General features: G+C 39.3%; 3 protein-coding genes across 4 annotated transcripts; 2 read left to right on the top strand and 1 right to left on the bottom strand.

Annotated features, from left to right (window-relative positions):
- Positions 1 to 11500: 11500 nt before the first annotated feature.
- LOC143284326 (small ribosomal subunit protein bS21m-like) lies at positions 11501 to 13899 on the bottom strand. The gene is made up of 2 exons (XM_076591034.1): positions 13781 to 13899; positions 11501 to 12647 (listed from the first exon to the last, which is right to left on the bottom strand). The coding sequence occupies exons 1-2, from the start codon at positions 13864 to 13866 to the stop codon at positions 12470 to 12472; spliced, it is 264 nt and encodes an 87-aa protein (XP_076447149.1). The 5' UTR covers positions 13867 to 13899; the 3' UTR covers positions 11501 to 12469.
- A 1150-nt stretch (positions 13900 to 15049) lies between these two features.
- LOC143284123 (acid ceramidase-like) lies at positions 15050 to 33026 on the top strand. Its single transcript, XM_076590778.1, has 13 exons — positions 15050 to 15186; positions 16172 to 16215; positions 17412 to 17496; positions 19258 to 19347; positions 19733 to 19811; positions 20706 to 20780; positions 21966 to 22011; positions 23210 to 23354; positions 24474 to 24528; positions 27661 to 27827; positions 28258 to 28431; positions 30417 to 30473; positions 31216 to 33026. Exons 1-13 carry the CDS (start codon positions 15130 to 15132, stop codon positions 31303 to 31305), a joined length of 1164 nt encoding a protein of 387 aa, XP_076446893.1. The 5' UTR covers positions 15050 to 15129; the 3' UTR covers positions 31306 to 33026.
- Positions 33027 to 34537: 1511 nt separating this feature from the next.
- Positions 34538 to 63024, top strand: LOC143284325 (ceramide phosphoethanolamine synthase-like). Of its 2 annotated transcripts, none has more exons than XM_076591032.1 (8): positions 34538 to 34943; positions 36129 to 36575; positions 38897 to 39177; positions 40365 to 40532; positions 55934 to 56100; positions 59394 to 59516; positions 60848 to 60928; positions 62989 to 63024. In XM_076591032.1, exons 2-8 carry the CDS (start codon positions 36412 to 36414, stop codon positions 63010 to 63012), a joined length of 1008 nt encoding a protein of 335 aa, XP_076447147.1. In that variant the 5' UTR covers positions 34538 to 34943; positions 36129 to 36411; the 3' UTR covers positions 63013 to 63024. The 2 variants fall into 2 exon arrangements, with proteins under 2 accessions (XP_076447147.1, XP_076447148.1); XM_076591033.1 differs by having other exon boundaries at positions 34547 to 34680.
- The last annotated feature ends 4035 nt before the right edge of the window (positions 63025 to 67059 follow it).

Raw genomic sequence — 67059 nt, 5'->3', positions numbered from 1 at the left:
CTTCGATAAGAAAAACAAATAAAACTGCACGCAGGAAAAAAATACCAAAGAATGGGTGGCGCTGTAGTGTAGTGACGCGCTCTCCCTGGGGAGAGCAGCCCAAATTTCACACAGAGAAATCTGTTGTGATCAAATGAAATACAAATACAATGCAAATACAAATTTCTTGACGGCTGAACTTTGGTGAAAATAACGAGATCAGTGTGGCGCGAGTTTGAACTGCAGTTAACGCTCAGTTTCTGTCACAGATTGACATAGCCTACAGTTGAGCCAACAGTAAAGAGAGAGCTGTGTGACCAGTGGTTTCTCCATAGCAGCGGGAAGTCATTTACAGCTTTATCTTTTGTGAAGGACTATGACTCTCAAACTATACGAGGCAAGATTGCACTGGCTCTCAGTGCTGCAGCCTTGGGTGGCTAGTTGGCCTTTGGAAACCATCCCAACGCCGACTGTCCTACAACCCTCTTGGCCGAGAGAGCGGGCATGTGACTTAGGCAAGGCACTCCTTACGAAAATCAAATTCAAGCCCAGATAGTTGGGACAACACCTGCCTTCCTCTGCCGTTTTGATGGTCATTGTCGGACACGACAATCATACAGATATGCACAGTTATCAACGCTGTAATTAATGTTGTCGAACAAAACGACTACAACCCCAAAACGGAAGATGACCAGGTAGAGGATGGTGACTGACAACCTTACCGGTTAGCTTTGTGTCTCAACTTTTTTTTTTTTTTTTTTTTTTTTTTTTTTGCTGCCCCATCATCTACACCGTTTCGTCCGTCACAGTTCCAGCGTCGGCAGTCCGCAAGGAACCATCGATGTTAGGTCGCCAGGAGGCCACACACCAGAGGAGACCCTGCACTGCTGCTGAGTCACTTCGGTGGTGTTCAGTGATGCCTGTTCTGATTTAACGTACTTAGGACACCACTTACTAAGCCCCCTACTAACGACAATAATGGCTTAGTCGCGGAGCCAGACTGAGTGAGCGTCCCTCCCAGAGTGGAGACCGCCACCACGTCCCTCAAGCAACAGCCACCCATGAATCTGCCGACACTGACGACATTGACAGGACTCACCCCAAGCACGGAAGTGGAGGGGTATCGAAACTGAGGTCACCATGAGAGCAGGGCATGAAAGGTAACAGACTTATTGAGACTGTTTTGTTTGTATTGATGATGATGAAGGAGGAGGAGGATGACGATGTTGCTATGGAGGGCCATTTTGGTTTGGGAGTGCGTGACAAGGCTGTACTCTACGCTTCCTGTCATAATGATATCCCGGCGTTAACCAGGCCCGAGAGATACAGACACTTGGTTCTTTGTGTCTCATCTTAGTGAAATGACAGCCCTTCTCCAACGAACATACTCGTCGGCGACAGTCTATAATGATAATATTAATGATAGTATTTATATAGCGCTGAATCTTGTGCAGACACAAATCAAAGCGCCAGTCATTCACACGCATGCATAACTCTAAAACTGAAGAAACTGAAGAGAAGGAAGAGGAAGGTGAGGGAGGCTATCTTGTGAAGAGGTGGGTTTTAAGGCCAGACTTGAAAGAGCTGAGTGCAGAGACCTGACGAAGCGAAAGAGAAAGTTCATTCCAAATGCAAGGCCCAGAGACAAAGAAAGAACGGCGTCCAACAGTGGAGTGTGAATCTGGGTATGCGTAAACAGAGTGGATCCGAAGCCGACCGTTGAGAGCGAGATGGAGTGAAGAGGTGAAGGCAGCCACAAAGATAGGAAGGGGCAGATTTGTGAATACTTTTATAACATAGAGTGCTGATCTTATACTTTATTCTGTGTAAGTCTAGGGGTTAAAAACAACAATCATAACCAAACCTGAACGGCAAAGAGTGGAAAATAAGCATGAGTGCAATCCTTCTCAAAAACAGCCACGAACACATCTGCAAAGATTTTTTTTCGTGGAACAATTCAATTTCTTTGGGACGGTGTTCAAATAATCTTTGATTTAGTAGTGGGTTTGTTCATCTCATGAGACGAGCCTGATAACAAAATGATTAACGAGAAATCTGTTCTGCTTCGAGACCCATGTTATTGTCTAGAAATCCGATTCTGTTGTTTTTAGAAGTCGTCACATTCATTCTTCAAACACAATCTAAAAAATAATTGTTATTCAGCCCTTTGACAAAACACCCCGCGCTTGCTTGATTTATGACCAACGAGATTATATTTTTTTTCAGTATATAAGAATTACCAGCAGAATCTCATTCCATTTTACGCCCCTCTTTTCACGATGTGTGATTAATGGAGTCTTGTGGCAGAGTGGGATGGGGGAGGGAGGGGGGGATGCGGTGCAGTAACTGATAAACAAACAGGTTAGAAAACACAAGTAAATAAGAAAATAGATCAACAAAAGCCGCGACACACCGATACGGTCTGTAGCCTGCTGATGCTTTCCACTCATGACCCTTCACCTCTTTCATCCCTTCCGCCTCACCTCAATCAATCCGGCAACGCTGAAAGAAGGCAGGGCGCGTTGTGCCTGTAGAGTGAGGCGCTGGCCTTGTGGTAATGCACCACACTGCTGAGTAAGTAGGGTTCGAGTTCCAGGTTCGGGCGGGAAGGCGTTTTTACTCCCTCCCCTCCTTCCTGCCTGCATGCTCCACTAGACCTGGTGGTGGTCTGGGTACTAGTATTTCGAATGAGACGATTACCCGAGGTCCCGTATTAAGCATGCACATCGCGCACGTGGAAGAACACACAGCAACATCATTTTGTCCATGTCAAAATTCTGCAGAAAAATTCACTTTGATGGTAAAACCGATAATTTTGCAGACAGATAACACACACACACACACACACACACACACACACACATACACACACGCGCACACACACGCGCACGCACACACACACACATTCACACACACACATACACATGCGTGCGCGCGCACGCACACGCACACACACACAAAAACATATATACTTATCTACACTGAAGTGGAGTGATGGCCCAGAGGTAACGCGTCCGCCTAGGAAGCGAGAGAATCTGAGCGCGCTGGTTCGAATCACGACTCAGCTTCCGATATTTTCTTCCCCTCCACTAGACCTTGAGTGGTGGTCTGGACGCTAGTCATTCGGATGAGACGATAAACCGAGGTCCCGTGTGCAGCATGCACTTAGCGCACGTAAAAGAACCCACGGCAACAAAAGAGTTGTTCCTGGAAAAATTCTGGAGAAAAATCCACTTCGATAGGAAAAACAAATAAAACTGCAAGCAGGAAAAAATACCCAAAAAATGGGTGGCGCTATAGTGTAGCGACGCACTCTCCCTGGGGAGAGCAGCCCGAATTTCACACAGAGAAATCTGTTGTGATAAAAAGAAATACAAATACAAATACATACATACGTACAAACATATATATATATATATATATATATAGAGAGAGAGAGAGAGAGAGAGAGAGGTGTGTAGGGGTGGTGCTGTACTGTGAGTGGGCGACGCGCTCTCTCCACGGATGAGCCGCCCGAATTTCACACAGAGAAATCAGTTGTGACAAAAAAACCCAAAAAACCCCTAAAAACCGTACTGCAGTACATTACAGCACAAACCTTATTTGCAGCAGCCTGTATTCATACCACGCAGTGGGCATCCAATACGGGTCTCATGGAGCAGACGTGGAAGGTGATTAATGGGGAGGAAAGTAAAGAGAGAATAGAGGACTCTGCTTTCGAAACCGGTGTAACGTCCCAAATCGCCTCTCCCCCCCCACCCCCCAACCCCACCCCACCCCCTCTCCCCTCTTCAGCAGGTCCCCCGGGGGACTTGTCGGTGTCCCAAAATGTCACTCGGGGCACTTTTCACGATTCTGAAACGTCCCACGGGGGACTTTCTGGGACGTCAACCCCCCTAACCCCCCCACCCCACCCCCATGCTGTTTCGGTCCCCCCCCCCCAACCCCCCCAAACCAAACCCCTCTTGACTTCAACAAAACACCCATCCAAAAACGTCCCCCCCCCCCCATCCCCCAACCTCCCGATGTTTCGGCTTTGCGCGCGCGCGCGCGCGCGTGTGTGTGTGTGTGTGTGTGTGTGTGCGTGTGCGTGTGTGTGTGTGTGTGCGTGTGTGTATGTGTGTGCAGATCAGTAGTATTGGTTGTTTAGATCTGGGATCTATTGCCGGTGCACATGTGCGTGAAAGGCTGATAGTCTACACAAAACTATTTGCGCTAGTTCTCACATAGATTATGACGCAAGCATAGCCTCAAGCACGTACGTGCACACATAGATGATGCACCCACATTGTCATGTGCACAAGTGCACATTAGCACATACACACACGTACACACGCGTACATGCTCTCTCTCTCTCTCTCTCTCTCTCTCTCACACACACACACACACACACACACGCATAACCTATTCTTGCAAACAGTATGTGGAAGGAGTATAACTTTGTTTCTTTTTTTCATTTGTTTCTTTTTTCCCCCCTTTTTTTTTTTGGGGGGGGGGGGGGGACATTTTGGGACGGATTTTCCTGGAAGTCGGGTGTGGGGGGGGGGGGGGGGGGGGAGGTGGCAGGGGGGCCGTGGGGGGTACCGAACCAGCAGGGGGTGGGGTGGGGGGATGCTTCAGGACAATAAAGTGACCCCTGGGGCAAGATTTAGGACACTGACAACTTGAGTCTCCCGGGGAACGATTTGGGACACTGACAAGTCCCCCGGGGGACTTACGCGAGGGTGTGTGTGAGTGTGTGGGGTGGGGGGGGGCGGGAGACGATTTCGACCGTTACACCGGCAACAGCCATGGCCGGCCCTCAACGGCGCAAAGAGTTGAAAAAAGCATGAGTGCACAAGGTTCTCAAAAAGAGCCACGAACACACTGGCTTCTTCTTTTTCTTCTGCTCAAGGAACAATTCAATTTCCTTGGGACAGCGTTCTATCATCATCTTTGGAATCAGTTGTGGGCTTATCGGTCTCATGAGATCAGCCTGACAAGAAAATGAGAAATCTGTTTTCCGTTAAGACCATTAATGTTGTTTGTTATAAATCTCCACACTGGCTCGATCTGTTGTTTTAGCACTGATTTGTGTCATTTCAAAGATATCAGCCACCTGACAGAAAGCATCAGTTGTGCTTGCATACTTTATGATCGACATAGACAGATAAGTTGACAGTTAAATAAATGAATAAAGCGCACTGGCACAACAACAACAACAACAACAACAAAAAGAAAAAAAAAAAAAAAGATAAAATCTTAGACTGCCGGTTCTTTCCACACAACGACGCTCACTTTCTTAATCATTTTTTTCGAAATCGATGTTATTATATCTAGACGACAACGACGATCATGATAATGACAGTGGCGTTAGTGAGAGAAATCATGGGACTGCGAGAAATCGTGGGCTTACAACCCCGTCTTTTGACGGGAAAAACAAAACAAAACAAAACAAAACAAAAACAACTAAAGCGTGGGGTGGGGTGGTGTGGGGGGCAGAAAAATGCTAGCTTCTTGCAAACAAAGTTCCATTTACCTGTAGCAACGTTATATTTTTTTTCTTTTATGTACTGTGCTTATCATCCCAATGACATGAGCTGAGCTGATACGAAGAATCTGCTTTCACCTCCAGACCGACAATAACTTGAATCTGAACGAGAAAAAAAAAAAAAAAATGAAAAAAAGAACGAAAGAAAGAAAGAAAAGAAACTGAGAGAGAAAATGGAAAAACTGAATAAAACCCCTCATATATTCGTTTTCCATGTGTATGTAAACCTGCCATGCTTGTTCAAGTCGTAATATTCATCCAGGCTTCCAACTTCGTTTTCATTATTTTCATATTTTCGTACGTTTCTTCCCTGTTTTTTATGTAAATAATTTTTAGCTCTGAGATCGACATATATCCTTTCAGCTTGGATGAACTGTGACCAGCATGATTAGATTTCATATTCCCCTGTTAAACCAGCATCATTTTCTCAGTGTGTGTGTGTGTGTGTGTGTGTGTGTGTGTGAGGGGGTTCATGTTACGGTCATCTCTTGAACCATACACAGAGTCCAGTGGGCTTGATATGTGTGTGCACACTTAATTCCTTCAAAGTTGAGTGATCAGTCCTGCTTTCGTCATGATATACTTTTGACAAGAAACCACATGGAAAATGTTTAATTTCCTCAACCACATTCATATTTCGTTATTTGTTGTTGTCTTATTTATTTTTTCATGGTACTGTGCAACTTACTGCACAATTTATTGTGTTTATTTACATCACTGGGAATGGGAAAGATGGGCGTGGCTTGATCGTCATGTTCTTCGATCTTCTTTGATCATATTGTCTGTCAAAGGCAATACCCCTAACAACAAAAAACACTACCTGAACAAAGAGATTATACTTTTTACACTACCTTTTCCCCCTGCGATTTACATTGCCTTGGGCCATGATCTCTTTTGTTCGAAAAGTTTGATCCACATTTCTTTGAAAACACAAGCTAATTGGAAGCAAAATATTTTTCAAACAAAGTGTAAAGCGCGTTTTAACAACAGAAACAAACACACAAATAGCTAACTGGATAAAGGAATAAATGCATTCCTCACATAATTATCTGCCCGATCCCCTTCGCCGACTGTTCCAGCAAGGTCTAACATTTAAGTTTGGTGCTTGACAAACCCTCACTGCGGCAGCCTGCTATTCACGTCACAGACCGTGAGAGCAAAACATGTGGAAGGGAAGGAGCGAAGGGAGGCAGGGAAGGTTACTTCTACATTCCCATTGAACCCCGCAGTTATGGCATCTCATTAATGCCAAGAGTGGAAAACAAAACAAAACAAAACAACAAAACCAAAACCAAAAAATATAACCACCCCCCAAAACAACAACCAAAAAAACACACAAAAAACCCCCACACCAACAACACGTGATCGCAGTCGGTTTCAGTTTCAAATGTTTTGATTGATTGATATGGATACTTATATATAGTGCCTATCCTCGGTCGGGGACCAAGCTCTAACTTAGCGCTTTACAAACACAGGGTCATTTGCACAACAGGCTGCCTTATACCTGCATGGGCAGAGCCCGGCTGCCTCTGGGCGCTCATCATTCGTTTCCTGTCATTCAGTCAAATTTCAGGCACGCACACATACACACTCAGACAGACATGTAACATTGTACGTGTATGACTGGGTCTTTTTTTTGTTGTTGTTGTTGTTGTGGTTTTTTGTTGTTTTTGTTTTGTTTTTACCCCGCCATGTATAGGAAGCCATACTCCGTTTTCCGGGGGATGGGGTGTGTGTGTGTGTGGGGGGTGGGGGGGGGGGGGGGGGGGGGGTGCATGCTGGGTATGTTCTTGTTTCCATAACCCACCGAACGCTGACATGGATTACAGGACCTTTAACGTGCGTATTTGATCTTCTGCGTGCGTATACACACGAAGGGGGTTCAGGCACTAGCAGGTCTGCACATAATTATGTTGACCTGGGAGATCATAAACATCTCCACCTTTTACCCACCAGGCGCCGTCACCGAGATTCGAAGCCGGGACCCTAACAGTGAAAATCCAAAGCTTTAACCATTCGGCTATTCCCCCCCCCCCCTTCTTATTTCATTTTTTATGTTCTGTGTCCAAATGATTGGCCTGTGTGCTTGATTGATTTATGACCGACATGTTTAAAATCTAGTTTTATGCCATCATTACAGACAGCATACTAGCTGTTCCTTCTTTCCCATTGTGCAATCCTTTGTCACGTCCAGCAGGCTTACATGGGAGCATGTGATGCAGTGTCCTGACAGGCTTCAAAGGATCAATGATCAATCCTACTTACATCATCTTTGGATTTTATTTGAAAAGAACCAGTAAGTTTTTTTGTTTTTTTTTAGTCAGCATACATTCATTGTCCATTTTTACTATGTTTTGATAGCCATAATCAATGATACTTTTACATGTGATGTTTTATTTTAATGGCCCATAAAGTGAGAATGTTGATGCCCGATTTATTTGAACTTACGACAGATCAAGGAAAATCAAATTCTTCTTCTTTGTTCAGGAGGCACAACTCCCATGATACTTGTTCTTGCCAGTCTGCACTTACAGCTATTGGTATATTGACCATTTTCATCCCACCATTTTTACTGTGCAGCCATACACCATTTTGGGTAGTGTGTGTGTGTGTGTGTGTGTGTGAGAGAGAGAGAGAGAGAGAGAGAGAGAGAGAGATGGGGGTGAGGGGGTGGTGGTGGAAGGGGGAGATTTACTTGTGCTATTACTCAAAACATAGGTTTACATTACATTGGATAATTTAACTTGATAACATAAAGAAATAAAAAGATTTCTTGCAAAGTATGTTGCATAAATTAGCCCTGGCAACCAACTCTTATTTTTCTCATCTAAATCAAATTACGGAGTAAAAGTTAAAAACATTAAGCAAATCAATGGAAAGGCGATATCCAGTAAAACATACTTCTGTAGGCTCCACAGTAGGTTAGTTTGTTGTTTTTTTTTCTGTTTTTTTTTAACAGACTCAGGATATTTTAAAACCTAATCATATTATCATACTTTAAAAAACACCAACATATATAAAGGAGTTGTTTTATTCTTTTATTTCTTTTTTTTTTTTTATACAGTCCTGATTTTTAAAACTCAGTTATATCTATTAGAATTTTTTTTTTAATATATACATATAAAAGAGTTTTTTGGTTTGTGCTTGTTTGTTTGTTTTTAGGAAGGAATATGACAGTTTTGACTGGAAGAAGAATAACATGCATATCAAGGATCAGTTAAGAACTATGTATGTACAAGCACAAGATTCAAAAAGGGGTGGAGGTGGAGAATGGTGAAAATTGGGAAATAGAAAAAGGAGAAAGGATGAAACTAGAAGACACGAGAGAAGACAAAGAAGCCATCCAAGAAAAAACAAGTGGAAGAAGACAAAGAAGAAATCAGCAGGGGGTGGGGAGAGAAAACCTTGAATGTGCAGGAGGGAAAGGTGTGCAGATGTTAAAAAAAGAAAAAAAAGAAAAAGGACATAATGTCATCTATAAAAAAAAAAAAAATAAAATGTAGCCGTGTACCGAGTGGTTACTGAAGGGGGTACGGCACAAAAGACTTAACTAAATATGATTACTTGAAGGATAGGATAGACAAGATCCCACGCACAGGCCAGGAACATATAGAGGCCAGTCACAAATGTGTTTTTCTATTGTTTATTTACAATATTCTAAAAGAAGAAGACTAAGAAGAAGAAATAATGAGAAGAAGACAACTAGGAGAAGACAATGAGAAGATAAAAAGAGAAGAAGACAGTGCCTGGAATGACACAAACAAATGTCATAAGTACAACATGTCAACACAAGTGAATAGTAAAGCACATGTATACATATTACATGGAAAGACTATCACTCCGGTTTGGGATACGCAACAACATAATGCATATGTATGAAGACCAAACGCTGACATCAAATGACATTTCTAATACATTTAAATAGCTCAGTTGAAGTGATTGAAACAATTAATCCAACACTATCTTGTAATCACAACAGCAGAATACTACACACCTCTTAGAGTACTGAGCACACTGTAGCAGTACAATTGATATCAGCATGTAAAATAATACATGAATAATAAACAAGATAATAGAATCAGTGGCTTTGATATTATACTGGCAAACTGATAGACCAGATAGTAAGTGAAGCACCATCATGGTTTAACCATTAAGTGGTGAATGAACTTTACGCACTCACTAGAACATTCTGGAACAAACACTAGTGTCCAGAGACGTCACTGACTGTGACGTTAAGACTCAAATGGAACACCGCTACGAGCATATGACGACATGGCAATTTTCTAGATCAATCATAGCCAAGCTGTGACTAACATGTCAAAGCAATAACTGAACAAAGCATTAACTGAACAAAGCAATAACTGAACATACTCATATGAACACAAGTACAGTGTTGAATAATACAATTTACAAATCAACACATTCTACACACTAGTACTTACAGCGATACGTAGCGAAGTGTCAGCCGTTGTGGGGACACACACGACACACTGCCCGTGACACAGCAAGAGACAAAGAGAGCAGGTGCTGGCCGCGGCTGGCTCGGGTGTGGAAGTGACCACTCATCACCCGCTCGGCCAATTTATACAAATTAGGCGAACTACAAAGACAATCACGTGGGCTGCAAACCAAATCGTCACTAATCTGAAGAAATCTGATGAGAACTGTGCTTGTTACAAGGTGTTCAGTGACAGATTTCTAGATGATTCCTGAACCGACTTGCATCGGATAAGTTGCAAAAGAAAGAGCTCAACGCCTACTTTATAATGAGTGTAAAATGAAGTGTTGATTATTTAAGATGAATTTATAATCTTAATTTAAGTCACCTGAACAGGGTCAGTTTTAACGAGCTCGTCGCTGAAAATTACAAACTGCGTTAAATCAGTTTCACGTAGGCGAACATAAATGGAATAGATTTAAAGATGGAATTAAGACGATTCTGCCAATATATAATACTAGTAGTTTACTGATCTGACAAAAGAGCTATTAATTAAATACTGTGGAACAGAAACACAAGTTTGCTCTCAGCCAATGACGTATCACGACGCAACACTGGTCGAGCAGTCAGCAGGTGGTCTGGCCCGGACAAAATGATGTAAGCGGAGTGACGTCACATATTCTGTGCAGGGGGTAGGAGGAAAAACGTCGTCTGCTCTGGCTTGTGCGTGAATAGTGTTGGAGCAAGCATAGCGCGCTTGGTCACAAAAATAAAAAATAAAAATCTTTGGAGCAAATGACATTAAATGCAGCACTTTTTTTCTCTCTATATTTTATGCACATGTGCACAAGATAATCAAGCCATACAAATGAATCCACATTTTTTTTTTCTCTCTCTCTCGCTTATTCTGTTTATTCACTGTTTACAAATCTGTCAACTGGGCTTTTTTTCTTCTTGTTTATAGCTTATTTACATTTTCTCAGTTTGTGAAATATTCCTTCAATAGTTCATATGCTATTGTTCTTTTTGCACAGTTTATGTGACCTTACAGACTGTACTACAGTAAAATCTGCTGGGCTGACAAAGTCACAAAAATATAATGAAAAGTGGAAGATACAGGTGGCACTGTGTGTGTGAGGTGTGCATGTGTGTGTGTGCATGTGCAAGTGAATGTGTGTGTGCACCCTTGCTTGTTGTATGCAAGGCAATGCAATGTGATGACAGTGTGAGTATCCATGTGCTAGTGTTCTACACGTTAGTGTGGATGTGAGCATGTATGCAGGTATGTTCATGTGTTCTATGCATATCCTTTTAAGTGCATGTGTACGTACAGTGTACTTATTAAGTATTGTTTTCCTGAACATGTTTAAATGCAGTCATGTGGGCAGTGTGAGCGTGTGTATGTGTGCCTGCGAGTGTGTGCATCTGAGAGATTGAGACAGGTGAAAGAAGTTGCAATGACACAGCCGAACATACAGATGGACACAAACACCAACAAAACGGAATGAAATCACAAACAGGGTTGTGAGAAATCCAAGACTCAGAAGCAGAAATCAAACTGGTGAAACAATAAACATATAATTTCACAAAAATGCAATCCCACAAAAAATGCATACATTCAATCATTCATCCACTCAAATACTGCAGGCTATCTTTCACTTGTGTTGATCATGGACAACCAAACTTTATCTACATTTTTATCGAAATTTATCTACAACTATAAGTATACATCATGTATTGTGTGTTGTCTTGAAGATGGCATATATAGCCTAAAACAGCATCAATGACGTCTCAGACTTGACAACTTCCAACTGACGTGATTATAACTTCTGCCATAGTTATCAGTTTCTTTCAACTAGACTTCTTTGCATCCTGTTCTCATTTTAGTGTCACACTGATGAAAAGAAAAACTTTCTTTCTCAGCCTTTAATTCTAAATAGCTAATCCATGAAGATGCTGAAGACAGTAACCAAAGGAGTAAAATGAAAGGAATATCAAGGACACCAAGGTTATCAATTCTTAATCTATTGTTGGGTACAGTAATGAACAGAACATTAATTTTCTTTTACTTTATTGCAGGCCAACAGTATCAGTATCAGTAGCTCAAGGAGGCATCACTGCATTAGGACAAATCCATATACGCTACACCACATCTGTCAAGCAGATGCCTGACCAGCAGCGTAACCCAACGCAGTTAGTCAGGCCTTGAGGCCAACAGTTCAGAAGCAAGCCAAAAGCAATTTCTACCACTCTCTGTGAGTCCACTTGTGTATATATATGTATGTGTGTGTCTATATATATATATATATATATATATATATCTTTTACACTAACAGAGGTGTGCTGTCATATTCCATCTATTTAAGCCATTAAGAGGTACTGGTTCTGTGACTGAGGGAAACAACTTCATTAAGTTCATACAGTGACACATGCACACGAGTCCAATTCTACTCCAATTTTTTTTTCTCTTTCTCTCCGCACATCCTGACATGGTCGCATTCTCTTCCTACACATTGCTTGCATCAGCGTGGAAAAGGGTTGGTTCTGTTCTTCCTCATCACAAACTCCACCTTCCTTGCCATGTCTGCACTGTAGACTCGTTTGCAGCGCTCGTAGCTGGCCCGCCTCCTCTGCTGGAAGGGCTTCTCATAGCGCTCCTTCCGTTTTACATCAGACAAGAATTTCTCACTCCGCAAAATCCTGGAAGTAAAGCATCAATCTGATTCAATGAAAACAGTAATATCAGTATATCTGATAATAACAGTATATCTGAAATACATTTCATACTGAGCCATCACTATCATAAATGATAAATCATGATTTTTTAAAACTTCCACTGTCACAAGTGTTTTAAATCCTTGTTCTGTTCAAGCTGTTGGGGCAGCAATATTTTCAAATGAGATAAACGACAATATACCACATACCGGTAATTACTATAGTTTCACTTTCAATTTCTCAAGGAGGCGTCCCGTGTTCAGACAAATCCATTTATAAAAATACGCTACACCACATCTGCTAGGCTGATGCCAGGCCAGCAGCAGAACTCACACACTGAGTCAGGCCTTGTGAATGCATATATGTACCTGTCACAGTATCAGATTGGATAAAATTTCTTCTACAGAAATTTGCCAGAGGACAACACTCTTGTTGCCATGGGTTCTTTTTCAGTGAGCCAAGTGTGTGCTGCACGCAGGACCCCAGTTTATCGTCTCATCCAAATGACTAGCTGCTCAGTTTCATTTTAACCAGTCAAACTTAAGAGAAAGGGCAAGAGTGCTATTTGAAACAAGGCCCTCAAGGACTCTCTCAGTCTCTGTAAAGGGAGATGAGTGTATCAACCATTCTGCCACTTTCCTCCCATATTATATAATTATAAAAGGCACACACTGGAGAGGTATTGGGAGGAATAGACTAAAGACAATCTGGAGAAAAAAATATATGGCTATACAACATGTGTAAGATTGGTTCAAATACGATACACAATAAAAAAAAAATCAAAAAAATCATCTGCTTCAAGTTTAAGAAAAGAACAAAAGAATGACTGGCTGGTTAAGCCTTGTAATCCAACCACAGAAAAAAAAAATCTACCTAAATATAGCTAAATGCAATAAAACAAATGAACACGACGATTTCAGACAGCCAAAGCTCATGGTGGTACCAGAGACCCCGTAATGTTTGTATCAAAATAGAATGGAATAAAAATTAAGTGGAAAGAAGAGACAAGACCCTATTTGGAGTGATGAGTTTTGGGTACTAAGACTAAAATCTTATGCACAGAACGGAGAAAAAGTCAGCGGATTAGAATGTACTAACGATTAATAAAAACAACTTGCCTGTCCAGTACCCTGTAAGCAGGTTCTATGTCATTGTTGCGCACGAGAACTGTGCGGGCAAGAAACCGAAGGTGATTTTGCGACATGTTGCATGCATGAAGGTCAGGAAATAATGTTAACTTCCGGGGTCATTTATTGGGTTTTTAGTTAGAAGAGGGAGAAAACTTTGTTTTCGTATTTAAAAAAAAAAAAATCATTATAAGGCTATATGACAATTGGAATGTTTTCTTATGCTTTGATTTAGCAGATACGATTCGTGCCAAGTGGAAATGAAAGGCATGTAAAATAGCATGATTTGTGAACTATTTGTGTTCCTGCGTTCATGAACGTTGTTCCAAGCTGGGATACGCATTTGAGCCTGTCTTCCTGAAACCGTTTACAAAGCAGCATGCTGCCTTCCAAAGACCCTGATGCGCTTGTGTGTGTGTGTGTGTGTGTGTGTGTGTGTGTGTGTGTGTGTGTGAGCGTATGTGTGTGTGCGATATCAATGTCACGGCTTTTATGTTTTATCACTGAGCCTTTTGCCTTATATCGATAGGAAAAGAAAACAACTGTTTATAAGAGTGCACCTGTGTCCAATACAATACACGAACACACGTACACGGATTCGCAGACTTTATTTTCTATACTTATAGGTACAGATATTTGCTTCTTGGCAGCAGCACGTGTCCAACATTTAAATCATAATTAACAAAATTAAATAAAATGAAAAGATACACTTATTGGATGGCGCTAAATAAATACAAATAATACAGATTATTGAATTATCATGCGCTCCATTTCAGTCGACCAAACCGCTTTGCACATCTTAATTCTGGCCACGCGGCCACACACGCATACTATACGTACACAAATACAAACGTCCACACACGTCCACACACACACACACACACACACACACACACAACTGCATACATGGCATACACACCGTCGGCGGCTCGCACGTTCCCAGGCATGCACACCGTGCAGTATGTGTGTGCGTGCGTGTGTGTGTGTGTGTGTGTGTGTGTGTGTGTGTGTGTGTGTGTGTGTGTGTGAAGAGATTTTAGATGATTCGTGAATGATGGCCATACGTGAATATGCAGGAAAAACAGTGATGTTTCTGTTGGTCCCTGTATTGTATCTCAGGATCTTTGTGAACAAGTTTGACCATCAGGCCCCATCGCCCAGTATTGGTTCATCCGAATCGTAGTTAGAATGAATTTAACCTGAACGGGTAAATGGAACCTGTCTTCTTCGCTTATCTTTAGCATTATCTCCCTTTTTTCAGACAAGTTATCATGTGATAATGACAATTTGTCGTCTGGTTTGAGTTGTGTGTTGCGTTTCGAACCCGACACAGAGGCATCATGCTGAAAGAAATCACGTTTTTGTTATTCGCCTGTTTGGCAACAACATTTGCCCAGGTAGGTATCGAAGAACGAAACATTTCTTTTAAACAATTTAAACAGAATATTTTTTATATGGAGATGTTTACAGATAAAAACAATTTGTGCACTGGGATGTTACATTATATTGCTGAATCACTCCACATCAAAACAATACATGTAGAACAATAAAAAATAAAATAAAAAAAAATAAATCATTCACTCATTGATCCCATGTAATATATGCTTAGTCAACAACAAAATATATAATATAGATGACCAAGTACTCATTGAGTCATTCACACACAAAACAAAATTGTGGAATGACTTGTATTATGATTAATTTTATGTTATCAGATAAGTGGAATAGTGGCTCAGTCATGACAATACACTTCACATGCAAACACACACACACACACACACACACACACACAGAGTCATACAATCACACACATTCTCTCTCAATCATTACATTCACTGATTCAGGCACACACAAATTATGGACTGTGGAAAATTACTCTGAACAGAAAATGTGTCATGTCAGTTTACAGCAAAGGACTTTCTATCAATGTTTTCTTTTTCATATTTTCTTGATAATCATAATCTGGTTTCTACAATAAATTCATGGACATTTAACGTAAGGATTGACAATTATGTCAAGTATCACTTACTCAGAACAATGGAATTGACGCTTGTGACTCACTGAGTGTGCATGATTTAGACTTCCTTTTTCCAATTACCTTCCTAATTTGCTTCAAGATTCAGCTGGTACAACTACATTCTCTTGTGTCTCTGGATCTCCTTTTAGTGTGTGCATAGTCTTGTTGGGTTTGTATGTGGGTGTTTGATTGTGTTTAGTACCCATTGTTGTTCTTGTTGTGCGTGAGAAAGACCGAGAGAGAGAGAGAAAGAGAGAGAAAGAGAGAGAGCTACCATTATTATTGTTTTTTTTTGTTTAATAAAAATGGAAGTATATTTATCATATTGTTGATTTTGTGAAATGACACCATGGTTCTTTTTCCAGTCTCCTGTCACATGTGTGAAAAATGCCTATCCACCCAATCCTGAGTAAGTTTCTCTCTCTCTCTCTCTCTCTCTCTCTCTCTCTCTCTCTCTCTCTCTCTCTCTCTCAATTGAGTTCAATTCAAATTTTAATTTATTGTCTGTTTCAATCAAAACAGAAAATTCTCTTTCGGCTCATTTAAAATACTCGTCAGCAAATATCAAAGAGAAAAAAACAAAACAAAAAAACCAAAAAAAACTGACACACCCTTCACTGATCACCATGCACACATCAATTATTATGTAAAAAGAAAAACATGGGGATAAGATACTATTAGTATTACATTATGATTTAGAGTGAAACAACTCTGTGTCAGTGTGTGTGTGTGTGTGTGTGTGTGTGTGTGTGTGTGTGTGCACATTGTGTGTGTGTGTGCTTCCAGAACCACTTTGGTGAAATTTCAGTCAGTGTTCTTATGCATATTAGTCATTATGGAATGTCAAAAGTTCATTGATTTGGGTCAGTTATAGATTTATACTGAATCATCTGTTATCATGCATGGTATGCATAATTATGGTCATGTGGAAAATTAGGATATGTCCCTGTATCCTTGTACTGAACCGTAACCTTTGTTACTGTTGTCACCAGTTAAAGATAACTGACTTTCTGAGAGTGTATAGTTTTTATCATTAACACTTAGTGACTAACCTAGTTACCATAATCAGCTGTCTAATTTGGGTATAGGTGTACAAGTTTTTTTTAAAGTTTGAGATTGATTTGTTTTCATTTCACACACACACACACACACACACACACACACACACATATATATATAATGTCTGAATGTTGACATGTGTAGGAGTGTTTTTATTTGTGTGAGTGCATGCATATGCATGGATGGGTACATACTCTGTGTGTGTGTGTGTGTGTGTGTGTGTGAAAGTCAGAGTCTACGGTATGGGAAATTAGTAATTTAATAAAGATAAGAAAATATTCAGATATTCATGAAATTGCAAAAGTCAGCAAAACATTTAGATGAATTCTTAAACTTGAAATGACTTCACAAAATCACTTCTTTTTCATATCTTATTGCAGTTGCAACATACCTAAATGTATACATTAGAATGTATTATATGCATGTGTGCGTGTGTGCTTGTGTCTCTATCACTCTGTATTTTACATGATGAGTGTGTTTGTGTGTGTGTGCATGTTCTTGTGCATTTGATCAGCACCATTCTTCTCGTAAATATTTTGTCACCAGAACCAAGGTACCATGGTTTACCATCAACCTTGACCTGCCTCCTGAAGAACGATGGAAAGAAGTGGCCCAGAATCGAAAAGAACAGGTGATATTGATACTATAATGACAGACAGTGTGACTGAGACTTTGTGAAATGCCTTAGTAAAATTTATCACTTGAATTGAATGAGCATGTGAAGTTTTACTTTATTTTTGACTCACTTGTGTAAACAAAGTGAGTCTATGTTTTAACCCGGTATTCGGTTGTCTGTGTGTGTGTGTGTGTGTGTGTACGTGTGTCTGTGTGTCCATGGTAAACTTTAACATTGACATTTTCTCTGCAAATACTTTGTCAGTTGACACCAAATTAGGCATAAAAATAGGAAAAATTCAGTTCTTTCCAGTCATCTTGTTTAAAACAATCTTGCACCTCTGGGATGGGCACAAAAAAATAAAAAAATGAAGCCTAATTATATGCAAACTGCATTTGATTTACTGTTATATTTATATTTTTTGTATTCTCTAAACTTGGCACTTTGATCTGATATTCTGACCCAACAACAAGAGCAGTCATTATTATCATTTTTTGTTCTAACAGGAACTTCTTTTGCTAAGCATGGAAGTTTTATTTATTTTGCAAACGTTTTGGTGCAGATAGTAAAAAAGGGAAATTACTCTGTAATTAATGCTAGGGGACTTAATTCACTTTAAACTGATCTTTCTCATCTTAAACATTACATTTTGAAATTATACTCAATACATAAGAAGCTTGGATTTTTTTAAAAAGTGTATCGCAAAGTGAGTCTTGAAGGCCTTGCCTCTCTTGTTTAAATTCTTTTTACCCCCACACCTGAATTTTTTGTATGAAAAGGAATTCACAGTTTAGACATGACTTGTAAGATTACTTACAGTACACAATTTTCTTGTTATTACACAATACATGCTTTGTTTTATGGGTGTTTTTTTTTTTTTTTTTTTTGCATGTATTATTAATGAGTGGTTACTACTAAGGACAACTCATTTCGTTGTCTGGAATTGTGGAGAGCAAATTCAAACCGGGCAGAATTTTCAAATTGATCAGTTATATGATATACATTTTTGAAATCAGCAGTTATATTTGGGGGGGGGGGGGGGGGGGGGGGCAAAAGAAAAGACTAAATTGTATTCTTAAAATTGAACCTTATAATTCTTGTATTGTATACACATACTTCATCTTCACTATCTTCTTTGTCATCATTAAGTGCTTTCGCACACTTGATGAATGTCTGTTAAGCAGTTTGTCAGGTCAGTTCCTTACAGTTAGTGAGTTAGTCAGTTACACTCTTTACAGTTCTTTTATCATGCTTATTTATTACTAGGGAACAGTGAATTAATTGTGTGGATGAGTTATTGTGCGCTTCTGTGTGGGTAGGGGGTCGGGTGTGTTGATGTGACTGACTGTGCACCCATGACATAATTTGGGTATTTGATTTGGAGTGCATCTTAATAATTTGTTCGCATTTGGATGGGAGCTTTCGCAGTGAATGGGGGTAGGTGGAAGGGGGGTGTAGGCAGAGAGAGAAGAGGAGAGGAGGATTCTGAGGGGGAGGGTGGAGGGGTTTGTGGGTTAGAGATGGGAGGAGATTGTGTGTGTGTGTGTGTGTGTGTGTGTGTGTGTGTGTGTTGTAATAATATTTAAATTCACACATGTGTGTGTGTGTTTGTGTTGCGATTATATTCAAATTCACACACTTTCTTAATTTTGCATAAGTCAAACAGAAAGTTTCTGTACTTGTGAATAGGCAATAATCCAGTCTTGAGGTGTGTCTCATCTGCAGACGGTTTTTATTATTTTATTTTATTTTTTTCTGTTTCATCACTTGTTTTAGATCAGAAACCTGCTGGACAAGTTCAAAGAGTTTGTCCTTGACTGGGGCAGTTTTGCCAAAGCAGTCATCAATTTTGTTGATGATGACCTGGTGAGTTATTTTGTCTCTCTCTGTTGTGTGTATATGTGTGTCTTTCCTCCACCCTCAACCCTGTGTTTAAACTTTTGGGTTTATGAACTGGAACCACAAGTGTGTCATGAAGGCTTTGTCTATGTTTTCTTTGGATTAGTTTCCCCCAAAAGATATCTTCTGTGTTCTGTTTTTGGTCTTTAAGCGTTACATTTTATTCCTGGAAATGTTTGATGAATTTATGAAAATGAGCGAGATACTTTAATTGTACTTCGCAATACTGTTTTTACTAATTGCTGCTTGCATGATACACATTGGTGTGTGGGTCGTGATTTTGAGGGTTTTATATATTAATTAAGGCAGTGTTTATTTTATTGTAGTTTTAATTTTTTGGGGGCCATGGCAGGGTGGGCTGGATGATACTCTGCCATATCCATTTGCTGGTGAGCTCCGAGGAATGTCCAAATATTCTGGCCTGAATTTGGGTATGTTGAATTAATCTATTTTATCAGTAATTTGTCTTATATTGTTCGACTATGGAATGTGTGTGCATGTGCACGTGTGTGTGTGTGTGTGTGTGTGTGTGTGTGTGTGTGTGTGTGTGTGTGTTTGTGACTGTGTGTGTGACTATGTTCGTGTGTGTGTGTGTGTGTGTGTTTGTGACTGTGTGTGTGACTATGTTTGTTTGTGTGTGTGTGTGTACGTATTTGTGACTGTGTGGTGTGTGACTATGTTCATATGTGTGTGTCACTCATTGTCTTAGTGTGTGCAGGTGTCTTTCTGTGTGTGTGTGTGTGTGTGTGCCTCACTCACAGTGGTGCGTGTCAGTGTTGGTGTGTGTTTGTGTGAGTGTGTGTGTGTGCGTGTGTGTGTGTTCTCGTTACTTTTTAAAATTCTTTTGTAACTGTATTTTCTGACCAGCTTGCATTGCTAAGTTAAAATAAATTAAAAAAATTAAAAAACATCAGTGCATGGCAACAGACTTTTGAAACATGTTGCGGCAATCTTGTGATTATGAAAAGGAGTATTGTGTGTACACAACTGATTTAGATAAACGAATATTTATACATAGAAAGCTCAGGACAGTGAAAACAAACCATCATGAATGTTAAGAAAAACAAACATCCCCACTCCACCCCCTGCCCCCTTAAAAAAACAACAACAAAAAAACACATGAAGACTGGAAAAAAAAGAAGGAAATATGTCTTTTGGTCAGTAAAACTGGAAGTCTTGTGATTGAAGACAAGGCAGCAGACAAGCATGTAGTTTCAGCTCTGTGTTTACTGTGTGCACAAAGAATAAAGTTGATAGTTTCATGATTGAATGAGGCAACTGACACGTGCATTGATCATTTCTGTGCCACTTTTTTCTGTGCACAGGAGAAGTGGTGCTGTTCAATATCTTCTATGAGTTTTTCACCGTGTGCACGTCTATTGTGGCTGAGGACCCCAAAGGTAAGAGATATTGTGACTTAATGTGACTTAATTAAAGCAGAGTAAGAAAGAGAGATTGTGGTAAACTAAGCCTGGATAAACTAAGAGATATTGTGACTTAATGTCACTTAATAAAAAGTTAATTAAAACAGAGTAAGAAAGAGAGATTGTGGTAAACTAAACCTGGGTAAACTAAGAGATATTGTGACTTAATGTGACTTAATTAAAGCAGAGTGAGAAAGAGAGACTGTGGTAAACTAAACCTGGGTAAACTAAGAGATATTGTGACTTAATGTGACTTAATTAAAGCAGATTAAGTAAGAGAGATTGATGTAAACTAAAGCAGGGTAAACTTGGAGAGATTGTTATGACTTAAGCAGAAAGAGTAAGAGAGAGAGAGAGAGGGATTGTGATTTAACTGAAGTAGAAGCAGAGTAAGATAGAATGTGACTTAGCTCCAGCAGAACAATTAAGAGTAGTTATGACACAACTAAAGCAGAGTAAGTAAAACAATGTGTATGTGCGTGTTGAAATATATACAGTTGATATGTTTGCGTGGAATGGGTTAGTTTTCTCTCAAATTTCATCACTCATTAAAATCATTTGTTTGTTCACAGTATGCTTTTTTTTTTTTTTTTATATCTCTGTGGATTTTATTATTTAAATTTTCATTTGCTTTAATTGTTATATTTTTTATTCTCCTCTTTTCCCTTCTTATGTGTGTACTTGTGCAAACTGTGTTTGTGTTGTCAAAAATGGATACATTTCTTTTTTTCTTTTTTTAAGATAGATTGTGACCACGATGTATTGTCACATGGACTCTGGGAGCCAGGGCAAGCACACGCCTCGCAAGCCGCTAGTCCAGAAACAGACACTCAGGCTGTACAATATTTCAGTCTTGTACATATATTTTGATCTTATGCATCCATTATATATGTGTGGGGGGGAGGGGGGGTGGCATGTGTTTGGTCATGAATGTTCTTTTGTACATATGTGGTAACTTGAAAATGCATAATGCTGTCTGTTGCTTTGTTGTTGTTTTATTTTATTTGTGTGTGTGTGTGTGTGTGTGTGTGTGTTGTCTTTGTGACCCATCAATATATACATAGATGCACACTTTCACCCAGAATCACACTCACACACATTTGATGACGCACCTGAATGCAAAATAGCTCCTAACCTTAACCAGTTTTTTGTCATTTTCAGGGAACTTCATTCATGCTCGTAATCTGGACTTTGGTCTCTTTATTGGGTAAGTTATTTTGGCAGTTTGATTGCGTATCTTATGTCACAGCGCTTTTCATACAAGCTGACTTTTCCTTTTCATTTTTTTTTTCTCTTCTGAAATAATTTTTTACGATACAGACTGATAATGATTGCACTTTGTGCCATACAGACAGATAATAATTGCATAGATCCCAAATATGTCTTTGCCACTTTATGTTTACTACTGTTTCTCAGTCAGTACAAACATATTTATTTGCTGCAGAATTGTCAGCACTGTTACTGCTTTAGAAATCAAGAGATAATCCACATTTCCGTAAGTCAGATGTTATACTTATATATGTTTTGTGTTTTTTTTTGTTTTTTTTAATAATTTTCTGAGGGTGTTTGTTCCAGACATTTTACTGTGGGTATAAATATTTTCTGCCACACACTTAAACAAGCATGACTTGTGTGACCTGTATTGTACTCTAATTGTGGTGTCAGTGAAGCTGAGTTAACCCCTCGACTGCTGCTGGTAAGTATGATTTCTGTGTTTTTTTCACTTCACCAAGATAAATTTCAGCTTACAGGCTGGAGTGTAAGTTGTCAGTTTTTACTTAGACTTTTCCCTCATCAGACTGCATGATATTTCCTCCGGATGAATCACACCACCTGTCAGTGCACAAAAAATAGTAATTGTACATTTTATGCCACAGTGATTATATTTTACCAGGGTTCAGCTTTCAAGGTTTACAGAGTATTTGGGGGTGACATAAAAGTTTTGCGACTGTTTGATGACTGCAAGGCGCCATCCAAACTGGTGTCAGAATATGGTGGTCATTTTTTAATGTCTTTGTCATCCACGTGGAGAATACAAAAACAGACTTATTCATCTGACATTTGTCAACAAAGTGCCAGGTCATAGGTATTTTTTAAAACAACAAGCATGCATGCACGCACACACACAGGCATGTCCCGCCCCCCCCCCCCCCAAAAAAAAAACCCCCCTGCCCCCTCCATCCCCCACCCTTCCTTTCCCCACCCACACAAAGACAGACATACAGGCATGCATGCACTTACACATACACACACACACACACACACACACACACACACTCACACTCACACACATACACACACACAGGGAATGTATGTATATTATCCTTTTTTGCATAAATAGTCAACAGAAACATAGCAGAACAGATCAGTGACATACCCCTATAATTAAAGAGTGTATTTTGCAGCTGGGATGTGCGCAACAAAACATGGGAGGTGACGGAAGCCCTGCGCCCTCTGGTCGTCAACTTGGACTTTCAGCGCGGTGGGAAAACCGTCTTCAAGTCTGTCAACTTTGCTGGTTACATCGGCATCTTGACAGGCCTTAAACCAGTAAGCTAGTGATGGTGGTTGTAGAATATGGAGAAACAAGCTGTAAAGCTTTTTAACTGTCCCTTAATTCTTTATTTCACAAAACAGCGTGGTATGATTGGTCAAGGATTCATGCCCAAATTTCCAAAGTTGTTACTCATCAGTACTTCTTATAATGATCAAGAACTTTGGGGAATTGACCAGCTGATTGTTGATTGTATTGATAGACTATGCTTGTTTTAGCTGAGATGACAGTTCACTCCATATGTTGGCGGGGTAAATAAAGAAACACATAACATACAGGTAAAATGTTACATGTCTGAGTGTGTATGTGTGCATGCCTGAAATATAATTGAATGACACAGGAAATGAATGGTGAGAACTGATGGTGGCAGCCGTCAGTTGGCTCTGCCCAGGTAGGCAGCCTTTTGTGCAGATCACCCTGTGTTTGTAAAGCACATGTAGCTCAGTCTTCAGCCGTGGATAGGTGCTACATAATTATCTGTATCATTCATTCATTCATATTTGTTTCTGAAACCTTACTTTCTTGTGTTAATATTTGCACAAAAAAATTGTTTTACATCAGCAATTCTTTTGGAACTATATTGAGATGTAGAAAAGAGCTGATCCTAAGACACACAGCAACATGTTCATTTGTTTCCATGAATTTACCAGATAAGAGACCACAAATTTCAGTATGTTAATTTGTCATTGTATGTCATGTGAAGAAATTCTTGCAGAAACTATATAGGTCTTCTTTGCACCTTCTTGATTGCAATAGATTGGTGCATGGTCATCAATGTCATACAGAATATTATGACAGGAAAAGCATTGCTGCAAAGAGGAAGTTATTTCTATTTTTTCATGATACCTTGTTTGTTTACCAGTGTGCAAAAGCTGAAGGAAAGCATTCAGCAGCATTTTTCACTTTTTTCTCAGCATGAGTTACTGCTGCTTGTTTTTTGTTTGATATTTTACATCCTTTGTCATATTTGGTTTTGCTGTGAGCGCCTTGGTATAGACAGAAATTCCAATTTTCTTTGTCAGTGTACTGCTTGATTAGAAGAAAAAAATGTTGTGATGCACCCTCATTGTAGGTGTTGCGTATTTCATTAATGTTGTGTTTGTGGTTTGTTGCAGTATGTGTTCTCCTTGAGCATGAATGAGAGATTCAACATTGATGGAGGTTACATTGGTAAGGAGGTCTTCAGGCATTTCTTCTCATCTCATTTTTTTGTTGTTGTTGTTTGTCCATGGCATTGAACATAAAGGTTATATTTTCTCTCATTGAAATATTCATTGAAAGTTCCATTTTGCACACTTTATGCACAGTCTCACTGTTGGAAAAATTACACCACATGGGACTCATTGAGTACTTGCAGTACACTCCGATGACAATTAACTTCAAAGAGTATATATTTCTGTTTTGTAATATGAGTAGGAGAAAAGAAAATACAACTGAGAGTAGAGAAAAGAAAAGCTAAGCAAAAAGTAAAGAATGATATCAACAATAATAACAAAAAAAGAATTAATAATAGGTACTTAAATTTGAATAATTGCACATCATAAAAAACCCACATGTACATCCACTGAAAAGATAACAGATGTCTGTGTGCTCATAGGTGAGACGTTTCTTTGCTGACATACGGTTTGGAAGAGCACTGGGAGTCTGAATGCATGGGATTTGTTGTTCTTCTTTTTTTTAATTTGTGTGTATGTGTGTGTGTGTGTATGTGTGTGTGTGTGTGTGTGTGTGTGTGTGTGAATCTGTCTGTTTTTGTGTGTGTGTATTCTTTTTCTATTAAAGTTTTGTTAGATTACTGAAAAAGTTATATGATTAACAACCTATTTAACATTGTCAGCATTTCCTAATTCTTAAAAAAAAAAAGGAGAAAAGATGTAAAACCTGGGAAAAAAAAAGATTAGTTTCCGAAAGGAGTCTTGATTTTATTTCTGTTCACAAACGTGTGATAATACATAAACAAAAAGAAAACATAATGAAGTGCATATTATATACACATAACTGTTTTAGTTGCTTGGAGAGATAAAAAAAAAAATCTTTTGCATCAGAATTGAAATATTATATACTTATACTTAAGAACTGATGTGATTAAACACTTGTATTTATGAAGTGCGGTAACTACATATTGATACTTATGGAGTGACGTAACTACATACTGATATAGTTATGGACTTATGGAGTGATGTAACTACATACTGATATAGTTATGGACTTATGGAGTGATGTAACCACATACTGATACATATGGACTTATGGAGTGATGTAACCACATACTGATACATATGGACTTATGGAGTGATGTAACCACATACTGATACATATGGACTTATGGAGTGATGTAACCACATACTGATACATATGGACTTATGGAGTGATGTAACCACATACTGATACATATGGACTTATGGAGTGATGTAACCACATACTGATACATATGGACTTATGGAGTGATTTGACTACATACTGATACTTATGGAGTGACGTTACCACACACTGATACTAACGGATTTATGGAGTGATGTAACCACATGCTGATACATTTGGACTTATGGAGTAACGTAACCATATACTGATACTTTTGGACTTATGGAGTGATGTAACTGCATACTGATACTTATGGAGTGACGTAACTGCATACTGTTACTTATGGACTTACAGAGTGACATATCCACATACTGTTACTTATGGACTTACAGAGTGACATAACCACATACTGATACTAATGGACTTATGGAGTGACATAACCACACACTGATACTAATGGACTTATGGAGTGACATAACCACATACTGATACTTATGGAGTGACATAACCACATACTGTTACTTATGGACTTATGGAGTGACATAACCACATACTGATACTTACGGACTTATGGAGTGACATAACCACATACTGATACTTACGGACTTATGGAGTGACATATCCACATACTGATACTTACGGACTTATGGAGTGACGTAACCATACACTGATACTTACGGACTTACGGAGTGACGTAACCACATACTGATACTTACGGACTTATGGAGTGACGTAACTACACACTGATACTAATGGACTTATGGAGTGACGTAACCACATACTGATACTAATGGACTTATGGAGTGACATAACCACACACTGATACTAATGGACTTATGGAGTGACATAACCACATACTGATACTAATGGACTTATGGAGTGACATAACCACACACTGATACTAATGGACTTATGGAGTGACGTAACCACACACTGATACTAATGGACTTATGGAGTGACGTAACCACACACTGATACTATTGGACTTATGGAGTGACATAACCACACACTGATACTATTGGACTTATGGAGTGACATAACCACACACTGATACTATTGGACTTATGGAGTGACATAACCACACACTGATACTATTGGACTTATGGAGTGGCGTAACCACACACTGATACTATTGGACTTATGGAGTGACGTAACCACATACTGATACTAATGGACTTATGGAGTGGCGTAACCACATACTGATACTTATGGAGTGAGGTAACTACATTCTGATACTTATGGACTTACGGAGTGATACTTATGGAGTGACATAATAGTTATGGAGTGACGTAACTACATGTTAGTTGTGGACTTATGGAGTGACATAACTACATATTTATACTTATGAAGTGATGTAACTACATACTGTTACTTATGGACTTGCAGAGTTACATGTTAGTTGTGGACTTATGGAGTGACATAACTACATATTTATACTTATGAAGTGATGTAACTACATACTGTTACTTATGGACTTGCAGAGTGACGTATCCACATACTGATACTTACGGACTTGTGGAGTGACGTAACCACATACTGATACCTATGGACTTATGGAGTGACGTAACCACATACTGATACCTATGGACTTATGGAGTGACATAACTACATTTTATACTGATGGAGTGGCGTAACCACATACTGATACCTATGGACTTATGGAGTGACGTAACCACATACTGATACTTAATGGACTTACAGAGTGGTGTAATTACATACTGATACCTATGGACTTACGGAGTGATGTAACTACATACTGCTACATAACGGACTCATGGAGTGACGTAACTACATACCAATACTTAGTTAACGGACTTATGGAGTGAGGTAACTACATACCGATACTTAGTTAACGGACTCATGGAGTGAGGTAACTACATACCGATACTTAGTTAACGGACTTATGGAGTGATGTAACTACATACCGATACTTAGTTAACGGACTTATGGAGTGACGTAACTACATACTGATACTCATGGACTGGCGCCGGTGAACACCAGGCATCCTGAAGTGGCTGGCCGGGGACCGCAAGGAGCGGTGGATGGGGTTCCTGACGCGGTCAGTGATGGAGAACGCCACCAGCTACGACCAGGCCAAGGGGATGCTGGCCAACACCACCATGCTGGCTCCGGCCTACTTCATTCTGGGCGGTATCCAGACAGGGCAGGTATGGGTGTGGGTGAGAGTGTGTTTGGGGTTGTGTGGGTAGGGGTGGGGATGAGGGTTGTGTGTGTGTGTGTTGTGTTGAGGGTTGTATTGTGTGTGTGTTTTAGGGGGGTGGGGGTGAGTGTATGTTTGTGTGTGTTGACTGGTGTGTGCGTTTGAGCGAGAGAGAGAGAGTGTGTATGTGTGTGCCTTCCCATGCCAAGCAATAGACACAATGAACGTGAATTTATGGCTCTGATGGCTGTAAAAGGCTATTGGTTCTTTAACTTTTTTTTTTTAACCTTATTCTGGGAAATATAGTCATTACACACACAAAAGAGGGGCATATTGGTTCTTCAACTTTTTTTTTTAACCTTATTCTGGGAAATATAGTCATTACACACAAAAAAAGAGGCTGTTATAACTGCAAACACTTGTGTACACACATACAGGCCTCAGTGATCACCCGTGCCCGAGACAAAGCAGTGGACGTGTGGGAGATGAGCAAAATCAGAGAGCACCCCTGGTACATCCTGGAGACCAACTATGACCACTGGCAGAAACCCCTCTTCCTGGACGACCGCCGCACCCCGGCCAACCAGTGCATGACCAACATGACGCAGCAGGTTTGTCTGTCTGTCTCTCTGTCATATGCTGCAGCTGCAAGGGAGGAAGGTGGCAGAATGGTTAACCCCTAGGCTGCCTGCATGACGAGATAACTCGTCATGGCAAGCATGTATGCTTCGCTGCCTGCATGACGAGATAACTCGTCATCGAAATATTCTGACTTTTCCCTGGTTTGCATTCACTTCCTTGGCAAAAATAGTGGTAGCTTTAGCCTGGGGAATCTCTCTAGATTCTATTCATAGCTAGAAACCCCATCTACGTCATGAAGCAGTCCTTTATTTGAACGTTTTGGTTGGGTCACTGTCCAAGTGTTTGCCTGACTTCTCTCCTCGCTCGCTCAACAAAATGTCGGACTGACGCCGTGCTCAGGACATGCGATCGTGACGAACTAAATCAACATGATTTCTTTCTTTAGCTGATGCTCAGAAAGAATTGAAGCGTAAATTCGAAGGAGAAGATAGAGATGAACATTTATAGGACGATCTGATAGAAAATAAATGAATTATGAAGAGAGTGGCCAAGATGCGACTGTCAGTGAGTGATGCCGGCTGTACACATGTTAGCAGACGACAGATGACCGAATTAGCAGCAGAGCGATATTCTTGGCACGCAGCCAACGCGGTCTGATGAGAACTGAATCAAGTGACCGTGTGAGAGGGGTGAGGAGGAGGGGGGTGGAGACTGAGGGGGCGTGGCCTTACATCCATCTTATCACTTGGAGAAGTCACAATGTATTGTGTATCTATCTCTTAAAAAATATATATATATATTGTGGTTGTTCTAGTATGATTTTGTATTTGCAGATATCCATTTGTCCAGAAAATACGATGTTTTTGTGCAAATTACCTGACTAATGTTTGTAATGAACAAGTTGAAAATGTGACAAAAAACAAAACACTGATTTCAAAACAACAGCATGTCACTAAAAATATATAAAATGGGAAAACAGCATGTGTTTTGTATTCTTTATTCATTTACCTTTCAGAAAATATATACTTTTATGGGTCTTTCTCCAATAACAAAGAGCACAGAATTTTTGGAAAATTTATACCCGTTTTTTGTGGAAAAAACCCTGGCAAATAGATTTCACTTAAATCTTATTTTCCTGGCAGCGAAAGGGTTAAGATACGTACCTGTCAGTGTAGTGTCTGTGAGGGTTTGGGTTTCAGTCCTGGTCTGGCACTTTCTCCAAAGTTTGACTGGTAAGTCAAACTGATCATCTAGTCATTCACTTCAGAAAGAACTGAAAATGAACCCATGGCAACATAAGTGCTATCCTTTGGCAAAATTCTGTTGAAGAAAACCACTCTTACCGGCACACAAACATATATGCAGGCACTCAAGGCCTGACAAGCGCATTGGGTTATGCAGCTAATTAGGCACCTTTCTAGCAGATGTGGTGTAGCAAATATGGATTTATCTGAATGCAGTGATGCCTCCTTGAGCAACTGAAACTGTTTCATCAGCCTCTGTGACAGGTTAGCAGTGTAAAAGAAATAGGAATCAAACCATTACAGTTCTTGCTGTTGAGCGAAAAGGAGTAAACCCACAATAGCATGTGTGTGTGTGTGTGTGTGAGAGAGAGGGAGTGAATGTGTGTGTGTGTGTGTGTGTGTGTGTGTGAGACTATGCATGTGTGTTTGTGTGTGCACTCATGTGTATGTACCATGTACAAATTCTTCAAGCCAGAATAAGTTCAGTGTCCTTGTCAACAATTATGTTTAAGCTCGGACTAAACAAAGTATTAGAACTTAACTGTCCCCTTTTGGAGAACATGCTCCCAGTCTAATGTCCATGAATTCAGTATGCATACATCGATTGTCATCATGTCATGAAGCTTGTGATCAATAGGGTTGGGGTTCTTTTAGTAAAAGGTATGACCGCAAACAATTAATTCATTTATATTTTGTTCCACCCTGTTCTGTTCTATTTGTTTTCATACTGTTTTATGTTCTGTTTTTTTTGTTTTTTTTTATCTCTACAGGATGTGGGTTTTGCTGGGATCTTTAATGTCCTGTCAACAGAGCCCGTTCTGAATAAGGTGAGCCTCTCTGACAGCTGTAACTGTTGTTAGAAGACAAGACAAGAATTTATTCTACATGGTTCAGAAAAAGTTAAGGACCACTTGGAAAATTTGTATAGTTTTCTTCTTAGAGGCATGGTGAAATGATGTTGAATTTCTGGCAAACAACAGTGTATGCTGCCAGTGTAATGAGCTTCACTCATAATCACAGTTCTGTTCCAACATTTTCTGAAAACTTACCTGCTTTTATGAAGTGGTCCTTAACTTGTTTTGTGAAGTATGTAAAATAAACTCAAAGAGGGTGTATGAAAGTGGCAAAACAAACATATTTGTTACCTTAGCATACACAAACACGTGATACGTTCCATTAAGATAAGTTCATGAAGGGGTGCATGGGATAGTAGTCTTTGTCATAGATTTTGTTGATGTGGACTTTGATTTTTAAAATTTGCTTACCTCATATCCTTAGCAAGAGATGCATTGTGAACACTCAGGTAATACAACCGTACATGGCATCCCTTCTCTCCACATCTTGCTTGACAGGCACTTGCACTTGATCTCTTTCTTTCCGACTCTCTTTATCTCTGCCTGTCTGCCTGTCTTTGACAGTCTTACATGGTTTTCACAACAGAATACAATATAGCTTAGATATACATCTCTGAACAATACAAGGCTGGTAGAGAGATTTTTTGTATGAAACCTTTTTCTACAGCTTTTTAGTTTTTTATTCATTTATTACTTCTTTGGTTTTTTCTTACAGCTGACGGCTTACACTGCTTTGATGGAGGTCAAGACAGGGAAATTTGAGACTTACATCCGCTACTGCAAGGATCCTTGTTTCCCCTGGTGATGCAGACTTAACAACAAAATGTCTGCCTTCTTCAGTCTGTGTGATGCCACTCAGATCAGTCATCTGTTCTGTTATGCTTGTGTGCTGATGTCTTTTCCAATATGCATCGTGTGTGTTTCTTTCTTTTTCTTTTTAAAAAAAAAATTGAAATTGCTGTTTGATACTTTTTTCCAAAGATGTTTGTTTCGGTGCAATATCCAAACTTTTGTGTGTCAGGTGGTACACTGCATTGCAGCTTGATGTTTCATTGTTTGGTCTTGTAAGTTCCACGCCTTGAATAGTCAGATTGAATTTCACATAATTTGTTACATGTTTCTCAAGAATTGCATTGTTGCCTTGTAAAAAAATAAAAAAAAAGAAAAAAAGAAAAGAAAAAAGAATGAATTGTAATTAGTTTCAGTCAGAAGACAGGCTTTTGTGATCGCTGTCCTATCAGAACCAGTTTCCAGAATACCATGTCTGCACTTTCAGTTTTTGATGTAGTCAAGTGTGAGGAACACTGTCTAAAGCCTTAATTAAGTCAATGACATTAAGCGGGCAGCTGTCTTCTACATATCCTGTAAAGCCTTCTATCATTCATTGCAAGGATTGTATGACACATGACCACATTCATCAAAACCCATGCTTAGATTTGATATACATGTATTATTATTTTCTGTGAAAGGAGAATATAGTGCAGTTTCTTGTTACAGTTGATGAAACTTCACACACATTTCTGATGTGGTTTTGGGGGGTTTGTTTTTCAAGTAGATGTAATGTATTGTTTATGGTACTTTCCACATGCTTTGGTGCCTCCTAGAAAGTGAAACTAATACAGTTAATGAACGTCTAGTGTCCTGGCATACTCCTTGTTCCTCTTTTTTTAATTTTCTCCACGTGTTCCTGTGCTCATGTTGCATTGAGGGATAGAAATGCCTTGTATTTCTTTTTTAATCTGTAGCCATTCTGTTCTTATTTCATGACAGTGCTGGAATACCTTGTTTAACGATCAGGTTAAACCGTGCTTGCTTTATTACATGTATAAGGAGAATTCATGTGTATCACAGTCTGTAGTCCAGGGCTATACTGGATTACACTTTGTTAGCTTCAGGGTGATTTGATAGCTTACTACAATATATGTATATATGTATATATATAGAGAGAGAGAAACAGAGACAGAGAGAGAGAGTACAAACACACATAGACTAACTACAGATTGTGCTCCATGAGTACTATGTGGGATTGTCTCTATTGTCACCAACTTTAGGGTTGTATGTTTGTGTCTTGTATTTATATGTAAGCAGTTCATTCCACCACAGTCTTTCAATGGAGCACAACTTTGTTTGATAGAGAAGTTATCATTTGCTGAGAACTGGGTTGGAGCTTTATTTAGAAACCGTTTGTTGTTGCTGTCTTAATGTAGTAAATGTATCCTCCTCCTTTCCAGCATTTTACATGCTGCATATTTTGTTCAAAATTTATATGACAAATCCTAATTAACTGATCATGATATGTTAATCAAAGATTGTAGAATTACCTTCAAGACATAATTGAAAAATGCCTGTATGGAAAAACCTGACAAATAGTTATCATGTGCATGTGTGCAGGGAATGTATTTGTGCTTGCTGGGTATGTGTTTTGTGCACTGACAGATGATGTTTGTGGTGCATATTGACTGATTATTTTGTATTTATCTGAGGGTAATAATTATGCATGAATAAAATCGTTATCAAAACTTTGCATTTGGAGTGTTACTATTGTTTTGTGTGTTTTAGAAATTGTGTGTTGCTTGTATGTGATCAGAAATATGCGTATTGGTTTTTGCTTCGTTTTCATTATGTTCTTCCAGATTTACACACACACACACACACACACACACACACACACACACACACATGTGCAAACAACACTCAGACACTCACACGCACACAGACATGTGCTCACACACATATTCATGAAGACACACTCACACACACAAATTTACGTGCACACACAAAAGATACCCATTGGCATAGAATGTGACTTGCTGCACATGATGAATCACAATATGGGCACCAGTGAACACATGCCCCAGCACAACTCGTCAGCAGTGTGTAGGATCCCCTACAATAGGTGCCTGGTTCCAAGTTTACCTTGCAGATGATGGACATGAGAGTAATACATTCAAGAGGGCATGTGAAATGCGGCAGAAACAAATACTTAGGCAAACAAATTTGTGGGGCAGATCTACAGTTTAAAACAAAACTGTATAAATTATACTGTGTGAATTATGTTTCTGCAGTCAGTATTAGAATGGAATGTTGTGTCCTGGTGATTCCTCAATAAGAAAAAAAAAACACCTTAAGGAATGTTGAAAAATGATTTACAACACACAAGTGAGTAATATTACATGGAAGTGAGCACTTTGAACTTAGATTGAAAAACAGGGGAGGGGGGAGGGGGAAGAACACTCTCCCCACCCTCCAAAAAACCCAAACAAGCAACACTAACAACTGCATATACTGACTGTACAGCACTTCTTTTCACCAAATGAGTAATAAATGAATGGTACAGATATTCAGTTTTATATCAGTGTGTGTGTGTGTCTCAGATGCTTATCCTCCTGCCATGAAACACACACATCCCTCACCACCCCCACACACTAATACCCCCCCACCCCCACCCTCCAGCCCCCATCCCCATACCCCTCCTCCCCAAACTTTTCTTAACTTCTATTTGCCACATAGTGGTGAAGCATATTTTGTTAAAAAAAAAAACAACAAAAAAAACAAACAAACAAAACATGACAATAGTCAAAGGGCTTATTCCCTTTTCAAGGCTGAGTATCTTGACTTAGCTTCCGACTGGTACGTGCATGTATAATATCATCATAAACAACCCCGGAGGCATGGAAACGACGCCCATGTGGCATGAATTGAGGTGAAGAATCCGACCGTTTCCGGACGTTGCCGAACCTAAGAGCCGTCTGCTATGCAGATATTAATAAAAACAAAAACAAAAAAACAACTAAACAAAAAACAAACGACATCAAAACATCCGTGATACCACTCATACAAAGAGGGACCACAAAAAAGAGCATGTAAAAGAAACAATGAGCACAAACAATAATTCATACTGGAATAGAACAGCAAAGCTCATATGATTTTTGTTTTATTATTATTGTTGGTTGGGGCATCTGGGATCGCTGACCGCACTGCAAAGGTAAAGGTCACGAGGGAAAAAAAAAAGAGAAAAAAAAGAAAAGGTGGAAGTGTCACGGAATCGTCCGACTCCCCGGTGTTGCATTATTTGGCAGTGTGACAGTGGTCCTATATCATTTTCATCAACCTTATGTTTCCTTACGAGAGCTGACAAAACACCAAACCTCTTAGCGGGAGCATCACACTGAACGGACTCGTAAGTTTGCGAATAAAATCTCCAGAACTGTCGAAGGTGGATTCTTTTACCATACAAACGAATTGTTTTGCTTTGTCACACATGTGTTGACAACTCAAGCTGACAAAGCTTCTGGGACCAAAGTTAGCCAATATTGCATTGCAGTACGACCGAGTACAAGCAGGATTTTGAGGACTTGTGGACTCTGTGAAGCTTATGACCAGCAACATTTTTGTCAGTATTGTTCATTCTGGAAGCAGCTGTCGAAGACCAGTTTTTACTTGGTAATATTTGTTTATCAGTTGCAGTCACTGGTGATTTCAATTAAAAAAAGAAAAGAAAAAAAAAAGAATGTTTGTAGCGCTCTGCAGCCGATGTGGTAGACACTGATTTTCAATACAGATTAGGCGGATAGATCACGAGGAAAACGTAGACATGTATACATGTATACGCACTTGTGTACATTATCACCATGATTAATCCAATGCGTACATGTCTAGCCAGGACAAGTTTCAGACATTATTTGCAAACGCCTGACAATTGACTTTAGCCAGACAGTTTCCTGCAAAAAAAAAAAAATCATGAAGTTGTGAGTTAACTTAAATGCTCATACTATCAAAGTATCATAGGAATCAAGACTAGTTAAAACTTGCACAGTCTTATTTGATGGAAAGTAAATTGTAATGTTTCAAAATGCATGTTTTTGGGTACCACAAGAAGATGAAAGCAGCCAGCTAGCAATCTTTGCTTATGTATGATTAATAAATGTATGATAACATTTCTACAGTTTTTGCAGTACTTACACTAGTTACAGAGTTTGACAAAACCACATGATGACTTTACTGAATTATTTTTTCATCTTGTTGATTAATTTGAGATGGAGATTCTTCATAATTAGATTGATTTTAATTTAGAATTAATTACTTTAAACCTGGGGTAAGTCCCAGTATTGTGTCCACTTTAGCAACTGCTGTGTCAATAAAATACATAAAAGAGCTCTACAAATATATATTGCAAAGCCCAGTATAATAAATGAGTCATTGAGCATTCTATTTCTACTGTTAATCATTTTTAAACCAAAGTATACAATGGATAAAGTAAGAGAAAATGTTGCATGTTCGCAAATGGCACAATACCACTGTTGTGTCATGATACTGTTTTATGATGGGTGGATCTGCGTTAATCACTTAATGCCTCAGATATATTGTTAGCAGAAACAATCATCTTTTTATCCCTTACTTTTATGTATATATATATATATATATATATATATATATATATTATCTTGGAAGTGTATCACATGCAGACATATATCTATGCTTGTTTGTACATATGTAGCTGTAAGAGATGGTTAAAGTCATGACTAAAGTAAACACTTTAAATATAATTTGGTTTTTCCTAATTTTTGCTAATCAGTATCACTCAGATTTTTTCAAAGTGTATTAATTTACTGTCAACTTATGTTGCAGGTGGCATCAAGTGCTTGCAGTGAAAGTGACAGTACTGTCTGTTGCATGAAATTCATGGACCACAACTGTGCAGCTGCAAGACAGAATGCTGGTTACTGTATAAAATCATTTGATATTGAAGTCCTTTCCATCAAACAACAAGAACATCAATACACACTGTTCACTCCTAATTAGTTTCCAAGAACCTGTGATATCGGGTCTGCCAAAAATACTTTGAAATTGAAAACATTTCTGTCCGTCAGGCTTCACTCCCACATTGTATAGAGCGTTATAGCCAGCCACCATGCCATTCTTCCGAGACGAAGCAACCTGCTTAAAGTTTGCTGCTGTTGTTCTGCTCACATATTACTTTGTGATGGATTGCGTGATGCTGAAGACATTCATGGGAACAGATCTTGTGCAGTCCTCCAGAGGTGGAGATCCAAACGAACTCTTTTCTCCATTCAAGTATGTGTTTTTGTTTACATTTTACTGTACTTTGATTTAAAAGAAAAAAACTTCTACTTATTGAGGAGTAATGTTCGAAAACAAGCTCTGAAACACATTCTTAATCTTATGCATACATGTGGCTTGTGTGTATACATGTATATACCATACCCACAAGCATTTAATCCACTCATGTATGCACAACACACACACACACACACACACACACACACACACACACACACACTAATTTAAATACAAATACGAACACACACATTTAATGATTTATACAAGTTTCAGTTTCTCAGGAGCCTTCACTGCAGTCAGAAAAATCCTTATATACGCTACGCCCCATTTGCTAGGCAGATGTCTAACCAGCAGCATATCCTAAGTTTATCGAGACCTCGGTTTATCGTCTCATCTGAATGACTGGATGCACACTTCAATTTTCCAGTGGGAATCAAACCCAGACCCTCACGTAATCTGTATTGGCAAATGAACATCTTAACCATTCTGCCACCTTCCTCCTGACAAAACGTGCACACACACAGACACAGACACACACACACACACACACACACACACACACACACACAGACACACAGACACACACACAGACACACACACACACACACACATGTATACACACTTGACAACTTTTAAGCTGAAAAACTTTGAACTCGTACACACTTAATGACTGATGCATTTTTGATAACAAACAGTTACTTAAATCAAAAGTATGTCAAACTTACAAGTCAAAAGTATACATATATGTAAAGAAGAGAAAGTTCATGTTTGATCAGATTATATGTTCATATTATTTATTTTAGTATGGTCTTGTGTCTTTTTGAAAAAAGTCTTATCGTGAAAAAGTGCATATTTATACATTGTTCTGTTATTTTAAGGGAGCTGTACTTAATTTCAGACTGATCTTCGTTACAAGTGTTAGTGGTATTGAATTAATGAATTATCATATTTTCTAACAGAACTTTAAAAAAAAGATATAGAAAAAAACAACAGTGGTGCAGCTTCATGGTTGATGCATTGTACATTGTGCATGTTCTCTTTTTCATGCTGTATTTCCCAGATCTCATGGTTGGTGAGGATTTTGGACTTTGAGCTGATTTTGGTACTTATCTGCACTAACAGCTGTTGACCGATAAAATGCTGTAACTATTAGTATTACTATTCATCCTTGAAGATTGTACCTCAGTGAAACAAGGTCAGTAGGATAAGGCAGTGGTTGAGGTGGTGGTAATGGTGACAGGGTCCAGCTGACGTTGAAGCCACACAGCTGATTTTATGTCTCACTTTATTACTGATACTATATTCATCACTTGAATTGAAAGGAAAATAAAATAAACTAATCTTGCCCCTCAGGGTGTGTTACTGAGATTCTCGCCATCAGTTATCAGCTGGACGTCAGAATGTTTTCTGTCACTGAGTCAGGCAGACAGAACCCCACCCCCCACACCTGCACACACACACAGACACACATGCATCCCCACTGCATTCCCATTCCCATCCTTATATTAAACACACTGCATATTTTAACTTAAACATGTTACAATACATTACAATACATTCATACATTGTATAAAAAAATACATACTCCCACTCCACACACACACAAACACTCTCACACACACATAAAATGCACTGTGCTCAACACACAGACATGCATACACAGAAAATAGCTGACAAATTCTGAAATTGGCTTATTTGAATATAGGATTTTTTTTTTTTTTTTTTTTTTTTAAGGGGGGAGGGGGGGGGGGGGAGCAAGTGCAATTTTCATCCACTATATCTATCTCAATGATTATGAGATCTATATGTGCATGCATAGATCTGTTTATAGATGGATAATTGGATTAGATGGATAGACAGATTGTTACTGAAAATGACAGAATGAAACTTCGGAATGAAAAACAGAATAAGTTTTCATGATCTTATTCTTCTGTCATTTTTCAGTCTCTGAGAAGAAGTCTTATTTATGATAGCATCACAGGCATTGGGCAGATATATGCAGAAAAAAAATCTTGGTGTTAATGATCAGTTTCAAGAGCACTTTGTTGGGCTAATCAGGTTTGCTACAAATGAAAAAGTATTGGTATGCAAATGACATGTTTTCATGGAATTATGCAAATGTTTCTTAAAGTTACATTGTACAATGTTGTTAATAATCTGATATGAAAAAAAAAATGCTTTATTACTACTGTTAGTTACCTGTTCTTAAAAAATACTATTTCTGTAAAATTGCAGGATTATTGATTTCCAAGATCCTCTGTTGTCCTGTTTAGATTTGTTTTTGTTTTCATTATTTTTTGTTGTTGCCTTTTCAGACATCTGTCAGTGAAAGCCCTGATCTGCGACCACACCACCCAATACATCATAGGTCCTTCAGCAGAGTACTTTGATGCCTTCACGCATTTCAGCACCGTGTTTTACTTCATCTCACCCAACATGATCTCCTTCTTCCACCTTTTTCTTGCCATGGTGTGCTTCCGTTTGGTGTCTTCTGAGGATCTGCAGACGCGTCGAATGGGAGTTCTGCTGTTCGAGTTCCGGAGTTGGCTGGATTCGTTGGATGGGGTGGTTTACCGCAGTCATTCCAATACAAAAGGTGGATTTTAAAAGGCTTTAGTTCGGTGTAAGATGGATGGTGTGGGGGAGGGAGGCCTAGGGTTAAAAATTAGAGTAAGTGGTTGGTCATTGATGTATGCTTACAAATATTATATGGTCCATTGATGTATTAGCAAGGCAGTCTTTTCTTTTAATGATTTTTTTGCAAAATTAGTGAGGTTAGGTCTTTTGTAGACTGTTTCTCACAATCTCCTGCAAAACAGTTGCAATTGCAGTTTCAAACTTTAAAAAAAAGAAAAAAAGTCACTGTCAGTGTCACTGTTGTTCATGCAGTTTGATGTCAAGTAGAGGGGCATTGCAAAAAGCCGCCATGGCTTCTGTGTTGAGAACTTAGGCAGAATAAAGAGGCAGTTTAGTTTTCGCATTGTTCCCCACTAAGGATGGCTTTGAGTTTGATACACCAGATGTTTCAAATGAAGAAAATCATCAGTCACATCATTGACCCTGCCACTAAAGATGCTGTTTGATGTTAAAAAAAAGATAAAATGCAGGGATGTGAGACCTACACAGAAAAGCATAAATGCGTTCATTAAAAACTAAAAACAGAAAAGTAATAGCATATCTGTCAGTTGAGCTTGACTGCCATGCATACTGATGAAATTACATCAGCGTTGTACATTTGTTTTCTTGCTTTTGTAAGCTTTGTTCCATTTTGGAATTGTATGTATATATGCAAGGCCTTTTGAATAGTCCCAGAGGCCATTCCTTAGATCTATGCAAATTCGGGGAAAAAATGGGGATGGGGGAGAGAATTAGGTGTGATGTTGCTGACAGTGGCTGTTGGGTTGCTTCTACCGGTATGTTTGATCCCAAAAAACAAAACAAAAAAGGCGACTTTTTTATTTTCATCCGTCCCAATAATGAAAGGCCCTTTACCCTTCTGTGTTGGTCTAGCGTGATGATTTCTTGTGTCAAACATTTTGCTTTACTTATTTCAAAAAGTGAAGACATTCATTCAGTGAAGACATTCATTCCATCATTAAATCAAAACACTCACACGGACATGGTGGGATGGTTGGGAGAGAGGGAAAGAAGGGTGTTGCACTATCAACATCACAGTAGATTTGTTCACAATACGAATATGAAGGTTTGACATACAAACATAAGTCTTCCATGTGTACACATTTCCGTAATTGTGTGTAAGTGGTATCTCTTTGGTCACCACAGGTGTCTTCCAGTCAGCCCGCTCAACAATGGGGTACTATGTGGACATCTTCTCCGACCTGTTGGGAGGAGTGTTCCTCATGTTTGGCGTTCTCTATTACCTCTTCAAGCGCTTCGACCCAGCCAAGCAGAGCCAGCTGCCTTGGAAGAGCAGCGAGGCTGGGGCCATTGGTAAGGATTCATGACCACATGCCTTTAACTTGGGAGTTGTCTAAGTGCTGTGTCTTGGACGAATGTATGTAACTTAGTCGATTGATTTTTTGTTTTGTTTTTTCATTTCATTTGCATGCAGGTCATGGAGCACGAGTTTTCTTTTCCTGTTTTTCTTTTTTCTTTTTTTATACTTTTTATTCTCATATTCTTTTTTGTTGTCTTTTTTTTTCTTGGTCCTTCTTCATGCTAATATTTGTAGTTTTCACACGTGAACTGATATGTGTATGTAACTCAATGTTCCGCTTGCTCAGTTTATGTTGTTGGTTTTTTTATTCTTGGTTTCATGATATTCTGTTCAATAAACCTTGAAAAGTATGTACTGAAATGGATGCACCTTGCAAGTTTGATTTTTGTATTGATCAGAATGCTAAATTGAGTACCTTCATATAACATTGCAATTTGCTGCTTGACTTTGTGCATGACATTTATGTCATAGTCCAGCTGGATTCGATTTCCTTCCAAAGATCATTGCATGACAGTCACATCTGATTGATTGATTGCAAAGGCAGTTATCTATAGACTGAATCAAAGCTGAAAGCTAAATCACCAGAGGAAAGTGTTCAGGGTTTCTCCTTAACATATCAATCACATTTTGTTCATGACTGGTATAAAATTCCATTTATGTGACTTTTAAAAGTTTAGTATAATTCCATTTCTGTGACTCTTAACATGCAAGCATGCACACACACACACACACACATACACAACACACACACACACACACACACACACACACGCACACATTCAGTGTCTTAAACGAAGCCATCAGACGACACAGTGCCATATGCACCAGCCACTGACTGCATACATGTATTCTGATTTTTCATTTAACTGAGTTTGGTTTAGTGATCATAAAGAGACACTGAATCATTAGCTTAATATGTCTGTAGTGTAAAAATACTATGTAAATGAGCATGTATGTCAGGAGGAAGGCCCCTTTCTTCTCTATAGTGATTAACTAACTGGACCACGTGCCCCTTTTTCAGTAATGATCTATTCACTGGACCAGATGAAAGGCTTAGGCACGTAGAAAGGGGCTTTCACATCATATTTTTAAAAAAGGCGTCAGAAGCGTTGACAAACATAGCAGCAGGAAAATTTCACTGTATGAAGGTGATGACTGCAAAATTGATGGAACTGACAGCAAAATAATTTGACGCTAGTTGAGTCAAGCTTAGTTGTTGAAGCAGACCATGAATCAGCTGATCAGTACAGACAGCAGTGTTGAGAATGCAGGTGTCGTTTCAAGCCCAGTGACAGTGATAGTTAGACGGGGCAGAGAATGCATGTGCAATGGTTCGGGAAGGGGGAGTAGGAGAGGAATGGTGCAGGCAAAAAGTCTTAGGCCCACTAGTTAGAGGATGAGGGCATTGCCATGGACATCAGAGAAATGTTTTATTTTCCTTTACAGATGTATAAGCTGACAACAGACATGTCATTTCCAGCTGTTTTTCTTTGTTTTCTGGTTGGAGGTTGATCCTTGGAGGTGGTACACAGTGGCAGACTTTCATATGATATGCCCACAACTGATATGTGGGTCTCCACTGTGAAATTTGTGAACAGTTTTCTGCAATTTAAATGATTGCAAATAGTCCTAGATTCAAAATTATCACATTCCTTGAATAAAAAACAAAAACAAAACAACAACAACAGCAACAAAACACAGATTATTTTCAGTATCTCACGGTTTTTGCGCTTGATTTTATTTTTATTTTTACTAATTTTTTTTAGTTACCTCTTTATTTCCTGGACTTTATTGTATGAGAAGTTTATACTGATAACTGTGTATTAATCAAAGTGAAAAACAACAAAGTATCCCTTTTAAGAATTGACATGAATCATTTTTACACTAAACAGTGTCATTAATATCTATCTATCTATCTACCTATCTATCTATCTATCCATCTATCTATCTATATAGCATCTCTCTCTCTCTCTCTCTCTCTCTCTGTATATATATATATATATATATATATATGTGTGTGTGTGTGTGTGTGTGTGTGTGTAATGGTTCATTTATTAGAATTTCAATTCTTCATTTGGCAAACATCCATTCAAACAAGTAAAAACTCTTTTTTTTGGATACCTTCCTCTCTGCCATCTTTCCTCCCCCCTTGCCCTCCCCCCCTCAATAGATTTCTCTCTTTCAAAGAAAAAATATCGCTGCTTGGCATATTACATACTTTATTATGGCTTGATTTACCCATTTGAGGTTAGTTTACATTTTACACCATGATTGGCTGTTTCTGTCATTTCTGTTCAGTCCTTGTGAGAACTGTAGTTTTTTTCTGATCTCTGGTTGAACAAAAGCTCAGCTCTTATGAGCTGAATTGAAACGATATGATTGATTGGTATGCGCTATGACAAGAAGTCTTAATAAAATTAATAAATAAAATTTCCTGTTGTATGTGGAGATTGTTTTGGGCCTGTTTTTAGCAGTGTTTATCTTGGATGGAAAGCACAATTATTTAGTTTTACTTTATCTTTATTTGTTTATTTCCTTGATATACTTTTTTTTTTTATAGTCATTTTTACTTTTAGAATTGTCATTTGTTGATGTGTTTCATTCCTGTAGCATTCAGTATCCTAGAAAATAACAACTGACATGTATCAAGCACATTGGATTTTTACATGGGTCAAGCTAAAGGTCAAGGCCAAATTTCTCTCCGTCTCTCTCTTTCTTTCTCTTTTTTTTCTTTGTTCTGTTGTTTTTTGGTTTTATTTGTTTATAAGCAGATGTTGCGTGACATGTGACACTGAAGTGAATGAAAGGGAGTTTCAATGAAATATGATCCAAGCAGGATGGCCTGCCTGCCACATGGCCTGACTGACATGCATTAATCGATAACTGTGCTGACTGCAGTACCTCAGATTGACAGAACAGTCGTGGGTGTGGTCATGTAATGCCACAGAGGAGAGGACGCAGGAGATGAGACAGAGAGAAAAAACAACAACAAAAAACCAACAAACAAAAGAAGAAAAGGAGAGAAAGGGAAGAAAAGGAAAGTTCAATTGAAAAAACGAAAAAGATAAATCATTAGATGGAGAGGGTGTTTGAGACTGTCACACCGGTTAAGGAATCATTCCTCAGCCACCTCGTACACACCAGGGCAACACAGATTTTTACATTTTAGTACGGTATGGAATTTATTTGTGGAAAAAATAAGAAAAAGAAGAAAACAAAAGTATCACTACTGTAAGGGGAAAGAAGAATATCTCTATAGTATTTTTGGTCTGACAGAAGATCTTCTTCAGAATAGTAGGTGTACTTAGCTTTGTTGAGTCCTTCCTGGTTCAGTTCTACGCATTGTGGACACAGTGTTTGGCGTTCTTCCCCGTAGGTTTGAAGCTTGATGCTGTAGATTTCATTTGGTAATGGGAGTCCAGATAGCTGACACTGGAACCTGGAAAGTTGGAACATAAGCCCAGAACTAGTACTTAGAACTTTGATTCTGGAACTTGGAACCACTCTTTTGAAGAAATGTCTCTTTTTTTTTTTCTTTTTTTGTTGTTTTCTCCTTTGCTCCTTCGATCCTAACCACATGTTCGGTGACACTTCACTTGTAGCTACATTTCCTACTCTGTATTTTCTCCTTTCCTCCTTCGATCCTAACCACACGTTCGGTGACACTTCACTTGTAGCTACATTTCCTACTCTGTATTTTCTTTGTTTTTTTTCCATCCATTTGGACAACAGATGTACTAACATATACAAACAAGTTGAGGGGTTAGGACTTGGTTAATACAATTATAGTCTTTTGTGTGTGAATGTACCCTTTACCTTCCTTGTTTCAAGTGTATGTACTTTAATCTTTAAGCCTAATTTTTCTTTTCCTGAGTGTTAGTAATTGTTGGCTCTTAGCTCACAATCTTCCAGGTGCCAGAAACTAAGTACTCCGTCGTTTTATTTTCCTGGGGAAGTTTCTTATTCCATCATTATCCTTTGCCTGTTCTTCTAGATCTATCTGTTCGTTTTTTAGTTTCATTTATTTTTCTCTATCGTTTCTGGGGTGAAGCTTTTTTCTGTCAACAATGTTTAATTTCGTTGAGGTTAGATGTTTTCTGATGTAGGCCAGTGATTGTCTTTGGGTGTGCAGCTGTAGTGTTTGGTTGCCATCTCATTCGAGTTTGTGTGTTGTGTCTATGGTGATTTGTTTACCTTCTCTCCATGGATACGACTCCTTGCTCATTCACTGTAAGCCGGTAGTGTGGAGTTTGTTGTTTAGTTGCCAGTGCACATGGGTGTCTTGGATATCATGTTTACAACAATTTTGATTGGTTATAATGGTTAGCAGTCCCCAAAGAACAAGCAAATTCTTTATTGTGTCATTTTACATTCTGTCTCTGAGTGACCTAAAAGTTCATGCGATTTCAAGGGTTTTTTTTGGAATGGGTTTCATATTCATGTGACAGAGAGTGTGGAGGGAGGAGTAGAAGGAGAGGTATGAAGCAACAATTGATCAAGAAATAGATTAAGCTGTGATAACTAATGATCAAGACTTGATCAAGACATTGGGTTCATCATTACAATAGAGAAAGAAATAGAGCAAACTATTATCATGCTTACTAATGATCAATACTTGTGTCAAGAACTAGGGTCATTGTTATGACTGACAAATTTGTTATGACAATAGCATCAAAGGGGTTTTCACTGCCTGTCCTTTAGGGAGAAGGAATGGGAGATCACGTTTTGACAGACTTTTTAGAGGTAGGTAGCTGGAATTTGTTACCCTGTGTTGGACCTTATTGTGTTGTTATAATGTTTCTGTAAGCATTCACCTGTTACTTGTTTTTGTGTTGTTGTTCTAATTCTCTTTTTTTTCTTCTTTTCTTGTCTGCATATGTGATATGCTGTGGTATCTAATATTGTTGATCAGTTTGTTCTTCAACAATAATGCAGTGATCTGTGATTGTTCTTGTCGCTTTTTTTCCCTTCTTTTGAGAAGTTCTAAAAAAAAGAAGAAAAAAAAGAAGAATATTAAATGAGGAATAATGATTGTGATATCCAATGAAAGGGAGGGAATAACTTAAAACTGCTTTAGCTGCAATCATATACATACATATATATATATATATATATATATATATATATATATATATATATATCTAAAATAAATACAACAAAGTTGAAAACCAACCCCTATTTTGTTAAACAAAAAAAATAAAAATCAGAATTTTCACTGCCACCCGGCAGCTTGGTCACAGACTGCTATATATATATATATTTTTTTTTTTTTTTCAAATCATCCAGTACCATTAGGTTAGGCTAGTCTGTGCATTCAAGTTTAATTCAAACTAAAGTGAAATTGATAATATATACAGAATAGTCTGTGCATTCATGTAATTCAAACTAAAGTGAAATTAATAATATATACAGAATAGTCTGTGCATTCAAGTTTAATTCAAACTAAAGTGAAATTGATAATATATACAGAATATTATGTGCTGTAGCATTTATACACAAATCTGGTCTTCATAGTTTTTTTCACAAGTCATTATGCAACAGGTTATTCCAACTTATTGGGTTGTGGACTGATATCAACAAAAGTTGAAAAGATTATTTGAATGATGATCAGTTTCGTTTTTCTAATTTTTTTCAGTTTTATTTGTTTGTTTATTTGTTGTGATTCTTTGAAATCTTCGTTGATTTCCCACCAGCATCCTCTCAAACCTGTACAAATTATCACTGATGATAATGTCAAAAATGTGTAAAAGTTTAATGTGTGATCATGTTTTATTTTCTAGATTTAGAAAAATAGGTCTTTCTGAAGCTTTAAGTTTGATTCCAAATGCATGAGGAGAAGAAATGTCATGATATCTAAATGGTAATCATTTGATATGTTTTCTTGCACTTGTTTTCTTTTTTTTCTGTTTTTTCATTTCAAGTTACACAAAGAAAACAATCTTTGGATGTGAAAAAAAGTAACTATTCCAGTATTTGAATTTTTTTTTTTTCATGTTCAAAATATTTTTATTTGTTCAGTTTATTACAATGCACAAAATTTGATATTACTAAACAGTACGGATACAATACATCACATGAACTTGATACGTACAAGGGAGAAGAGGTGTAACTAGACAAAGGACATACACACAAGAAAACACAGGGCATACATAGTACATATTGTGCTCACATTTTGGTCACTGTTCTACATATGCACCTTCGTTTATATCTCTGAAAATAACATTTACTTTGAAAAACGCTATGAAATAAAACACTATGATTCATGACAATCACCTCCATCGTTGTTGGCATCGCTGATGTTTTCTATTTTTCCGTTCCTGGTTACTCCTTTCTGTTTCCTCCATTGTGATGAACTGAGTGAACAACAATGACAGTGTATGAAAGACAAAGACAAACTAAACAAAAAACACCACCAAACCCTCCCGCCCCCCAAAAATCAAACGCACGAAGAAAAAAAAAAGACAAACTAAGGACACTTTCTTTGTATGAACAAGTAGGAAATATCTTCATATGATTTTCTATACTGCACTTTTTCGTTATGTAAATAGCTGTGAAATATACTTAAAATATAAATGTGTGTCACCACAAAACAAAGGACAATTTTTTTTATAAAGGTGGAGCTAATATAAAGAATATCAACAATAAATAACAGAAGAACAAGAAGGTATAACATAAGCCAAACAGAAGATTTTTTTTTTTTTTTTTTTTTTAACAAAGGCAGCTGGCATTATGAAACTAGTTTGACAGAGTTCATTGTTCTATTAAATTCATGTATGGGGGCCATTTTACAACAGATTCATGCTTTTGCATGTTCAGCAGGTGTGCATATTTTTCAATTTTATATCTCATCTTTAATTCTGTCAAAAACATTTGGTCTGTTTGTTTAGTCTGTATCTGTATATATATGTAAAGAATTTTCCAAGTAGTAGGATAAGATTTAACATGTCATCAGTTCTGCCGTTCTCTCCAGTTCCAAACAATATAAGTTTATTATTCAAATTTAGGTCAGCACAACTTTGACAATTTTCTATGGTGATACCTTGTAATTCTGTCCCAAAAAATATTGAGTACTGGCAGTCATACAGATAATGGTTTACACTATAGTGGCCTTGTCTCTACCACAGAAGCTGCATTTGTCATTATTTATTAAACCTATGTTTCTTAGAATAGTTTTTGTCACCAGGATTCTATGACAAATTCCAATTTGAAACTATTTTGAATGCATATCGTTGATTTTACAAATCTTTTTCCATGTTGCTTCCCAGTTTGTGAATTGACTTTCCCTGCCATGTTGTAAATGATTTAATGCTCGATACTTCTAATTCATTCATTGCTATTTCGTAATATTGTTTAGATCCTTTACACTCATGAGGAGGTGTTTAGATTTTGTGTTTATTTCTGCCATATTATTTTCAATCTCAATGTTATTCTTATTCATATAATGTTTAATCGAGTGAATGCAACTTGTATATTCAATGAAATTAATTCTACATTCTATTTTTTGTGAAAAAAAACAACAACAAAAAACAAACAAAAAAAACACAAAAAAATGGTACATTAAGAATTTGCCATTTTCATCAATTATACCTTTAACAAAAATTATATATTGTCCTGCCCTCTTCCTAGTAAAAAAAAACCTCTTTATGGCCAATTGTGAATTTTTCATTTAAAAATATGGGTTCAGCTAGTATTTATTCGCCCTTTCTTAACTCCACTTTTTTACAAAGTTAGTATATGCAGTAAAAACATCTCTTCAGAAAGGGTTGAGTTTGCTAGTTACATAGCATTTTGGGCCATAATTGTCCATTATTTCCACTTCAGGACACAGGGCTGTCAAAATTCTGTTCCACCTTGGAGTCTAAACAATTAGTTTGCATACCCATGACAATTTTAATGATTGTAAGTATGTTTCAATATTCGGAATACCTAATCCCACCCCTCTTTTAAATACTATGGACAGAATATTGTCTCCTGATATTATCGTTTTTGTTATCCCAAATAAACTCAGCATATTTTGCAACTGCTTGATCTGCCTGTCAGATGGATTTGGTAAGAGAATCCACAAGTAAATGAGTTTACATGATATCAGTGATTTTGATACAGCTATCCTTCCATTCTGTGTTATTTTAAAGCCATATTCTGAGTAAATTTTTTGCTTCAATAAATTTGTCTCAAGTATTTTTTCAATCATATTATGAGAAGTTTCCTTTGTAAACCAGAGTCCTAATGTCTTGAACACTTTTGGATTCAATTCCGTTTTTCTAGGTATATTTCTGTTGATTTTTTTGTTTGCTGCCAAATCAAGCATTTACTGTTTTCTTGTTGTTCATTTTTAACCCTGAAATATCTTCAAATCTGTTTGACGTTTCAAACAAGTTGTCATGTGAATATTTGTCACTGTCTAAGTGTAAGATAAAAGAAGTATCCTCTGCGAACTGACTCATCTTGTTTGTTCTTTTGCTTGATTTATTGTTTTGCTTCAGTTGCGTGCAAGTCATAGACTTGATTTACTTGACTTATGCCTCTTGACTCCTTGTGGAGCTTTCGCAGGATGTGACCTGTCCAGCCCCGTTTCCTCCTCCTGATCTCCTCACTGATGGGCACCTGGTTGGTTCTATTCCAGAGGCAGGCGTTTGATATGGTCGCTGGCCATCTGATGTTTAAAATATGGCGTAGGCATTTATTGACGAAGGCCTGTAGTTTGTTGGGATTGCCACTCCACTGACTGTTCAATAATAATTCGCAAAGTAGCGATGTGATCAGTGCATGACTTGTCTTGGTGGAAGCCTGCCTGTTCTTGCCGCAGTCTTTGATCTAGGGCGTTGTTCAGTCTGTCCAGCATAATTCTGGTTTGGACCAATAACAGCATGATGTCTGACCAGTTGTTGCAAGAAGAGAAGTCCCTTTTCTTTGGTAGTTTGACCATATAGCCTTTTTTCCACTCTTCTGGCCCTCGCTCTTGCTCCCATACTTTCTGAAGCAATGGATGAAGCATCTGTGGATGTTAGGATGTTTGCCTTTATCACTTCTGGTGGTATGCCATCTGGGCCTGCTGCTTTCCCATTTTTCAAGGACTTGACGGCTCTAGAGATTTCTGACTCTAACAGTTCCTGAAAGTTCTGTGCCCATTTTGCTCTCGGGCACGCCTCGTTGGCGATGGTTCTGCCCTCTTTGTCTTTCACTGGTTTAGCTGGGATGCTGTTCTTTCCTGAGAGTGTCCTTGTGATTTCATACAGACTCTTCAGGTCCCTCTTCTCAGCTGCTGTCTCTGCTTCTTCTGGTAAACCCTGAATAAAGTTTCTCTTGTCCGCTCTGGCACTCTTCCTTACCTGCTGCTTTGTCTTCCAGTACAGGGCCTGCAGATCAGTCTTTCGTTGTTCATCCTGACAATGGTTTATTTCCTGTTGAAGGTCTTTCCTCTAGTTGATCAGAAGCCAGGTGTCGGGTGTTAGCGACTCCTTGTGCTGCCTTGTTCTCTTTCCTAGGACTTCTGTGCATGTTCCTGTCCATGTGTTCCAAGCTGATGTCCAGAGTTCCTCAACAGTTTCCTCTGTTAGGTCTGCTAGAGCTTCTCAGTTTCTGCTTTGCTCTTTAGCCCCTGTATGTTGTACTTGAAGGATGGTCTCCCCGTTGGATCATGGAAGGCCTTCACTGCTTCAGCTTAACCCTTAAGGTTGCCTCAACCAGGTGGTGGTCTGAAGCTGCATCGGCACCTCGTCTCACTCTGACATCTAGTAGGCTTCTTCTCCATTTACACGCGATGGTGATGTGGTCTGTCTGGTTCTCTGTCTTTCCATCTGGAGAAGCCCAGGTCTTTTTATGAATTTCCCTGTGGGGGAAGATGGTACCTCCGATAACCAGATCATTGAAAGCGCAGAAATCTGCAAAGAGTTCACCATTCTCATTCCTGGTGCCAGAGCCCTGTGTCCCAATGATTAACTCTCTGCTACTGTTGTCTGTACCAACTTTTGTGTTCAGATCTCCCATGAGGATTTTCAGGTCTCTTCTCGGTGCTTTGTCCACAGTTGCTTGGAGGGTGTTATAGAAGTCCTCCTTCTTTTTTTCTTCAGCTGTGTTGCTTGGTGCATAGCACTGGATGATGGTAGTTTTCCTGACTTTGGAGTTGAATGTTGCTGATAAAATCCTTGGAGATACTGGTTCCCACTCCAAGAGTGCCCTTCTTGTCTCCGGTGTCACAAGCAGCGCTACTTCACATGTGTGTGTGTGGTCTTGGTCTCCATGTCCTGAGCCATTCCATTTGGTCTCACATAGGCCCAGGATCTTGAGTTTGTATCTTTCCATTTCTCTAGCTACTTGAGCTGTTTTCCCACTCTCATAAAGGGTTCAGATGTTCCAGGTCCCTATCCTGGTCTTGGTCCTGGTTGTCAGAAGACTTGTCGGGGGACTGGCTTCCTGAAGGCTTTCACCAACTCGCGTCAGAGGCTCTTCTGGAGAGGAGTCCCCTTCAGCCAAACTGTTTTTTGACGTTGCTCTTGCAGTTTCCATAACCGTTATTTTTTTAACGGGATGGGGTTGTTAGTCCCACGCCCAGCCCTCTTTTATCCAGGCTTGGGGCTGGCAGATTGCTCCAACAAGCGGAGCTCACTGGTGGAGTTACAAGTCATAGAGCACATTGCTTTTTTATTGGCAAAAAAAAGTGGGGAAAAAAGTGAAAAGTAATGGAAGAAAAAAGTAAATATGGCAAATAAAGACAGATCCATTCATTCATCATTTTTTAATGGACATTAGTTGCATTTTTTAATGTGTGAAGACCTGTTTATTTTAAAGGGGTTGGTCTCCTCCAAGTGCATCTTCATTATTTATTCTGTTTACTGATTTGTTAGTCAGCCTTCATCTTTATGTTTTTTGTCTTGTGCTCCCATATTGTTCACATCAGAATTGTAGTAATCTGAATGAAGATTCAAAATCATATTCTAATCGCTTCCTATTATTGCATTAAGAATACATGTGTTTTCATGTTGTTTTTTTTGTTTGTTTGTTGTTTTTTGGTCTGTTTTTGAATAACTTCTTTGTTTTTGTGTTTTTGTTGTTTGTTTGGTTAGTGTGTGTGTGTGTGTGTGTGTGTCCAGCTTTTGAACATGCCAGGGATAAAAATTTATAGCATGTAATAAGCCTGAAATTAACCTTTTTTTTGGGGGGGGGGGGGGGGGGGGGGGGGGGTAACTCTTCAAGATTCATATCTGATAATAACCAAAATTTTACAAATAAATGTAAAATTGATAATGCAGTACTGCTCAGTCATTTGAAACATTATTGTCTCAAATTATGGCACAATTTGGAAAATTATCTGCTATACCTAGACACCACATTCACAGCAAAAAAGTCTGATTACAGTTTCCATTTCTTTCATCACTGATCAAAGATAATCGTTCCTGTACCTTTTCCTTCTGACCTAAAAGTATGATTTACTTGTGTGTGTCTTTCTTTTTTTTTTCCTTTCATTTATTTAAAAAAGAGAATGGTGATTCGGTTCATTGTTTATCTTGCATAATAATTTCATACCATGCAGTAATCTGTGTCCTTCCTGAAAATTCAGTCCTCCTTTTCCAGATTCATGAACTGTCATTCTGGTGATTCATTTGCTTTTTCTTTCTTTTACTGTTTTTTGTTTTGTTTTTGTTTTTTTAATGTTACTTTGTTTTTTTTACTCGGCCATGTCTCTCTGTTTCTTGACTCTGTATTCAAAATAGTATCAGCACCCCATCTTAATACTAACACTGATAATTCATTCTTGTATAACACTATAACACAAGCAGAAGCAAGCTCTGAGCACTTTAAGAATTACTTGACTCACTCCGGATGAAGTGTCCCAATCGTGCGTGGCCCTGCTCTTTAAAAACGTTTCAGATGAAGGGCTTCAATAGGGGCCTGAGATAGTTTTGAATTTTTGGAGTGGCACCTAATTTCCATAATGACATTATAAGCTAAAAAAAAAAATCATAACTGACATAACCACTCTCAACTGCGACCAGTAAAATTAATGCAGTGTGTGTTGGTGTGTTCGTGAGAAGGAGAGCTATTTTCGCGGTGACTGGCTCATGTGAACAGTGCGTGTCAACAATGGTGTCTGACCCAATTTTGTCTCAGTCACAAGGCAGACAACATAATTAGATGAAGGGGCCCTATCGTCATCAGTGTGTGCAAATTTTGAACACATAGTATGGATACTTGCATCATCTCACTGTATGATAGCATGAGAACGAAGGAAGTTTTATATTTTGTTCCCAGCTAACTCATTATGTTACTGATCAGTTTGGAAGTTTTCAGTTCATAAATTCTAACAATGTTTGGGTTTGTTTGTTTTTTGGCGATTTTATTTCTTACCTGAATACATGGGTCATGTGTGGGGAAAGTCAGGGTAGCTGACTGACAGTACTGAGTGAGCTGAAATCATTGAATAAACACTATGCAGTGAAGTCAGGGTAGCTGACTGACAGTACTGAGTGAGTTGAAATCATTGAATAAACACTATGCAATAAAGTCAGGGTAGCTGACAGTACTGAGTGAGTTGAAATCATTGAATAAACACTATGCAGTGAAGTCAGGGTAGCTGACAGTACTGAGTGAGTTGAAATCATTGAATAAACACTATGCAGTAAAGTCAGGGTAGCTGACAGTACTGAGTGAGCTGAAATCATTGAATAAACACTATTCAGTAAAGTCAGGGTAGCTGACTGACAGTACTGAGTGAGTTGAAATCATTGAATAAACACTATGCAGTAAAGTCAGGGTAGCTGACAGTACTGAGTGAGCTGAAATCATTGAATAAACACTATTCAGTAAAGTCAGGGTAGCTGACTGACAGTACTGAGTGAGTTGAAATCATTGAATAAACACTATGCAGTAAAGTCAGGGTAGCTGACAGTACTGAGTGAGTTGAAATCATTGAATAAACACTATGCAGTAAAGTCAGGGTAGCTGACTGACAGTACTGAGTGAGCTGAAATCATTGAATAAACACTATGCAGTAAAGTCAGGGTAGCTGACAGTACTGAGTGAGCTGAAATCATTGAATAAACACTATGCAGTAAAGTCAGGGTAGCTGACAGTACTGAGTGAGCTGAAATCATTGAATAAACACTATGCAGTAAAGTCAGGGTAGCTGACTGACAGTACTGAGTGAGTTGAAATCATTGAATAAACACTATGCAATAAAGTCAGGGTAGCTGACTGACAGTACTGAGTGAGTTGAAATCATTGAATAAACACTATGCAATAAAGTCAGGGTAGCTGACTGACAGTACTGAGTGAGCTGAAATCATTGAATAAACACTATGCAATAAAGTCAGGGTAGCTGACTGACAGTACTGAGTGAGTTGAAATCATTGAATAAACACTATGCAGTAAAGTCAGGGTAGCTGACTGACAGTACTGAGTGAGCTGAAATCATTGAATAAACACTATGCAGTAAAGTCAGGGTAGCTGACTGACAGTACTGAGTGAGCTGAAATCATTGAATAAACACTATGCAGTAAAGTCAGGGTAGCTGACAGTACTGAGTGAGCTGAAATCATTGAATAAACACTATTCAGTAAAGTCAGGGTAGCTGACTGACAGTACTGAGTGAGTTGAAATCATTGAATAAACACTATGCAATAAAGTCAGGGTAGCTGACAGTACTGAGTGAGTTGAAATCATTGAATAAACACTATGCAGTAAAGTCAGGGTAGCTGACTGACAGTACTGAGTGAGTTGAAATCATTGAATAAACACTATGCAGTAAAGTCAGGGTAGCTGACAGTACTGAGTGAGTTGAAATCATTGAATAAACACTATGCAATAAAGTCAGGGTAGCTGACAGTACTGAGTGAGCTGGAATCATTGAATAAACACTATGCAGTAAAGTCAGAAAAAAATAAACATTGTACATTAAGCTTATTTTGTTTTGTCTGCTCATTTTTTACCACTACAAAAAACTTGTTAAAAAATGAATGGGAGGAAGGGGTTTTCCACTGTTGATAGTTTTTCATTATACGTCAACATTGGCAGTCTTGCGGTTGGAGGAAACTCGTGGTGTTGACTTTAAAAGAAGATAGTCATAGAAACACAAATGAGTTTTTTACCTGTAGAGAATGGATGGCACCATACACATTGTAGTTTTTTACTTGTGGAAACATGCACTGTTTGGATGCTAACGTGTTTGCTTTGAATTAAGCCACACATTGCATGCTGAACTTTTCATAGTTTATATGAAATTATTTGTGTGCAGTTGTAATCATTTCAAGATATTCATTGCATTCTGACCTTTCGCCATGTCATAGTTGTTTTTTGGTTTTGTTTTTTCAAGATTGTACAGCATACTAACAGACGAAAGCAAGTCAATGAAAGCTTAAGAAGGAAAAAGCTTCAAAAAGAAGCTTGAAACCTCACAATGTGTTTTTTGTGTTTTCCGTTTTTTCTGCATTTTATCTGAATTGTAGTAATGATTCAGGTATGATTTATTTTTCATGTTGTTGAGTTTGTGTCCTTTCACTACAAGTGATATTGAACAATGTTATGATCATATTATTGGATTTTGAAATAGTGATAATCATGACAATAATATCACAGTTTAACAGATACATGCATGCAGATACCTTTACGGATGCGCACACAAACACAAACATCTCAAAGTTCATCATGTAAGTAGTAAAATTCCATATCTGTAAGGATCAAAGAAAAACTGTGATGACTGATTGCTACATGTTGAAAGTATTGACAAGTGTGAGACAGTCTATGGCAGTGATACATTGCTACATGTTGAAAGTATTGACAAGTGTGAGACAGTCTATGGCAGTGATACATTGCTACATGTTGAAAGTATTGACAAGTGTGAGACAGTCTATGGCAGTGATACATTGCTACATGTTGAAAGTATTGACAAGTGTGAGACAGTCTATGGCAGTGATACATTGCTACATGTTGAAAGTATTGACAAGTGTGAGACAGTCTATGGCAGTGATACATTGCTACATGTTGAAAGTATTGACAAGTGTGAGACAGTCTATGGCAGTGATACATTGCTACATGTTGAAAGTATTGACAAGTGTGAGACAGTCTATGGCAGTGATACATTGCTACATGTTGAAAGTATTGACAAGTGTGAGACAGTCTATGGCAGTGATACATTGCTACATGTTGAAAGTATTGACAAGTGTGAGACAGTCTATGGCAATGATACATTTTGCTCTGATGTCAGTAATCTTGGTGATGAAATGGGTGATGGTGATGACGATGATGTGATATAAATTGCTCTGATGTCAGTAATCTTGGTGATGAAATGGGTGATGGTGATGACGATGATGTGATATAAATGGCTCTGATGTCAGTAATCATGGTGATGAAATGAACAGTGGTGATGATGATGATGATAATGATGATGACGTCAATGCAGCAAACAGTGGAATGGGAGGTGCAGCGACAGCATACACCAAGAAACAGCTGCTCTGGAAGTGTCTGTGCTGGGGCGTAGCTGTCGCCTTTGCTGGCAAGTTCTGGGACAACATGATCGATGACTTCAAGCACATCTATGAAACTCCCTTGGCTGATCCACATATGGCGGTAAGTGGTGATGGTCATTTGGTTGTCAAGGCAGGAGGTGTGTGTTCTGGTGTGTGTGTGTGTGTGTGGGGGGGGGGGGGGCAAGGGGGTTGGGTTTCAAGGGAGGGGAGTTAGGGGTTTGGGGACTGAGCTATTAACAACCTTTTGGCTTAACACCCTTAAGGTCGTGTTTTTCAGTGCTGGGGTCTTGGTTGGGAGATGTATTGTTGTTCCAGGAGGGATTCTTGATAAGGATTGTTTGTCTGGGTGGGAGGTCCATCTGGCATTTTGAGGGAGTCCTGGATGTCAGGAGAAGAGTGATGTCCTGTCTGTTCTTCTGGCATTCCGAGGGAGTTTTTGTTTTTCTATCGAGGGTGATGTGCTGGCTGTTTGTCTGCATGTCATGTCCGTCTGGGTATTAAGTCAAGTCTGGATTTGAATTATAGCTGTCCATTTGTGGGATTGGAGGAACTTTTGGGGGCACAATAAACATATGCAAGTTCTGTAGTTTAAAAGCAGCCATACAGTGATGAGTTTTGTGTTCATGTTTATGAGTGTGAGTGGAAGGGATGGGAGCAAGTGTTGTAGTTTGTCTGTGTATTTGTGAGTTTGTGCAACTTTTATTGCATGTATCCACTATGACACAGTGAGTCGTTGGCTGTTTAATCAGTGCAAAAGTACACTTCTTTGGAGAGTCTTGAAGTCCTGAAACTTTGAAACCTTGCTTGGTTTGCTGAAGAGCATGTAAGCTTAACATGAAGCTGATCCATGTAGCATTTTTAACATGAGTTAGCAAATAAAACTTGCTCTGTGTGGACATCACTGGACCGTTTGGCTTTCATATATTTAAGTAATGATTCATTATGATTATTATTAGGTTCATGATGATTGCTATTATTATCAGGAGGTAGCATTACAGAGTGAGGTGGTGGACATGTGAATTATAATCATCAGGTTCATGATGATTGCTGTTATTATCAGGAGGTAGCATTACAGAGTGAGGTGGTGGACATGTGAATTATAATGATTAGGTTCATGATGATTGCTGTTATTATCAGGAGGTAGCATTACAGAGTGAGGTGTTGGACATGTGAATTATAATGATTAGGTTCATGATGATTGCTGTTATTATCAGGAGGTAGCATTACAGAGTGAGGTGGTGGACATGTGAATTATAATGATTAGGTTCATGATGATTGCTGTTATTATCAGGAGGTAGCATTACATAGTGAGGTGTTGGACATGCGAATTATAATGATTAGGTTCATGATGATTGCTGTTATTATCAGGAGGTAGCATTGCAGAGTGAGGTGGTGGACATGTGAATTATAATCATTAGGTTCATGATGATTGCTGTTATTATCAGGAGGTAGCATTACAGAGTGAGGTGTTGGACATGTGAATTATAATGATTAGGTTCATGATGATTGCTGTTATTATCAGGAGGTAGCATTACAGAGTGAGGTGTTGGACATGCGAATTATAATGATTAGGTTCATGATGATTGCTGTTATTATCAGGAGGTAGCATTGCAGAGTGAGGTGGTGGACATGTGAATTATAATCATCAGGTTCATGATGATTGCTGTTATTATCAGGAGGTAGCATTGCAGAGTGAGGTGGTGGACATGTGAATTATAATCATCAGGTTCATGATGATTGCTGTTATTATCAGGAGGTAGCATTACAGAGTGAGGTGTTGGACATGTGAATTACAATGATTAGGTTCATGATGATTGCTGTTATTATCAGGAGGTAGCATTACAGAGTGAGGTGTTGGACATGTGAATTATAATCATCAGGTTCATGATGATTGCTGTTATTATCAGGAGGTAGCATTACAGAGTGAGGTGTTGGACATGTGATCCAGTGTTGATCAGGGTTCAGGGTTCAAGGCCACATTTTGACATGTTGTATCCTTGGGAAAGGCACTTACAACTCCATTTTCCTCATTCCACCTGGTTATTTCTTTCTTTCTTCTTCTTTATTTCTTTTTTCTTTTTATCACAACAGATTTCTCTGTGTGAAATTCTGGCTGCTGTCCCCAGGGAGAGTGTGTCGCTACATTACAGCGCCACCCAATTTTTTTTTTTTTTTTTTTTTTTTTTCCCTGCGTGCAGATTTATTTGTTTTTCCTATCGAAGTGGACTTTTCTACAGAATTTTGCCAGGAACAACCCTTTTGTTGCCGTGGGTTCTTTCATGTGCGCTAAGTGCATGCTGCACACAGGACCTCGGTTTATCGTCTCATCCGAATGACTAGTGTCCAGACCACCACTCAAGGTCTAGTGGAGGGGGAGAAAATATCGGCGGCTGAGCAGTGATTCGAACCAGCGCGCTCAGATTCTCTCGCTTCCGAGGCGGACGCATTATCTCTAGGCCATCACTCCACAGGGGTACCTGACTTTGGATGGGGGAGGTTAAAATTGCCCAGATGGCTGTAAAAGACTATGGAACCTTTATCCCTGAAACTTTCTTCTTCCTTCTCCCTTTTTCTTCTCCCTCAGCTCTAGGAGGAGTCGTTGGGGCACCGCACAGGAAAACAGTTCACCAGATTCTGCGAGGTCTGTCAGTTGTCTGTCAAAGCCTGAGTATCTGCCAGTGGTTTTCCTGTCGATTCAGCAACATTGTCAGTCCATCATTTATTCTGTCTTCCATTCTATCTCTCCCTTCCTTCTCTCTTCCTCAACACTTCCCTGGAGGATTGTTTCTGTCTTCCTTTCTATCTCTCCCTTCCTTCTCTCTTCCTCAACACTTCCCTGGAGGATTGTTTCTGTCTTCCATTCTATCTCTCCCTTCCTTCTCTCTTCCTCAACACTTCCCTGGAGGATTGTTTCTGTCTTCCATCCTTTCTCTCCCTTCCTTCTCTCTTCCTCAGCACTTCCCTGGAGGATTGTTTCTGTCTTCCATCCTATCTCTCCCTTCCTTCTCTCTTCCTCAACACTTCCCTGGAGGATTGTTTCTGTCTTCCATCCTATCTCTCCCTTCCTTCTCTCTTCCTCAGCACTTCCCTGGAGGATTGTTTCTGTCTTCCATCCTTTCTCTCCCTTCCTTCTCTCTTCCTCAACACTTCCCTGGAGGATTGTTTCTGTCTTCCATCCTTTCTCTCCCTTCCTTCTCTCTTCCTCAACACTTCCCTGGAGGATTGTTTCTGTCTTCCATCCTTTCTCTCCCTTCCTTCTCTCTTCCTCAACACTTCCCTGGAGGATTGTTTAAGCAAGTTAGCACAGCCATTGGATCTTGTTTGGTGGCCATATACCAGCATAGCTCCTTCAACTTTAACCTGTCAATAAATTGTGTGTGCGTTTGTCTGCAGGCTCTGCAGTTTGAAAGCTGCCACTCAATCACCAACATTGTGTTCATGTGGGTGTGGCGGCTGGTGGAGGGGCAGGCCATGTTACAGTACATCCTGCTCGCCATCTATCTGGACAAGATTTGGGTGGGTGTCAACGCTTGTCCCTGTCCTGGGTGTATCTCATTTTGTTATGAAACATGTACAGGTCTGTCAGTATTAACAGCTTGTTGCAGTGTCAAGGTAGTTTGCCTCATGTGTCTCAACCATATGAGCCTGTGTGATAATGTATGTATGTATGTATACATATGTATGTGTATGACTGTGGTAAACTTTAACAAATTTGTTTTCTCAGGATATACTTCGTCTGTTGATGCCAAATTAGGCTTAAACATGGAGAAAAAATATTTCATCATAGACCGGTTGTAGGGGTGTAAGTCTTTTGGATTAAATTGTATATCGGGATGAGAAACATTTTATTTTATCCAGCCTGCAGATCCTCCAGACCAATAGAACATCCATGATCACTCTATCCTCATAGATGGCATCAGTTCACGTAGCGGTAAAATCATAAAAAAGATGGGAATTGGTTAAAAGATTGACTGTTATAAATGTATCCCTGAAATTGGAGTGTACTGATAATTGTGTGGAGCATTCCATGAATAAATGTTTTGAGTTTTTATTATGATTTATCAAAGCCAAAAAGTGGTAATGATGAATAGGAAACATGCAGATCTGTTTGATCAATAATAATCTATTATTATCATTGTAAAACAATAAGATGTAGATCAACAAGGGCAGGTGTTGGTGGAATTTTTCTGTCTCAGGCACACAACTTTCGCTTCAACAAATAACTAGTTTCAGATATGAAGCAAAAAAAAAAAAAAAAATTATTTGGATCAGTGTATAAGTACTGATACCCCAACCCATGCATCCCAAGTTATTGATCTATTTCATCTTGTTGTTAAGGTCAGCAGGAATCACTCATGATCCATGGTGCAGCCTTTACCTTGGCTGGGCTACAAACACCATGAACAGAAATGATCAGAATCAGAATTTTACATTGTTTCCTTGTGTCTTATTCGTATCTGTACATGTGTGTCTTAATTCTGCTTTGTTAATTCAGTATGTGTAATTGTGAAAGAGAGATGGAGTGAGTGTGTGTGTGTGTGTGTGTGTGTGTGTGTGTGTGTGTGTGCATGTGTGTGCTTGTTTTTTTCTGCCTTGGCAATATGATCATGATAGTAATCATTGAACCCAGCAGAAAGGTTTTAGAATGATGAAGAGAATCTTTGCTATGAAACTTAAATTTTTTATTTTTTTTTTATTTAAAAATTTTTTTTTATAACAAATGCTGCATTTGTTAAAATGACCTGATCATGTAGAAGTGTGAGGGGGTTGATGTCAGCACGTGTTTTTCAGCTTGACGTCAGTTCCCATGGTGTGAAGTTCGGCAGAGGTCATGCTTTTGGTTTCAGGAATTCCTCAACTTGGTGCAGTATTTGGCAGCTTCCGTGATCATCTCCTTGTACATTATCAGCATTTTGTACGCCAGACATGTGGGTAACCTGCTTCTCTCGCTTCTCTAAGCATTCCTTTTTGAAGTAATCTCTGCAAAATCAAGGCACTTCATTCTGTATGCTGTATTCTGTGGATCACATGTAGGCATAATGATATGTATGCTTGTTTGTGTAAAGATAAGATAAGAATAACATTATTACCTCACAAAGAGAAATTGCATCAGATGCAGCAAAACGCAATTGGACAATCAGCAAACACACACATACACACACACACACACAACACGCACGCACGCACGCACGCACGCACACACAGAAGAAAACATTAAACATTACTTGATTAAACAGGAGCAATAAACATACTAGTCATCCAAATAAAAGCATTTCACATATTCGCTTTCTAATTGGTAATGATTACATCAAAATTATAAATATGTTTAAAGACTTGGACGTTGACATTGCACATATTGTATTGCACATTGATCCTGTATATTGTACATTCATAGTACACATTTCATGTATTTTAAGCTGAATAGATTGTTTCAGAAACTAAAGCATAGTACAATCTATTATGCATGCGCTTTTACATACACTTGCATGAAAGCGCATTCACATTCGTGTGTGCAAACACATGCATGCACACGCACACACACACACACACACACACATGCACACACACACACACATGCACAAACACATGTACACAGTTCTCAAGAATTTAAAAGGTGAATTGAACATGCAAAAAAAAGTCCCCAGTGCTCTGGATTTCAATTTAAAAGTTCTGTAGTGTCATCCTGATGGCAGCAGCTCCTAGCACTTTGCTAAAATATGGGTTTCGTCATTTGCTATCTGCCTGGCTTTCTGAGCCACTTGCTTCTGATCAAGCTCTTACATACTAGCTTGTTTCACTCCAACAACTTGACTGCACACACTCATGACATCATTCAAAACACGCTAACTCCTCACTCCAAAACCTCCATACCAGCACATAAATGAAACTGTGAGCACAAACTCAATGCAACATTGGTAGTAGCTTTGAAGAATGTTGGAACTGATACCAATATTTCTTAGTTTCTGCAAATAAAATATTCTAGGTTGGCATATCTTATGAATAGAATCAACATGCCTGTCAAAAGTCAGCTTATTGTCAAAGGTGGCCCCTAAACATCTATATTCACTGACTGTCTCCACGGTTTGACCATCTGCAACCAGGTTAGCTACAGGCAAGGGGTCTTACCGAAAATCTTTTAACATTTCTTTTGTTGTCAAAACATTCAGATCTATATAGTTTTCCTCACACCAAGAACAGAATTTTTTAATTTCATTAATGTGAATGGCATCAGAGTTTGACAGATCTTCATTAGCCGAGTTGTCAGAATATTTTTTGGTAGTTTTCTCCATGCCTATGCAGTCATTTGTGAATAGTGTAAATAGGACAGGACAGCTCTGTGCCTTGGGGTGCTTCAGTAGAATTTGAGTTTTGAGAAGAGTGGACAAAATGAAAACCAGATGGACTGAGGTTCTATTGAAAAGAGAGCTAACTCTCCAAAGAATATGCTTAGGATCAACATCTAAGCCCAGCAGTTTGAGGGTAAGGAGATGAGGTTGTACTGTGTTAAAAGCGGAAGAGAAGTTGAGGACAAAAGGAACACCAACAGAAGATCCTGTGTCATTTAGATTAAGAGGAAAGTATTGTGAAGGAGAGTTAAAATAGTGTCGTCAATACTTCTATGTGGTTTGTGAGCAAACTGAAGAGTGTCCAGGTGCTCTGTGTAGTGAAAGGAAATAGATGGCGAAGAACAATTTTTTCGAAGCATTTCCTCACTGTTTGTCAGGGCGGTACTCGTTTAGTGCAGCTGGGTTCTTTTTCTTGGGGACAGGACAGATAATAGATTTTTTTTGAGATGTTGGTGTGTTTGTGGTGGTGGTGTGTGTGTGTGTGTGGTGGTTTGTGTCTGACTAATGTATTCACTGTATTGTAAATCACTTTTTGAAAACAATATTTATAAACATACTTATAATTATTGTTGTTATTATTATTATTATTGTTGTTGTTGTTGTTGTTATCATTATGATCATTATTGCTTTTGTTGTTTCAGATGCGAGCCCTTCTTCAGATGTAGCATGGTGGTGAGATGGCTGGAGGGTGGTGGGGGGTCGGGGCAGGAGGGGAGGGGAATATGACGAAAGACAGCCTCCCAGTTTTGCGGCCTTACATAAACTTGAAACCGTCCTGATTATTTTCCAAATCATGCTGTGGGTGTCCAAATCTATGACGTTTTCTTTGCAGTCATTTCTGCATTTGTTCAGTTCAGTGCAGTTGATGATGTGAGCCAAATCAAAATCTAGTTCTCTTTCGGTTTTTTTTTTTTTAAGTTGCTAATCATGATACCAACCAGGACCATATGTGAGTCTTTTCTTCTTGTTGCCTTTCTTTTTTTTTTTTTCCTTTTTTTTTTCGAGAAGTTTCATGAGCATTAAAATTGTGTTCACTGAAATGTTTGTTCTTACCTGGTATTCTTCTCCTGTTGAACTTTTTTTTGGGGAAAAAAAAATAGTGAAAAGTTTTTGCTGCAAAGCTGTAGTAGACAAATTTATAGATTGACAAAGATGGAGAGATTGATGACACTAAAGAAAAATGTTCAAAATGTCAACAACAACAAAGGAAGAAGAAGAAAAAAACAGGGGGGGCGGGGGGGGGGGGGGGGAAATAAAAGAAGAAAATTCCAAACCTGCGGATTTACTTTTTTTTCTTCTTCTTCTTTTTGTTGTTAATTAAATATGATTGTCATTCTGTGTGGATTGTGAATGACAGCATTATTGTGTACATTCTTATGCATAAATTTGTATTGAATGCTGTGGTGATTGCACTAATCCGAATGATTATACTGATATTTAGCACCACTCATATATTTTATGTACTTCAGGTTCTTTGCTATCAAGGTAGAAATGGAGGAGGCTCATGATATTAATGGCATGACCGGAAGCAAGCAAGGAACCATATTAAGGTTGCCCCTCCGCTCGATGTTATGATGTGTGCTTCTGATTCACTCTCACATTTTTGTTTTGTTTGTTTGTTTGTTGTTTGTTAATTTTTTTGTTTTGTTTTGCTGCCCCGTCATTAGTAGCGTTTCAGTGGCATTACTCCCATGCGGCTCATTCCAAGTCACCCAACACAGCCAGGTTCATCTGTCACAGTCCCAGTATTTGCACTCCTGTGGGAACCATCAGTGTTAGGTCACCAGGAGGCCACACACCAGAGGAGACACTGCCGTGCTGTTTATTCACTTCAGGGATGTTCAGTAGTGCCTGATCCAATTTAACATACGTTAGACACCAACCACCTAACAAGACGCCTATTGATGACAATAATTGTTTGGTTGTGGAGCCAGACAGTGAGTGTTCCCACCCACCCCACCCCATCCCCTACCTCCCCCAGTGCCACCATGTCCCTCTGGTGACAGTCCCCCATCAATGTCCCTCTGGTGACAGTCCCCCATGACAGTCCCCCATCAATGTCCCTCTGGTGACAGTCCCCCATGACAGTCCCCCATGAATGTCCCTCTGGCGACAGTCCCCCATGAATCTCCCTCTGGCGACAGTCCCCCATCAATGTCCCTCTGGTGACAGTCCCCCATGACAGTCCCCCATGAATGTCCCTCTGGCGACAGTCCCCCATCAATGTCCCTCTGGCGACAGTCCCCCATCAATGTCCCTCTGGTGACAGTCCCCCATGACAGTCCCCCATCAATGTCCCTCTGGTGACAGTCCCCCATCAATGTCCCTCTGGTGACAGTCCCCCATGACAGTCCCCCATCAATGTCCCTCTGGTGACAGTCCCCCATCAATGTCCCTCTGGCGACAGTCCCCCATCAATGTCCCTCTGGTGACAGTCCTCCATCAGTGTCCCTCTGGCGACAGTCCCCCATCAATGTCCCTCTGGCGACAGTCCTCCATGACAGTCCCCCATCAATGTCCCTCTGGTGACAGTCCCCCATCAATGTCCCTCTGGCGACAGTCCCCCATGACAGTCCCCCATCAATGTCCCTCTGGCGACAGTCCTCCATGACAGTCCCCCATCAGTGTCCCTCTGGCGACAGTCCTCCATGACAGTCCCCCATCAATGTCCCTCTGGCGACAGTCCTCCATGACAGTCCCCCATCAATGTCCCTCTGGCGACAGTCCCCCATCAATGTCCCTCTGGCGACTCCCCCATCAATGTCCCTGTGGCGACAGTCCCCCATCAATGTCCCTCTGGTGACAGTCCCCCATCAATGTCCCTCTGGCGACAGTCCCCCATGACAGTCCCCCATCAATGTCCCTCTGGTGACAGTCCTCCATCAGTGTCCCTCTGGCGACAGTCCCCCATCAATGTCCCTCTGGCGACAGTCCCCCATGACAGTCCCCTATCAATGTCCCTCTGGTGACAGTCCCCCATCAATGTCCCTCTGGCAATCCCTCTGGCGACAGTCCCCTATCAATGTCCCCCTGGTGACAGTCCCCCATGAATCTGCTGACACTGAAGACCTGGACAGGACTCACCCCAAGCACATGAGAGGGGGACCAAAACTGACTTACTGTTAGTGAAGAGCATGAAAGGGCACAGAATTTGATGGTGTTTGTGCAAGAGTGTTTCTTTCCTGCCCTTGTTTGTCACCTTGGAAGAATTCACACCTCTTACATGTGGTGGGTGGGGGGACTTGATCTGTTGTGCCCTAGTTTGCTGTTTAAGTGTGAAATTCCTCCCTTTTTTTTGTGTCTGGGGCAGCAGCTTGGGAAAAACATCACCCTCTTGTGTCCCAGTTTGAGGTGGTGGTGGTGGTAAATTCTTTCCTTCATGTCCATGTCAGTAGTTTGTGGACATTGACTCTTCTGTGTCCTTGTTAGTGGCTTTTGGGGGGAAATTCACCCTGTGTTGTAGAATGTTTTTGGTTCTTCCTCTTTTGGGGAGGGGGGAGGATGGGGGGTGTAGGGGGGTTGCGGGTGATTGCCCTCACATGTCTCAGATGGTGACGTGGGGGAAACTCACCCTATTGTGCCCTGGTTTGTATGTCAGTGTGAATTTCACCCACTCGTGTCCTGTTCAATGGCTTCCTTAATTTCTTGATCACCTTCCTGCCTCTGTGGTGCTTGAAGACATCACTGTAGTCTCCACTGCTGCCCTGTCTTTTGCTGTCTGTGTCAGCTTTCCCCAGGTGCAGTAGCTCATCTCTGTTTCCTTTTGCTGTCTGTGCCAGCTTTCCCCGGGTGCGGGTCACTACCGCGAGCGTCACTACCGCGTGTAACACTGCCGCGTGTAACACTAACGCGAGTGTAACCCTACCGCGAGTGACACTTCCGCGAGTAACATTTCCGCGTGTGCAACAGTAACGCGAGTGTAACGCTACCGCGAGTAACTCTTCCGCGAGTAACACTTCCGCGCGTGCAGCATTGTCGCACGTTTTGTCTCCCTCTCTTTCTCTTAATGCGTTTCAACCGGTTTTCTTCTTCTTCAACATCATTATCAGCGTCACCTGTATCATGCAATAGAAACCTAACTTGAGTGCCTCCAACTAGAACGTCTCTGAATTGTTCCGGAATTTCGAAGTCTTCCAAATTTCGTGGCAGAGGGGGAAAGGCATCATCTCTTTTCCGTTTTCTCTGAATTGTTCGCCTGAGTGATGATCTCTGTGGCAAATTGGTCAGCGTCTCATCAGTCAAATTTGCCATCATTTCACCAATTAACCTTCGAGGTGGTGCATCGGTAGCAGCGGCTCTTTCTTTCATCTCAGCAACACTTTTTTGCTTCTGGACGTCAGCTGGGTTGGCAGGGTGGTTGTGGTCATATTTTACATTGGGGACCGCACCATTGCGGTAGTCAAGCGGTGTGCTGATTCTCCCTTTACATGTGTCCTGTACGCAGCGCCAGTTGACCGTTGTTTTATTTATACGGTCTCGACGGTAAATATACCAGTTGTAGAGGATCTTGTCATTGGAGTAACGAGACTTTATTACCTCCATGGCCAACGTTTGAAGCAAAGTGCGTGTTCGACAGAAGAACACTGTCCTTGAACACTAACTCAACGCTTGTTGTGCTAACCAAAAGAACTTACACTCTCTCTTGTGGCCGCTCAAACTCACTTGAGTGAACTTCCACTCTCTCTTTGCGGTAGTGACCAGCACCTGTTTGA

Source organism: Babylonia areolata, chromosome 7, assembly GCF_041734735.1.
Source record: "Babylonia areolata isolate BAREFJ2019XMU chromosome 7, ASM4173473v1, whole genome shotgun sequence".
Taxonomy (NCBI): Eukaryota; Metazoa; Mollusca; class Gastropoda; order Neogastropoda; family Buccinidae; genus Babylonia; species Babylonia areolata.
The sequence above is the reverse complement of the archived record's forward strand: the minus strand, read 5'-3'. Positions and strand labels throughout refer to the sequence as shown.

What these genes read in the sequence shown, in the direction of transcription:
- LOC143284123 (XM_076590778.1), top strand. Translation starts at nt 15,130, where the DNA reads ATGCTGAAAGAAATCACGTTTTTGTTATTCGCCTGTTTGGCAACAACA. An exon ending in GCGGTATCCAGACAGGGCAG is followed by an intron (nt 27,828 to 28,257) that starts GTATGGGTGTGG and finishes ACACACATACAG; the next exon opens with GCCTCAGTGATCACCCGTGC. An exon ending in CAGAGCCCGTTCTGAATAAG is followed by an intron (nt 30,474 to 31,215) that starts GTGAGCCTCTCT and finishes TTTTTCTTACAG; the next exon opens with CTGACGGCTTACACTGCTTT.
- LOC143284325 (XM_076591032.1), top strand. Translation starts at nt 36,412, where the DNA reads ATGCCATTCTTCCGAGACGAAGCAACCTGCTTAAAGTTTGCTGCTGTT. An exon ending in CAGCGAGGCTGGGGCCATTG is followed by an intron (nt 40,533 to 55,933) that starts GTAAGGATTCAT and finishes ACGTCAATGCAG; the next exon opens with CAAACAGTGGAATGGGAGGT. An exon ending in GCATTTTGTACGCCAGACAT is followed by an intron (nt 60,929 to 62,988) that starts GTGGGTAACCTG and finishes TTGTTGTTTCAG; the next exon opens with ATGCGAGCCCTTCTTCAGAT.
- LOC143284326 (XM_076591034.1), bottom strand. Translation starts at nt 13,866, where the DNA reads ATGTCGCAAAATCACCTTCGGTTTCTTGCCCGCACAGTTCTCGTGCGC. An exon ending in GCTTACAGGGTACTGGACAG is followed by an intron (nt 12,648 to 13,780) that starts GCAAGTTGTTTT and finishes CTTTACTTCCAG; the next exon opens with GATTTTGCGGAGTGAGAAAT.